The 71447-nt window shown below is 36.5% G+C and overlaps 6 protein-coding genes across 9 annotated transcripts in view; 5 read left to right on the top strand and 1 right to left on the bottom strand.

Moving 5' to 3' along the window:
* The first annotated feature begins 15597 nt into the window (after positions 1 to 15597).
* On the top strand, positions 15598 to 16252 carry LOC110733943. The gene is made up of 2 exons (XM_021914011.1): positions 15598 to 15820; positions 15957 to 16252. The coding sequence occupies exons 1-2, from the start codon at positions 15598 to 15600 to the stop codon at positions 16250 to 16252; spliced, it is 519 nt and encodes a 172-aa protein (XP_021769703.1).
* An 11919-nt stretch (positions 16253 to 28171) lies between these two features.
* On the top strand, positions 28172 to 29299 carry LOC110733941. The gene is made up of 3 exons (XM_021914010.1): positions 28172 to 28732; positions 28832 to 29031; positions 29137 to 29299. The coding sequence occupies exons 1-3, from the start codon at positions 28172 to 28174 to the stop codon at positions 29297 to 29299; spliced, it is 924 nt and encodes a 307-aa protein (XP_021769702.1).
* A 2690-nt stretch (positions 29300 to 31989) lies between these two features.
* LOC110733816 lies at positions 31990 to 34645 on the top strand. Its single transcript, XM_021913886.1, has 7 exons — positions 31990 to 32214; positions 32438 to 32516; positions 32619 to 32738; positions 32852 to 32930; positions 33327 to 33413; positions 33662 to 33724; positions 34025 to 34645. The coding sequence occupies exons 2-7, from the start codon at positions 32461 to 32463 to the stop codon at positions 34100 to 34102; spliced, it is 483 nt and encodes a 160-aa protein (XP_021769578.1). The 5' UTR covers positions 31990 to 32214; positions 32438 to 32460; the 3' UTR covers positions 34103 to 34645.
* A 654-nt stretch (positions 34646 to 35299) lies between these two features.
* On the bottom strand, positions 35300 to 45776 carry LOC110733815 (ATP synthase mitochondrial F1 complex assembly factor 2-like). Its single transcript, XM_021913885.1, has 4 exons — positions 45052 to 45776; positions 44533 to 44707; positions 37678 to 37955; positions 35300 to 36093 (listed from the first exon to the last, which is right to left on the bottom strand). The coding sequence occupies exons 1-4, from the start codon at positions 45451 to 45453 to the stop codon at positions 35986 to 35988; spliced, it is 963 nt and encodes a 320-aa protein (XP_021769577.1). The 5' UTR covers positions 45454 to 45776; the 3' UTR covers positions 35300 to 35985.
* A 9147-nt stretch (positions 45777 to 54923) lies between these two features.
* LOC110733814 lies at positions 54924 to 62047 on the top strand. 4 transcript variants are annotated; one of them, XM_021913882.1, is made up of 12 exons: positions 54924 to 55132; positions 55334 to 55375; positions 56047 to 56276; positions 56411 to 56532; positions 57307 to 57415; positions 57521 to 57560; positions 57646 to 57735; positions 57837 to 57936; positions 58026 to 58165; positions 59364 to 59466; positions 60296 to 60999; positions 61622 to 62047. In XM_021913882.1, exons 3-12 carry the CDS (start codon positions 56135 to 56137, stop codon positions 61866 to 61868), a joined length of 1797 nt encoding a protein of 598 aa, XP_021769574.1. In that variant the 5' UTR covers positions 54924 to 55132; positions 55334 to 55375; positions 56047 to 56134; the 3' UTR covers positions 61869 to 62047. The 4 variants fall into 4 exon arrangements, with proteins under 4 accessions (XP_021769574.1, XP_021769573.1, XP_021769575.1 ...); XM_021913883.1 differs by lacking the exon at positions 54924 to 55132 and adding an exon at positions 55166 to 55215; XM_021913881.1 differs by lacking the exon at positions 54924 to 55132 and having other exon boundaries at positions 55144 to 55375.
* Positions 62048 to 64018: 1971 nt separating this feature from the next.
* Positions 64019 to 71447, top strand: part of LOC110733813 (iron-sulfur cluster co-chaperone protein HscB, mitochondrial-like) — an 11133-nt gene continuing 3704 nt past the window's right edge. The window contains exons 1-3 of the mRNA XM_021913880.1: positions 64019 to 64466; positions 70086 to 70182; positions 70273 to 70362. Of these exons, the coding sequence (XP_021769572.1) occupies positions 64114 to 64466; positions 70086 to 70182; positions 70273 to 70362 (540 nt within the window). The 5' untranslated portion in view covers positions 64019 to 64113. The remainder of the gene's footprint in view (positions 64467 to 70085; positions 70183 to 70272; positions 70363 to 71447) is intronic.

Here is a 71447-nt window from a genome sequence, read left to right as displayed (position 1 = left end):
TTCCTCTGAATTCACTAAATCTCCCTCCTCCAATGGCAATAAATTCCATTGTGTTGTTTTATGCTGTTGTTGGCGGCTATTGTGTTCCCTAAGTAGCTCCCTCCCTTCTATATTACTTTTCTTATTCCCCTCTATTCTTCCTGCATTGTGCTTACTTTCGATTTTTTTTAATTAAATTTCCTTCTATTTGCCGTAATGATCCAGGGCCCATATTCTCTTTTATTCCCCAAATTTTCTAACACACTCTTTTGTATATTATCTGATAAAAGATTTTGATGTTGTGGGATTATATTTTGGGCTGCATTACCAGATTCTGCATGGCTAAGTGCATGCGTACTTGCATGGATAACTTTACTAGCATCTATCTTTTGCAACTCTAACCCCTCCCTTCAATTCTCTTTTGTATGGCCTATTCTACCACAGCTAAATCATAGGCTATGGATTCTCTCATACTCTATTCTTTGCCAAGCTCCTCCTACCCAAATTCTTGAGGTTAGTGGTTGATTGAGATTGATTTCTATGCAAACTCTTGCATATCTACACTTATTAATTTTATCTGTAGAGTAATCAACTCTCGGCTTTCCTACTACCTTTGCAATGCTATATAGAGCTTCATTCCCATAATACTCAACCGGAGAATAAATATATTCTTCTTAGAAACTCTCTGTCTCTATGGTAAGCATCGCACAATTAGGTGCTTAGCTATTGTACGCCATCTCCATTGATGGGGAGGAAGAAGAAGGCTAATCCAATGGTAAATTCCTTAAATCATGGGAAATCACCTCAGGTCTCATCTGCTGTAGTGGTACCTCACGATTCGCAAGGAAAAGGGAATAATATGGAACCCAGTTCGTCAAGTACTGTTCCATTGGCGAACACTACGTCATGGGAGGATCCAGAGCCGATGGTCATTGCAGACCCTTTGATGGTTCATCCTAGTGCTAGTCTGGTGCCGGTTCGATTAGTTGAAGTGATTCAACAATTGAATGCTGCTCTTATGTCGTCGATTCAGAAGGATGTGAGCGAAATTGCAGGTAACCCTAATTCCTCTTTGTCTCGTATTGTCAATAGAAAGTTGAATGTGGGGAATGAAGGTTCCGAACAACCTGGGAACAATGAGAGCTGGGCAATAAGGTCCAGAATAGCAAGTTAGCTGCTAAGGGGTCTGTTCTTAGCTTTGTTTGTCCAATGGTTAAGAATGGTACTCCTGTTGCTCAATTGCAGAAGAATGAGATTGATAAATGTACTGGAAAATGGTTGAATGCGATAATGATGTATGTCATAGGTGAAACTCCTACGATTGCCTTAGTTAATCATTTCATTGCTTTGGAATGGAAAAGGGTAGCTCAACCCTCTGTTTTTTTTGCATGATGATGGGTATTTTGTGATTCGTTTTGAGTCTATTGAGGATAAAAATTCGATTCTATATGCAGGACCACACTTCTTTTATGGCAAACCAGCTATCATTAAGCAGCGGTCTGCAAATTTTGATTTTCATGGTGAGATTTTGATTTCCCAATTTGCCTTTAATTTTGCTAGGGTACTGATTCTTTGAGCAGGATTAGCGTGTCCTTGGGGTCCCAATGTATGCAGATGAGTGTACCTCTCGGCAACTTTGTGTTTCATTTGCTAGAGTCCTTATTAAGATGGATGTTACTCGGCCTTTACCTAAATCTGTTAAAGTAGCTGATCCAGAAGGTGTGGAATTTGAACAGAAAGTTGTCTATGATTGGCAATAACCTTCTTTCTGTGTAAAGTGTAATTTGGTTGGTCACAACTGTGAGTCCTAGAAACCTAAGAATTTCAAACTCCACCACCACCTAAGGTGGTTCAAAAATGGGTTCCTAAGAAGAAACCAGTTGAGGTTCCTGCTGTTCAGCAAGCTGTAACCCCTTCTAATACAGCCTTAGTTGTGCATTTTAATGATGATGTGGGCTGGAAAGTGATTGGGAAATCCAAGGAAGCTCCTAAGGAGAAAGGAGTTGCAGTTGCAACTCGTATTTAGAATAACTTTGCAATTTTGCAGATTGAGGAGAAGGAAACTGAAGATTTGAATGAGGATGAAGATGAGGAAGTAGATCGAAGATGTGGAGCATGAGGAAGTGTATGACGATTTCACTGTTAAATGATTATCTGCACATGGAATATTCGAGGGTTAAATGATCCCTCTAATGTTAGTGGAGTAAAGAAGTTAATACATGATTATAATATAGATGTTCTTGTTATCTTGGAGACTCGGGTTAAATAAAAAAATAAGAAGAAAATTAGGGATAAGTTTGGTAGAAATTGGTGTTGGATTGATAATTATAACTTCAATCCTAAAGTTAGAATTTGGTTAGGTTGGAGGCCTGGGAGAGTTAATATTAAATGTATTAATACACATGAGCAATTTATCCATTTTGAAGTGTTTAATTAGATGGAAATTTTCTTCACTTTTTCTCTACTATCTAGGTCTGCACACTATAGATATCAGAAAACCTCTCTAGTTTGAGTTGAGCAGTCTTGCTATTGCTTATAGTGGAGTTGCTTGGCTTATGAGTGGTGATTTTAATGTTGTGCTTCACTCTAATGATAGAGTAAATGGTAATGCTGTTTCTAATGCTGAGACTGTTGATTTTGATCACTTTCTCACTTCTACAGGGTTAGCTGAGCTTCAAAGTGTGGGTCATTACTTTTCTTGGACTAGTAAAGGTCTGGGAAATTCTAGAATTATGAGCAGGATTGATAGAGCTTTAGAGAATGCTTGCTGGATGCATGAGATGGAAAATATCAAAAGCTAAGTATATTAACCCTTCAGTTTCAGATCACTCTCCTTTGCTTATCGATAGTGGTGTTGAGATTCAAAATGGTGGAAGACCTTTTAAGTTTTTCAATTCTATGTGTGAGCGTCATAGTTTTGAACAAACTGTGACTACTAGCTGGAATGAAGATGGGAGGGTTTTCTTCTTCGGAAGATTTGGGTTAAGTTGAAGAGATTGCAGTAGCCTTTGAAAGATTTGCATAAAGTTGAATTTGCTGGTATTGAGATGAGAATTTCTCAAGCTCAGTAAGACTTGGATGAAATCCAACACCAACTTTTTCTTCCTAACTCTAAGATGTTGCATACTCAAGAGAAGCTTTGTATTGAGAAGTTGAAGAAATGGGTTTCTATTGAAGAAAATTCCTGGAAACAAAAATCCAGAATAAACTGGCTTGCTTTAGGAGATTCTAATAGCAGATTCTTTTTTGCTTCTGTAAAGCAAAGGACACATCAACAGGATTTCTGCATTATATAATGATGATGGTCTTCTTCTTTCTGACCCTGCTTGTATTTCAGATGAAATTGTTGCTTTTTGTAAAAAGCTTTTGGGTTCTGCTGCTGTAGGGAATTTTTCACCTCCCGCCCTTGTAAGGAATTTTTCAAACTCATCTTGAGCCATACTGTGATTCATGCTTTTAGGCATGGCGGCGTTCCAAGGAAAAGAAGCTAGAGATAAAAGAGTCGCCAACAAGTTTTAGGAACTTGTAAACCATTTACGGGTGTGAAGGTTACACCCCATTCACGATCACGGAGATCGCTGACTCCATAATGGTTCGCAACCATGACTGGATGTTCGGAGATGATGGTACGAATCCAACCTAAAAGAGATTGAACTCGCCCTAAATAGGCCTCTACTTAATTCTTATGATATTTATGTGCGCTTTTCGATTAACATACATACACCAGGTTAATCCTAAACCTGTTTAATCTATGTTGGTTGATTATTAATGCACAACCAAATCTATTATTGGTGATCACTTGTATTAAAGTCATATTATCCTTAGTCAAATTATTAATTATCTTCTTAGGCGTGATTTTAAGTACAAATTTCCTTTAAACATGCAAAAAGGGCGTGATCAAGCAATAACAATAAATCGTGAATAATCAAGCAACATATGATCAATAGTACAATCATCATCAAAACATCGTTAATATATTGTTAATAGTAAGATCCTAGGCATGATACTAAATGGATTAATAACAAATCCTAGCATGTCACTAATAATCAAAATCAAAGCGTTATCCTAAACATGATACTAGAAATCATAATAAGCATCCTTATCATGATACTAGAAATCATAAAGACATCTTAACATGATACTAGGAATTAAAATAATATTATAAGCATGATTTCTACTCCAAAATCAAAGAATAATAATAAGTGTAATTGAATTGCTTATTTTGATGTCTCAACCTTCTTGCTATTAAAACAATACACACGTTAGTAAATTTCAAGAAAGTTAAATCAATAAAGTAAATAAATCAAATATGAATTGACATATAGATTTGGGACCAAACCCTCAGAACTATCAACCTTTCACGCCGAGGTCGAAGGCAACGTCGAGGATGGCTTGGAGTATTCGAATCTCATGATGGAGGTATGGTGACTGATTTGGATGTATCAAGGATGTGTTTAGGCTAAGAATATGGATGATATATGAGGATAGGTGATGATTGGACCTAGATGATTATAGCTTATGATTGATAGTTCTAGTTGATTTGAAAACGTGGAAAACGACCTTTATTTATAAGGAAAAAAGAGATTCGGACGATTAGAAAAGATCAGAATTTGGAACGGAATAAAACAAGTTTTATCGCGGGGCGATAGAAGTATCGCGACGCAACAGAGTCCATCGCAGCGCGATAAAAGTATCGTGACGCGATGGTCTTGTCGCTCTGCGATGATTTCTAAAGATAAGGAGTCGTACGGAGTTTGATTTCCAATAGAATTAGGTTTGTGAAATATATCCGTACGTCTTCTATTTTGAACGGGATTAGGATTATCAAAACAAGAAGTTTTATTCGGTTTTGAACTCTTTTGATCTTTATCTTTTCGAAAAGGATAAATTAGATTTTAGAAACTCCTAATGAATCCTAATTGGTTTAGGATTGGAAATAAGATATTTGGACCCTCACAAGATCATTGGGTCGTAGGTAAGGTGGACCTAGGTCCAGTTTGGGCTCGTTTTAGTATTTTAGCCATAATTTATTCGTTTTAAGTCGAATTTGGGCTTATAATATATCATTATAAAGCTCTTTTCAAACCCCATCAAACTAAATAATAATTGGACCTAGAATATGGATCAAAATAATCTGGTTTGGACGTTTTTATGATTTGGATACGAAATGAATGATTTTGGATTTAAAGACACGAAATAAATGATTTTGGATTAAAACATTTTAGGAAAAGTTAGAAATATGGTCAAGGATAAAGGCAAACTTCACGAGACTTTTCCACTCTTTACTGAACTTGTCAATCAGAGACGTGAAAGGTACTCATCAATGGGTTTGGTTTTTGGGGAAACACAATCAAGTGTCTACAGCCCTACATGTGGGTCATGTTTTTTAACCCTGGTGTCGCTCAAAGGAAAAGAAGTTAGAGAAAAAGAGTTTCCAACAAGTTTTAGGAACTTGTAAACTGTTCATGATTGTGAAGGTTACACTTCATTCACAATCACGGAGATTACTAACTCCATAGTGGTTTGGAACCATGACTGAATGTTCGGGGATGGTGGTACGAATTTGACCTAAGAGAAGCAAAACCCGCCCTAAATAAGCCTTTACTTGATTCTTATTGATATTCATGCGCGATTTTCGATCAACATACATACATCAAATTAACCCTAAATCTGTTTAATCTACGTTGGTTGATTATTAATGCACAATCAAATCTAATATTGGTGATCACTTGAATTAAAATCATATTAGCCTAAATCAAATTATTAATTATATTATTAGGCGTGATTTCAAGTACAAATTCCCTTTAAACCTGCAAAAGAGGGGCATGATCAAGTAACAACAATAAATCATAAATAATCAAGCAACATATGATCAATACAACAATCATCATCATAAGAACATCATCAAATCATTGTTAGTAGTAAGATCCTAGGTACGATACTAAATGAATTAATAATGATCCTAGCACGTCACTAATAAAAAAATCAAATTGTTATCCTAAACATGATACTAGAAATCATAATAACATCCTAAACATGATACTAGAAATCATAATAACATCCTAAACATGGTACTAGGAATTAACATAACATTGTAAACATGATTTCTACTCCAAAATCAAAGAATAAATAAAAGGGTAGTTGAATCACTCACTTTGATGCCTCAACCTTCTTGCTATCAAAACAATGCACATATTAATAAACTTCAAGAAAGTTAAATAAAAATAAAGTAAATAAATCAAATATGAATTGAAATATAGATTTGGGACCAAACCCTCAAAACTATCAACCTTTCACGTCGAGGTTGAAGGTAACATCGAGTATGGTTTGGAGTACGTATTCGAATCACGCAAAGGAACTATTGTGGATGATTGGGATGAATCAAAGATGTGTTTAGGGTATGCTAAGAATATTGGAATTTAAAATTTCGGATTGGGTGTATGATGATTGTAGCTAAGGATTGATGATGGTTGCGACTAGATGGTTCCAGCTTATTGATGGTTATCGTCCATGATCTAGAACGGGGAAAACGAATTCTATTTATAAGGAAAAAAAAGAGTTTGGACGATCAGAAAATATTAGAATTTGAAAGGAAGTAAAACATCTTTTGACGTGGCACAACAGGGTTGTCGCGCGAAGTTAGCTTATGTCAGCGCGTCAGTTCTGGTGTTGCGCGATGGTTTTAAAGGATATTCAAGTTGTACGGAGTTTGATTTCTAATGGAATTATGACGGTGAAATATATTCGAAAGTCTTTGAATTTGAACGGGATAAAGATTATCGAAAGAGAAGTTTTTTTCAATCTCGAACTCTTTGATCTTTATCTTTTCGGGAAGGATAGATTAGAACCTTTTAGAGGATTCTAAAAGTTTCTAATTCGTTTAGGATTGGGAATATGATCATATAGGCCTAAATAAAATATTTGGACTCCATACAACCATTGGGTCGTAGCTAAGGTGGACCTAGGCTCGGTTTAGTATTTTGGCCATAACTCGTTCGTTTTAAGTTGGATTTGGACTTATAATATATCGTTGGAAAGATCTTTTCAAACCCATCCAACTAAGAAATAATTGGATTGAGAAAATGGACCAAAATAATCTGGTTTGGACGTTTTTATAATTTGGGCACGAAATGGATAATTTCGGGTTTAAGGACATGAAATGAATGATTTCAATGACACAAAATGAATAATTTTGGGTCTAAGGACACAAAATGAATAATTTGGATTAAAACATTTTGGGTAAGGTTAGGAAGATGGTCAAGGCTTAAGGAAACTTCACGTGACTCTTCAACTCTTTGCCAAACTCGTCAATCAAAGACGTGAAAGGTACTCATCACTGTGTTTGGTTTTTTGGGGAGACACAATCAGGTGTCTATAGAAGCCCCCACTTCGAGTGAGTTTTGAGATACGTAAGTTTCGAAAATGCTAGTCAAAGTAAGTCGATAGGGATGGAGAATGATTCAGAATGTTCTACGATCCTAAATCATCCTTTTTAATGCCAAACCTGCATAAAGTGTCAGTTCCACAAATAAAGAGTTAAGAAACGTGTATCTGGAATTGCTGAGAACACGTCTTTGGGTGACTTCTTGTTATTTCAATTTGACAACCACCACATTCTCAGGGAGCGCTGTCGAAGACCTCTTCGCTTTGAGCTGTCTTCTCGAATCAAGTGACAACCTCCTCATTCTCAGGGAGCGTTGTCGATCTGAAATGTGTTCACGCGTCTCTGTACACAGAAGCTTTTGAAGGAAATTGTCCATACGTCTTTGAACAAAGGAGCTTTGAAAGGGATGTCCACACGTCTCTGAACAAAAGAGCTTTGAAATAAATGTCCACGCGTCTTTGAAAAAAAGAGCTTTGAAATGAAATGTCCACGCGTCTCTTAACAAAATAGCTTTGAGAGGAATGTCCACGCATCTCTGAATAAAAGAGCTTTGAAAGGAATGTCCACGTGTCTCTGAACAAAAGAGCTTCGAATGAAATGTTCACGTGTCTCTGAATAAAAGAGCTTTGAGAGGAATGTCCACGCATCTCTAAAAAAGAGCTTTTTGAAAGGAATGTCCACGCTTCTCTGAATAAAAGAGCTTCGAATGAAATGTTCACGCATTCCTGAACAAAAGAGCTTTGAGAGGAATGTCCACGCGTCTCTGAAAAAAAGAGCTTTTTGAAAGGAATGTCCACGCGTCTTTGGACAAAAGAGATTTGGAAGGAAATGTCGAGAGTGTTCAATTGGCTACGAACAGAAGCTTCGAAGAATGGTGAGAGTGTTCGGTTGATTGTGAACAGGAGCTGCGATGAATGGAGAGAGTGTTCGGTTGGCAGCGAACAGGAGCTTCGATGAATTGGTGTATCCTGTAAAATCAAATATTGCCAAAGGACTTTGCTAGTGGTTTTCTTGGGGTTGACCCAAGACTTGGTGTACTTGACTCATTATGTGACTCAATGTACTCAACTCGACTTGATGTATTTCGACACGACATGACTCGTGCGTGCAGACTCATGTGTGTAGAGTGTATACTCAACTTGATATGGTGACACAACATGACTTAATGTTCATGGCTTGTGTGTGCATTTTTACGTCATTTTTGTGGAGGGTACCGACTTTCTCCCGAAAAGAAAGACGTGAAAATGAAAAGAGGTAAAGTGTTGGTGAAAAACAAAGTTTTTGAACTTCCCCAAAAGGAAAAAGATGAAAAGAATGATTCAAGTAGTGATGCGTGTTGAATGAGCTTAATCAATTTTATGCATTAATCATTGTATCTCATGGTGCAAGGATTGTAGTATCCTAGACTATCTCACTTGATGATTCAATAATGAAAGTATTGGGATAACTTAGGCTCAGAGGCTAAGTACCTCATACTTTGTGATGCGATGATGATGATTATGATAATGAGTGATTCTAGGATGACAAGGTGTGCTTCAAAGTTGTATCAAGATTTCATGACAAGGGGTTCCTAAAGGAAGGATTATTTGGCTATGTCTTTATGATGTGTGTGAGAGTGACACTAAGGTTAGGCTACAAAGGCTAAGGGTGTAGAGAAATATTTTGAGAAGAGCCAAATGATGGTGACTCTTAGGCTGGGTAGGCTAATGAAGTAGGGATCAAGCCCCTAAGTTTAGCTCTAAATGGATAGGGATGAGCATTGAAGATCCCTTAATATGATCATGAATGCATACGAATGAATGTATTTTTTTTATTACGGTCGCACCCCGATGTGAGGTTGCCTACGTATCCGTTAGGAATCAGGCCGGGCGTAGCTCTAGCCGAACCTCGCATAAGTGTGTGTACACCTCAAGGAGGTCTTTCAAGGGTTATAAAGGGGTTAGGATAAAGGTTGAAGAAGAAGGGATAAAGGCTCAAGACCCAAAGTAAGCCCCCAAGGTGTGCAACCTTGCATTTGAATCTTGGTATTTGTACACTTGAGGTTTCTCACTTTTGAATCTGTTTTTGTTCTTGCATTTGAGACTTGTTTTTGAATCTTTTTGAATAAGTGTAGGCAATCCCAATCATGCGGTCTATCACTCACTTGGCATTCATGTTTTTAAGGCACAGTGCCGAGCACTCCATAAGAGACGCAATCCGAGACTTGTTCATATCAAAGACATTGGAACACTTGCCCTTTTACACACTTTTATTGCTTTTTGAAATTTTGGGACTTTGGTAAAAATTACTAAAGCTTTTGTACTTGGCTTTGAAAATTGTATAAATTTCACACCATCCCATCCCAATACTAGGTAGATGGGGGTAAAAAAAAAAAAGGCCAATCGTTAGACGAGGCTAAAAGTGGTTTATCAAAAGAGATTGTATATTTGAAAGGGTAAAGGTGATATGATGTGGCTACAGGGGGGTGCCTCAAATCATCGGTATACTTTTTGCTTAATTCGACGTGGATATCTTTCTATTCTTTTTTTTTTTTGAAATGTAATGCATTGCAATGATCATATGCACGAAATAAATGCTCATTTTATTGAAATGTAAAGGGTATGTAAACACATAAGGAGAAATGTCTTGGGGATGCCTATACTAGACTTATTGGAAAAGGTGAAAACAAGAATAAGAAAAGAATCATAAAATCTTGTCGTTGAAGTCTACCTTGTGCTTTGTGTTTATCATCACTTGGCCTTCTTGTTGCACGGAGGAACATGAAGCTAACTTGAATCAATGAGGTCTTGGATGCGATCCTTGAGGGTGAAGCAATCTTTGGTAGTTTGACCATTGCATTGATGGTATTTGCAATAGAAGTTTGGATTCCAATTAGGAGATCGTCTCTCAGGTACTGGATCTTGGATTGGACCAATTGGATGAATGAAACCTTGGCCATGAAGGTAGTCGAAAGCTTCATTATAAGTCATTTCTACTGGTGTATATCTATGGTCTGTTTTACCCGCGACTTAGGAGCATTAAGTTTTTTCTTTAATCTTTGATGGGAAGAAGAAGAAGGAGGATGGTCGTTCTTCTCATTCTTCCAATCTTGGCGATGAGGGTTTTGTTCAATGACTGATATCCGATTCATTAAGTCTTCCACCATACTCGTAAGCTTGGTAACGGAATCTCAGAGCTTATTCACGTCTTCATTTAGATTTGCTGAGTTTTCCTCGGTGGCATATAATAAAACTTCTTCATCCTCCTTAATTATGGTCACTTCTTTAATGGCATTTATATAGAATTCTTCGATCATGGGCTCATCGATAGATGTAATGAGGAGAGAAGGATCAAAGATTATCTGATCTTTTGCTATGGCTAGAACCTCAGAAAGTTTGTTATCATCAATCAAATCCTAGATAGATTCTTTGAGTTTCCAACATTCCTCAGTATCATGACCTCTTCCTTGGTGGTACTTACAGTGTTTATCAGGATCCCACTGAGGTGGGCTGGCCTCCGGGACTGGGTCTTTGATAGGTCCTATGGGCATGACCAGTCGTTTGTGGTGTAGATTATCGAAGGCTGTCTCGTAGCTCATGCCAAGAGGAATAAACACTCTTTTTGACCTTTATATTCGTCGCTTATGAGTATCTGTAGAAGTAATTCTTTAATGGGAGAGGAAGAAGAAGGATGGTCATTCTTCTTTCCTTTCACATTATTATTGTTAGCAATTGCCGATTTCATAAGGTCGTCCTCAATTTCGATGCCTATATTGTAGACACCCTTGAAAGTGTTTAGAAGTTGATATTTTAGGTGCTTTTGGTACTTACCTTGGAGATTTCTAATGAATATCCGCACGGATTCCTTTTCATTTGGGACAGTGATTATCTTGGCAAAAGTTTCTTTCCATCTATTATAAAATGTAGTGAAGCCTTCATTTTCCTTTTGCTTAAGGATCTCGAGCTCTCTATGGTCGGTCTTCACTTGGATATTACACCTGTATCTATCAATGAAAACTTGCGTGATACTATCCCAAGTAGCAATTTTCTCAGACGCCACAAAAGAGTACCATTGTTGGCATACTAGTTCTAAGGAAAGAAAGAAAAGTGAGGGGAAGATTTTCTTATCAACCCCCTTGATTTCCATGATTGCCTCAAAAGCCTTTAAGTGAAAGTAAGGATTGTCAGTGGCTTTGAACTTAGGGATGTCAGTGACTGAGAATTTGTGCGGAAGAAGTTCTTTGTCCAATGAGAGTAGTCCCTTAATATCGAGATACTTATAGTCATTAGAGACTTGACTTAGGCTCTCTTAGATACGCTTGATTATCTTAGGTGGAACATACTTATCAGGGTCTTCAACTTTCTCCATTCGAATGGTGAGTCCTTTGACAAGCTCGACAATACCGTCCATGATCTTTTGAAGTTTGTCAAAATCTTTTTGTTTGGCCAACATTGGTTTCTTCTTCCTTTGAAGCGTGTTCGTGAAGAAGATCTCTTGTATGTAGGAATTGTCTCGAACTAATCGATCCTCTTTTCTTGACCAAACGTTGTAGAAAGGGAAACCATGGACACTTATTGTCTATCAGATGACTCGAACTCGATTCAACATGCATAGATAAGGAAAGCATATGAGGTGAATGGTATGTATGGGGAAAGCATGTTGAAGGAAAGTATGCAAGGAAAGTATATGTGTATAGGGAAAGTATGTGAACGTGGAAAGTGTTTAAGAAGGAAAGTGTGAGGTATGTAATGTATGGAAAGTGATGTAAAGGGAAAAGATGTATTTGTGGAAGAATATGTAAATTTTAGGGAATAAGATGACCCTCAACTCAAATGACGGAAAGGATGACACATGCATGGACCTAGGACATGGCCATGGTGTGAAGAAAGTATATACAAAGTGTGTGAAGACTCGTGGGTGGTGATATTTACAAGATTCATGCCATGACCATGTAACTAGACATGTGGTTAAACCCATACAAGACCAGGGATAGACCATACATTGACATTAAAGCTAGTTAATCGTGAAAGTGGGACTCGATGCGAAGACTCGGAAAGAAGGACTGAACCATCGTGTGGCAATGGACTTGTCGCAGGACGATGGTTCCATCGTGGAACGACAAGCCTATTGCGACGCGATGGTTACCATCATTCTGCGCCGCAGATCAAAGTGGCGCGTCAAATCTGGAACGTCACCGCAATTAGTTTTAAGTCATTCTTTCGAAGGTTTAAGCCTAAAAGTCTTTTAGGTCGAGCACATTTGTACTTTATGGGTTCATATTAATCAACCAAATTAATTAAGCAAAGTCTTTGAGTCCTTGGGTTAGTATGTAGAGACATATGTACAAGAATCAAATGAAAGAAAAGGGTTAGTTTAATCACAATCAAAGAGCTTATTTTAATCACAAACAAAATATGCATAAGTAAGATATGCACAAGTAGTCAAGTAGTCACTACATGATGCAATGAGTTTGCAACCTAACCATGGCTCTAGTTCTCTAAGGTCAAGAATTGTGGTGTCCAAGAGGGTCCATGGTTAAGAGTCCGGATTCATCGCACGGAAGCCTTACCTTAGAAGGGTTGGCGCGATGGACGAGACTCCATGAGTTAAACTCAACTTCATGGTTTGGTGAATTCACAAACTCGGATGCACCCACTATTGCACGGAGCGTTTTTAGGGTGGACGGAGCGTGAATTCCCAATGGGCTAAAACCACATTTAAAACATATATGGGTTCAAAAAGGTCGAAAAAACTTAATCAGGAAGTAAAATCATCGAAACGGTGCTAGAACCAGGCAAAACGCAAAGACATAAGGCTGGCGCAAAATCATCGGACACTATCGCTGGTCGGCAAGGACTAACGTCCGGCAACAGCCTTGTCGCGGTGTAACACGGTTGTCGCCCGACGTTGGTCACTGACATTGTGCGATAGGTCTGACGCTTTGCGGCAGTTTCGATTTTGATGTTTTTTTCGATTTTTTGTAGCGTCTTTTCGATTTTAGTAGTGAAAAATATTTCCGGCCTTTCCTTCGTGTATGTCCTATGTTTTGATGCATTAAGGATGGTCTTTCCAATGCGTACCTTTTTATGCTTATGCCACAATGTTAATCAAAATTACGCACATCAATATCAAGAATCTTTCAAGTCTCTTCCTCTCATTCTAATTAATTGCCAAACAAATTAAGAATTAATTTAGAAATCCTCCCCAGTGGAGTCGCCAAAAACTGTACGGAATTTTTCACCTCTCGCCCTACACGTGGGTCATGTTTTTTAAGTATGGAGGCACTCCAAGGAAAATAACTTAGAGAAAAAGAGTCGCCAACAAGTTTTAGGAACTTGAAAACCGTTCACGATTGTGAAGGTTACACCCCATTCACAATCACAGAGATTGCTAACTCCATATTGGTCTAGAACCATAACTGGATGTTCGGGGATGATGGTATGAATTTAACCTAACAGAAGTCAAATCCGCCCTAAATAGGCCTCTACTTGATTTTATTGATAATCATGCGCGCTTTTCGATCAACATACATACATCAAATTAACCCTAAACCTGTTTAATCTACGTTGGTTGATTATTAATGCACAATCAAATCTAATATTGGTGATCACTTGAATTAAAACCATATTAGCCTAAATCAAATTATAAATTATCTTATTAGGCGTGATTTCAAGTATAAATTCCCTTTAAACCTACAAAAGAGGGACGTGATTAAGCAACAACAATAAATCATAATCAAGCAACATATGATCAATACAACAATCATCATCACAAGAACATCATCAAAGCATTGTTAGTAGTAAGATCTTAGGCATGATAAACGAATTAATAACGATCCTAGCATGTCACTAATAACAAAATCAAAGCGTTATCCTAAACATGATACTAGAAATCATAATAACATCCTAAACATGGAACTCGGAATTAACATAACATTGTAAACATGATTTCTACTACAAAATCAAAGAATAAATAAAAGGGTAATTTAATTACTCACTTTGATGCCTCAACTTTCTTGCTATCAAAACAATACACATGTTAGTAAAATACAAGAAAGTTAAATATAAATAAATCAAATATGAATCGATATATAGTTTGGGACCAAACCCTCAGAACTATCAACCTTTCACGTCGAGGTCGAAGGCAACGTCGAGTATGGTTTTGAGTATTCGAATCACACAAAGGAAGTATTGTAGATGATTGGGATGAATCAAAGATGTGTTTAGGATATTCTAAGAATATTGGAATTTAAAATTCCGGATTGGGTGTATGATGATTGTAGCTAAGGATTGATGATGGTTGTGACTAGATGGTTCTAGCTTATTAATGGTTATCGTCCATGATCTGGAATGGGGAAAATGACCTCTATTTATAAGGAAAAAAAAAATTTTGGACGATCAGAAAAGATCAGAATTTGACAGGAAGTAAAACACCTTTTGACGCGGCGCGACAGGGTTGTCGCGCCACGTTGGCTTCTGTCGCGCCGCGACATTGCTGACGTGGTGCGTGAATTCTGGTGCTATGCGTTGGTTTTAAAGGATATTCAAGTTGTACAGAGTTTGATTTCTAATGGAATTATGATGGTAAAATATATCCGAACGTCTTTGAATTTGAACGAGATAAGGATTATCGAAAGAGAAGTTTTATTCAATCTCGAACTCTTTGATCTTTATCTTTTTGGGAAGTATAGATTAGAACCTTCTATAGGATTCTAGAAGTTCCTAACTGGTTTAGGATTGGGACTATGATCATATAGGGCCTAAATAAAATATTTGGACTCCATATAACCATTGGGTCGTAGCTATGGTGGACCTAGGCTCGGTTTGGGCTCGGTTTAGTAGTTTATCCATAACTCATTCATTTTAAGTCTGATTTGGACTTATAATATATCGTTGGAAAGCTCTTTTCAAGCCTCATCCAACTATGCAATAATTTTATTGAGAACATAGACCAATATAATTTGGTTTGGACTTTTTATAATTTGGGCACGAAATGAATGATTTCAAGGACATGAAATGAATGATTTTGAGTCTAAGGATACAAAATGAATAATTTTGAGTCGAAGGACACGAAATGAATAATTTGGATTAAAACATTTTGGGTAAAGTTAGGAAGATGGTCAAGGCTTAAGGAAACTTCACGTGACTCTTCAACTCTTTACCGAACTCATCTATCAAAACGTGAAAGGTACACATCATTGGGTTTCGTTTTTGGGGAGACACGATTGGGTGTCTATAGCTACAGACTCTATTCCCATGCTTGATCTCTCTATTCTCAAGTATGGCGCCAGACTTTCTAAAGATGCAGCTGATTCTCTTTGTGCTCATGTTTCTACAGAAGAGATTGACAATATTGTTAAAGCTTTTGATGATTCAAAAGCTCCAGGGCTTGATGGCTATAACTCGGTTTTCTTTAAGAATTCTTGGCATATCATTAAGCAGGATGTTTACACTACTATTTTGGATTTCTTTGCTAATGGTAAAATGGATCATAATATAAATAAAACTGTTGTTACTCTTGTTCCAAAAGTTGAGAATGCCTCTCATGTGAAATCTTTCAGGACAATCACTTGCTGCTTTGTTATTTACAAGATAATCCCTAAAATCATCACTAGGGTTGCAGACAGTGATTACTGAGGTGGTTTGTGACTGTCAAGATGGGTTTGTTCCAGGTAGACATATTGCTGACAATATCCTTCTTGGTACCGAACTGATTAAGGGATATGGCAGAGCTCATAACTCTCCTAGATGCATGATAAAGGTGGATCTAAATAAGGCATATGACTCGATAGAATGGGGATTTTTGAAAATTGTCTTACAGGAGCTGGGTTTTCCTATGAAATTCATGGGATGGATTACGGAGTGTCTAGCTACTATTTCTTACTCGATTTTGATCAATGGATTTCTGTAGACATCTAAAAATGTCTCCCCAAAACTAAACCCGATGATGAACATTCTTTCACCGCAATTATTGGTCGGGTCGAGTATTTAATCTTTAGACTGCTTAAAATCCATATTTAGTCAAACATATTCAGTCCAAGCATTTATTCAAACTCAGTCCAACTCACATTTCAACCCAAACTATCTTAATTCATTTTGTTTTATTTATTAATTAAGCCCGATTAATAAATATTAAACCCTAAATAGGTCCGGAACTCTGAAAGGACGCCTAATTATCACATGCTTAAATTTTAAGTAAAAGGTTAAAATGAATCTGGACGGTATTTTGGAAAACAGAGTTGCTGTGTTGCGACAGAAATGTCGCGCCACGGTAATCTCTGTCGTGTCATGGCAAACTCTTCCGTGTCACGACAAATTGCACCGTGTCATGGAAAATTCTTCCGTGACTAGGGGTGAAAGTTCGGTTTAAGTTTGAATTATAGCCAAAATCGAATCCAATCCGAATTAATTCGGTTTTGGATTTCTCAAACCGAATCCAAATTGAATTAAGATTCAGTCCAATCCAAACCAAACCGAATTAATTCGGTTTTGCTAATTAGAATCCAATCCAAACCGAAATTTATTCCCTTCTTTTGCAACATTCAAACTCGAAACCTGAACTTCACCTAAAAAATTCCTACAATCGTTGAACCTTTTTCTTGTTAACTACATTCTTTGTGATAGAGTGAGATATTGAGAAAGGAAAATTGAGAATTAGGGTTTTTTTTATTTTGGTTTATACATGGAATGGGAAAGGGGTTGATATACTTTGTAAAAGAAAATGGGCTTAGATCGAAATTTCGGTTTGTAATTCGGTTTTCAATTTTTTAAAACACCAAACCGAATCCAAACCGTAATCTATATTTTTTAATCTTTCCAAACCGATCCAATTTGAATTTTAAATAAATCCAAACCGAGTTACTAATTCGGTTTAGTTTTTGGTTCGGTTTGGTTTTAATCCGAATTACTTTCACCCCTATCTGTGACGAGGCAATTTTCTAGGGTTTCTCCACGGCTCATTTCATTTCTAGGGTTTCGTGCATCACCCTGCTCATTTCCTCTATAAATACGAGGTTGATTTCTCAGTTTCGGGGCACCAAAAATTACTCTCTCTCTCTATCTTTCTCTTATACTCTAGCGTAAACACTAGCCTCCCTTATTCTTTCACCATACATCCCTTAAGCACTCCCCGGAGTCCGTACTCTACCCGAGGTTCTACACTTAAACCAAGGCGTGAAAGATAGAACTGTTTGAGGGTTTGGCCCCAAATCAACTCTACTTTAATTTAATTTCATTTAATTTCCATTATTTTTATTATTTTCCTTGAAGATACTAACGTGTTTATAGTTTTATAGTTGCAAGTAAAAGCAATCAAAGTAAGGAATCATGTTCCTTTTGTTCCTATTATATTTCTAACGGTTTTTGTTGTGTTTTTCACATACTAACCGTTATTTTTATGGTTAAATTGCTTCTAATATTAATGACGATTCTATTATTATATTTATGATCACCATATTAAAGGAAATATGTAATTGAATATAATGCTTAATAAGATAATTTAGACGACTGGTTTAGGTTCCTTTTTAATCTTGTTGTTTAATCAAGTGATCACAATATTTTATAATTATATGAGTGCATTAACATTCAACCAATTTAACTTAATAATAGTTTGGAGCAAATTGAATCTTTGTTTGTATGCCTTTGAGATCGCACGAATTATTTTTCACAATAAGAATCGAGTAGAGGTGAATACGGGCGAATGTGACTCCATGACTCACTTCGTACCATCATCCCCGATCCTCCTTTCGTGGTTCCAAACCATATGGAGTTAAAAATTTCATGGATTATGAATGGGGTGTAACTTTCACGGGTCAATCGTTGTTGCCTATCATTGTCCCTTTTCATGGTTGCCTTTTAATGATCTGTGAACGGTTTACAAGTTCCTTAAAAACTTGTTGGCAGCTCGCTACTTTGTTTTTTCCCTAATCGTATGTCAATTCCCACTTCCTATGAGTGCAAAGCATATTCACAATATGCTTACGTAGGCGCGCTTCGAACGACGCCTACAATTTGGCGACTCAACTGGGGAGCATTCTTTTTTATCGATTTTAGTGATCGGTATTTAATTGAGATGAGTGGATGAGACTTGAAAGATTAATGAATCGTATTCCTATGATTAATTTGGAATTTTTTGCATATGCATTGACGTTTTAACGTCCTATTTAGGTTCACCTCGTAGGAAAAATCGAAATAACCTGACCGCGATCGAAAAAATAAAGCAATACTGCATTTTTATTTCTGCTGCGCAACGGAAAAATTGCCATGACACGACATAACGTACCGCGGCGCGGCGCTTTGTACCGTGGCATGGCTCGGCAGTCTTAAAAACGCTCTAGTGGTTTTTCTTTTTCTCGTTATTAGTTTCCTTTGTTTTTTTTAAAAACTGTATGTGTTCTACATACATTTAATCCCGGGGGATTTAAGCTCTATAAACCCGAAAACATTCATGACAATAAGGGTTCATCCGAGTTATTAAATCCACCCGAACCATGGAGTCGAGTTTGATTTAATCACGAACTTGCGAAGCCGCTCGTTGGCATACACCCTCAAGGGAGGCTGCGTCCAAACTCTTAACCATGGTACCCTTTTGAGACCAAATAAACTTGACCATAGTGGAACATAGAGCTTGACCATAGGTTGCGAACTTTTTCATTGCATCATTATGACTATGTGCTCAATGTGTGCATCTTTGATTATTTAATCCTAACCTTAATGATCGTTCTTTTTCTATGGTGTTGGTTTATTTCTAATGAATGCCAATGGACCATACTCACTTAGTAATTAGCGCAAATTCTAAAATTGACAAAAACTAGAAAAAACGCACAAAACAAAACCTGGAGCTGATTATCGTGCCACGGCAGTACTGCCGGGCCAAGGCAATCAACGCCATGTCACGGCAAGTTGTACCGCACCACGGTGCGTTTTGCCATGTCACGACAGTAGTGCCGTGTTATGGTGCCCAGGGAATAGTCCAGTCACTTTTTTATTTTCGACTCAAGTCTTCCGTGTTTTTTTTTTAGTCCTCGCATCAGTCGTTTGGACAATGTTTTACATGTCTAGCCATGCGATCATACCACAAGTCTTATAACATCACTTAATCACTCACGAGTCAAGTATAGTCCACACACTTTTTTATTTTCGACTCAAGTCGTGCACCATGTCGTTTATGATCGTACACTAGGTTTATGCATGTGTCTTCTTTTTTCCGTCACAATAAAGAATGAGTGGAGTTTTCTTGTCTTTTTTTTAAAAATAAAAAATAAAAAATCTCCTCCCTTTTTTTCCTATTTGGAATGTTGAGTCAAACCATTAAATGAATTTGTTTTTTTTTCACAGTACTTGGTCAAGAAGGAAGGGTAGATTGGTACGATTCGAGTCACTGCCACAACAAGCTTTTATACCTTAGAGGCGTACAAGAAAACCACCACAATCGTCTCCACGAAGTTCATCTCCATCACCATCTCCTGTTTACTTTCAATTCATTCCAATGGCCACTAAGGAAGATATTGAGGGAATTCACAAGTCCATCAAGGAACTTTCTACCATGATGCAAAACTCACTACCCAAGTCAATACCATGGAACAAACCAAGGTCACTGTTGCTGCAGTTGACAGGATCAAAGAGCAAGTGAGCAAGATTTTTGAGGACTTCACCTATGTGGAACAACCTGCCACTTCTTTGGCAATGAAGGACAAGCTCCTAGAAAAGTTCTCCACTGTTGATATACCAAAGTTCAAGCCTACTGACAACCTAATGTTCCATTTGAAGGCTTTCTCTACAACTATGGCTCTTAAAGGACTAAATGTAACACTCTTCCCTACGGACTACGGTGTTCCCTCTCTCCTTAGAGCATGCTTGCTAACAAAAGTTTTATTCTCTAGATGCCAAGCACAGTGTAACTTAGCAAGATGTCATTGAAAGTTTTATGAATCATTACAAGTGTAACATTCAAGTGGTACGACTGTCGCGTGTCTACCAAATATAAACCTAACTAAAACCTCCTAAAATGTAGTAGGGTAAGCTAGGGTCGATCCCACAGAGAATTGGATTATCAAATTATTACTTGTGTAAGTTAGAAACCCCTGTTTTGAAGAAACAATGATATGATCTAATAAATAAACTACTAACTAGATAACAAATAAAGCACGGAGAAGCAAACTAATAAAAATTAAAATACGATAAAATCAAAAATAATGAAATAGGGAATCGGGAGATGTATTATAGCATTGGAGTATCAATTATTGCTCATCGAATTATACGAATTACATTTATATCTTAATGTTAACCAAGGAACACAAACAAGCATTCAAAACTTCCCTTAATTGCATATATACCAAACGAGCTCTCGGAATATTGTCTAACTAACTAATAATCTAGAACAAGCTCTCTAGACTTGATTAATTAGCCGCATTAATAACAAGGAAGTAGTTAACTTAAGCCACGAATCTCACAAGCTCGGACTTGTGCAACTCAAAGGGTTGATAATCTTAGATATCGGACAAGTTTCAGTCACCTATCAAATACCTAAGTGCTACTAAGGAATACTAACCCGGACAATTACGTATCACACGGTAGTACTCTAGCAATTAAACTAACAAATTATACTAAAGATGGCCGGTCTAAAATATAATTCGACTAGTTCATATCAATAAACCAAATTATCAATCCAATCAAGACATAAACATAAAACCCAATAATTATAACAATTCTATTCTCACAATACAATAATCTAATGCATAATTTATCTCCCTACCCTTATTTAATCTAGCCTGACATACTAATAGTATAGAATAGAAAAAGAGAAATCATGAAATACATAATATAGCTAATTAACAAAGCTTAATCAATAATGAAACTTATCAAACAAAACTAATTATCCAAACTCCAATACCAACTACAAAACTAGTGCATATAAATAGTAATAAGCAAAATTGTAATACCACTAAAAGTAGACAAGGTACTGACAAAGTGACAATTAGATTCACTTAGCTAATTCCACGAAGAGAAAAAATTTAGTGCTATTAATTGTTCTTCACCCTTGTTTCAGTCCTTCAATTGCAGTAGGTACTGGTTGTCTCTTCTGATGTACTGCCACCCACAAAACTTAGACCCCCCAAAAAAACCACCTATCCGAATTTTTCGCCCCCATAATTAACTGATTTCATCCCTATCATCTATTGTTTGATGATCTGTTACCCGCGAGAATCGGTCAAGATTTCCTATAGCAGCTTCCTAGAGAAGATGAACGTGTTTTCCTCTTTTGGGGTTTCTCTGCTTCTTTTAGGGCTGCTGTACATCAAGTCTCTCTTGATGGGCTTCACTTACATCATTAACTTTGGGCTTGATACAAATATGAGTAATCCCAATTTGTGGGGTTTCGTTTCCTTGAATCCCGAGCAGCAATTGAATCCATTTTGATGTCAAAATTCTCTTTCCTATAAACAACTAAATAAAATAGTAGTAACTCGTGTTTATGGAAGAATATTAAATAAAACACCCTTAAACAATGAAATTTTAATTATAATATCAAGAGCTTAATAAATGTAATATCATACTTTTATGACCCTATCATCAAGCTAGAACTTTTGAACGTGAACTCTCCATTCTCAAATAAAAAGAGAATGAAGGCTTCACCGCTTATCTGAACAGGTGGAGGGAAACAGCTGCACTCTTGGTGGATCCTCCCAAGGAAAAGGAGATGGTTCGTCTCTTTATCCAGCATTTGACTCACAAGTACAGGCAACATCACAAATTCTTGCCATTGAACACTTTTAAAGCTGTATAAGATATTGGCATCAATATTGAGGACGAGCTAATAAAGACCGCTAGAAGTGATAACAATAATAACACTTGGAAAAACAAGAAGAACGACCTTCTTTCTTCTTTGTCTTCTAAGCCCAAAAATACTACTAACAATATAAGCCAAGTTGATCTCAATGAAGTTTTAGCTCTTGATGCTCCTTTGCCAAAGAAAAAAAGAGCTTACACTCCTTTAGGAATGACTTATGATGCTGCCTTTGATTGCCTCTATAGTCAAGGCTTGATTACACCTATTGGACCATTTCCAGAGCCAAAACCTGAAGAAAGGAGTGCTAAATGGAATCCCAATGCTCATTACAAGTTTCATCAAGGAAGAGGTCACACCATCTAGCAGTGTTGGAACTTAAAAGATTCCATCCAGGATCTAGTTGATGTCAACAAACTTCCTGTCCCTCCAGGCGGCAAGAAGTAGTGAAGATAAGGCGCACGGCGAGTCCTTCGTGCAAGATTTCATGATGTTTTCTTTTTATTATTCATTTCCCTTTTCCCCATTCATGTCTAGTATAGGTTATCCCATTTCTGATTTTCTATGTGTTTTTGTATGTTTCGTTCACCTCTTTCCATTAATAAAATGAGCAATTTTCTTTTATATCTCGATCATGCCATTATTTAGTTCAAAAATTAAAAAAAAATAATAAAAAAATTTTAAAAAAAAATTAATTGCCGAACCAAACACAAGGTACACCAATGATTTGAGGCACCCTTTGCAACCCATAATTTCCCCTTTAACCATTCAAACACATATTCCACTTCTTCATTAACCACTTTGAGCCTCATCTTAAGTTTGGCTTCATTTGATCAACCCACATTCACCTAACCTTGGGATGGGAAGGTGTGTAATTTGTGTAATTTTCAAAAGAAAGTTCCAAAAAAAAAAAAAAAAAAAAAAGAAGAAGAAGAAGAAGAAGAAGCAAAACAAAGCAATAATAAAACAATGTCTAAGTGCAAGTGTTCCAATGTCTTTGATATGAACATGTCTCGATCAAATTGCGTCTCTCATCAAGTGCTTGGGACGTGCCTAAGAAACATGAATGCTAAGTGAGTGATTGACCGCAAGATCTGAGATTGCTCGCATTGATTAAAAGCAAAATATGAAAAAAAAAATATATATATATATAAAATAAAACTTGCAAAGTCCAAATTTCAAATACACAATTACACATCTTGGGGGGCTTATCTCGGGTCTTGAGCCTTTTACCCCTTTATTCTTTAAACCATCAGCCTTAACCACATTACAACCCTTGAAAAACCACTTTGAGGTGTACATACACTTGTGCAAAGTTTGGCTAGAGCTACGTTTGGCCTGATTCCTGACGGATACGTAAGCAACCTCACATTGAGGTGCGGCCACATTCATTCATACATGATCGAGTTAAAAATTTCCAATGCTTATCCCTACCCATATAGAGCTAGACTTGGGGGCTTGAACCCACATCACTTAGTTTACCTAGCCTAAAGAGTCATCATCTTTGACTCTTCTCACATCTATTTCCGTCACCGTAGCCTTTGCAGCCAGCCTTAGTATCACTTTCACACACTTCATTCACACACTCCATTCACATATTCATGGCCATATCCTCCTTCCCTTAGGAATCCCTTATAATGAAAGCTTGTTTCCACACCACGCATGCTTCACGATAATATTCATCAAACGTCATCATCGTTCAAAAGCATCAATGAATACTTGCTTAGCTTCCTGACTTAAGCAATATTCACTGTTGCATACATTACATATTGTGGTTAGCTCCTTGACCTAAGCAACATTCATCAAGATTCGTTGGTACACTTGCTTAGCTCCCTGACCTAAGTAATACTCGGCAATCACCTCTATATACATGCTTAGCTTCCAGACTTAAGCAACGTTCATCAAGATTGTTTTTCATACACTATATGATGCTTAGCTTCCTAACCTAAGCAACATACATTGACAACAAACTATTGTGCTTAGCTTCATGACCTAAGTGCATTCATTGATCGTGTCATATGATGTAATTAGCCTCCTGGCCTTCGAACATTCATCATGCATACATTATTTTCAAGACGAGCAATTCAATTTGACAAAAAGGAAATCCATGCGATTCATCTCGCTTTGCTTAACGAGGAAGTTCAACACTTCTTCCTTTTCTCATGTCTTTTATTTTGGGGAAGTTCAAAAACTTTTTCAAAATTTTCATCGAGTGAAGTTCGAAAAATTTTACTTCATTTTTCACGTCTTTCTTTTTCGGGAGAAAGTCTGTACCCTCCACTCATGACAAAAAATGACGGAAATTTTTGCAATTTCAGTTGTTTGTTTCTGCGCACACACTCAAAATATACATATACACACACAATCACAGGTCATACACATGTCATGTCGTGTCAAGTCAAGCTTAGTCAAGTCAGTTGGTCAAGTCAATCACTATCTATACGAGTCCTTTGGCAAATTCTATTTTGCAGGTCTCATGTACAATCGAACAATCATCATCAGACATTTATCAAACACCTAGTGATCATCTCCCGAGGCGTGTAAAATTCACGTTGCAAGTTTCTCGAGGCGTAGAGACTTGTAATTTTTTATTATCAAACAAGTTTTTCCGAGCCGTGGAAAATTGTCGATCGTTGCACACTTCTCAAGGCGTAGAAGTTGGCGATTATGTCTTGAGGCGTGGAGACTTAGTGTTGTTCCCAGAGTATGGAATTTCACTTATGAGTTGCTCGAGGTGTAGGAGCTCATGATAGGGTCCCGAGGCGTGGAAACTATCGCATATCAGTCTTTGCGAGGCGTGGAAGATTATCATTCAGTAGGCTGCTCGAGGCGTAGGAGTCTACGACATGTTGCTCAAGGCGTGGAAACTTGTCACCTTTCATTTGTGAGTTTCTCGAGGCGTAGGAGCTCACGATAGGGTTCCCAAGGCGTGGAAACTATCTCATATTAGTCTTACCGACTCGAGGCGTAGGAGTCTACGACATGTTTCTTAAGGCATGGAAGTTTGTCACCTTTTATCTAGTGGATCACTCAAGGCGTAGTGGTTCACAATAGAATTCCCAAGGCATGGAAAATTATCATTTGGTGGATTTCTCGAGGCGTAGAAAATTACTAAAACGTGTTTGTTAACATGTACTGGTGTCAGATACGTATTCTATCCCTTTACTCTATTATTTGTGGAACTAACATTTTTCTGCAGGTATCGGCGTATACAGAGTGATTTAGGATACACCTGTGGAACTAACGTTTTCCACGTCACACCTGTGAGGGACAAATGATTAGATGAAAAAATACCCTAAGACACGTGGCCCAATAAAGGTGTGCCACGTGTCAAACTTGCAACGGTCAGCAAAGGCCCAATCCCTTTGCGACGTGTCATTGTACCCTAATTGAGATACAGTCCTCCCCTACTATAAATAGTAAGGACAGACCTCATTAATGGGGATCGAATCATTTTTTCCACAAACCAACAAAACACAAATCCCCTTGCAAACGCTCTCAAATCGAGAAGCATTTATTGTCTTATTTCCTCATTTAGAAAGACACTAACTTAATCTTCGGAGGCGTAACACCCCAGCCCCAGCCGGAGTATTCCGTTATTTGTGCAAGTACAGACGAAAGAAGGAGCATACTAGGAAATTGTAACTCTCCCATAGGACACATAAAAAACCCCCCAAACATCTGACGCCGTCTGTGGGCAAGATTCCTCTCCAGATACATTACCTGCTGACCCCTCTCCGAATTCATCTACAAACCCCTCTCCGATTTCCTCCCTTATTCTTTTACCATACATCCACTCCCCGGAGTCCGTACTTTACCCGAGGTTCTACACTTAAACCAAGACGTGAAAGGTAGAACTGTTTGAGGGTTTGGCCCCAAATCAACTCTACTTTAATTTTATTTAATTTCCATTATTTTTTATTATTTTCCTTTAAGTTACTAACGCGTTTATTGTTTTATAGTTGCAAGCAAGAGAAATCAAAGTAAGGAATCATGTTCCTTTTGTTCCAATTATATTTCTAACGGTTTTTGTTGTGTTTTTCATATACTAACTGTTATTTTTATGGTTAAATTGCTTCCAATGTTAATGATGATTCTATTATCAAAATCAACATCCTAACATGATACTAAGAATTAAAATAATATCCTAAACATGATTTCTGTATCAAAATCGAGGAATAAGGATAGTAGATCTACTCACTTTGATGCCTCATATCTCTTTCTATTAAAACAATACACACGTTAGTAACTTCAAGAAAGAAATAAATCAAATAAGAATTGAAATATAGATTAGGGACCAAACCCTCAGAACTATCAACCTTTGACATTGAGGTCAAAGGCAACTTTGAGATTGGCTAGGAGTATTCAAAGCTCGTGATGGAGGTATGGTGATTAATTAGAGAAAAGTATCAAGGATGTGTTGAGATGTGTTTAGGCTAAGCTAAGAGAAGAATCAAGAGAGAGAGAAAAAGTGTTAGAGAGGGGATTAGGATGACGATTGTTGGTGATTGAAAACGGGGTGAAACAACCTCAATTTGCAAGGAAAAAAGAGGGTCAAATGATCAGAAAAGAGTTAGAATCCGAATCGGAATAAAACAGGTTCCATCGTGGCGCAACAGCTTTGCCGCGGCGCGATGATCCTACAATTTTGCGGCTTTTGTTTTTATCATAACTTTTGATCCAGAAATCATAATAAGATAAATAATATATCGTCGGAAAGCTCTAAAAGTCTAATTTCCAACCCAATTATAATCAGATTGATATCTTTTGTAGAATAAAATATATGATCAAAATAGTGGAACAGTGTCAGATTTGGATAGAGTTTGGTATTTCGTTCATATCTTTTCCGTTTCTAATTGGAATTGGGATTATGATATATCATTGGAAAGATGATTTCAAGAGCTATCCAACCATATAATATTAGGATAAAAATTATGAGACAAAAAATTTACTTTTGACCGGGATTAGGATTATCAAAAAGAGATGTTTTATTCAATATTTAATTCTTTAATCTTTATCTTTCAGGAACAGGATAAATTAGCACCTTCTAGAGGATTCTAAAAGATCCTAATGAATCCTAATAGGTTTAGGATTGGGATTAAGGTATTGGACCCTCCTCGTGATCATTGGGTCGTAGGTAAGGTGGACTTAAGTCCGGTTTGGGCTTGGTTTAGTATTTTGGCCATAACTTCTTCGTTATAAGTCGGATTTGGGCTTATAATATATCTTTGAAAAACTCTTTTCAAAAACCATCCAACTACACAATAATTGGACCAGGATCATGGACAAAAATAGACTGGTTTGGACGTTTTTATAAAGAAGACACGAAATGAATGATTTTAAGGACACGAAATGAATGATTTTGGTTTAAAACATTTAAGGAAAGGCTAGAAATGGTCAAGGCTACAGGGAATTCACGAGACTCTTCAACTCTTTCACCTAACTCGATAATCAAAGATGTGAAAGGTACTTATCACTGGGTTTGGTTTTTGGGGAGACACAATTAGGTGTCTACAACGTGCATTAATATTCAACCAATTTAACTTAATAATAATTTGGAGCAAATTGAATCTTTGTTTGTATGCCTTTGAGATTACAGGAATTACTTTTCACAATAAGAATCTAGTAGAGGCCAATACGGGCGGATGTGACTCCATGACTCACTTCGTACCATCATCCCCGATCCTCCTTTCGTGGTTGCGAACCATATGGAGTAGGTAATTTCATGGATTATGAATGGGGTGTAACCTTCACGGGTCAATCGTTGTTCCCTATCGTTGTCCCTTTTCGTGGTTGCCTTTTAATGATCCGTGAACGATTTACATCTTCCTTAAAAACTTATTGGCGGCTCCTTACTTTACTTTGTCCCTAATCATGTCCCTAATCATATGTCAATTCCCACTTCCTATGAGTGCCAAGCATATTCACCACATACTTAAGTAGGCGCGCTTCGAATGACGCCTACACTTTCCTTGTAAACCTTTCTTGGCAAAAAAGGATTTACGCTAGGGAGATCCCATGTCTCCATTCCTTTTTGCTATTGGAATGGAGTACCTCTCCCGATGCATGAGTCAGTTAGCTAATAATCCTGATTTCAACCACCATCCTAGATGTGAAAGACTTAACCTGACTCACATGATGTTTGCGGACGATCTGCTGATGTTTGCTCGAGCTTATAGAGAATCTGTTAGACTATTAATGATGACTTTCATGAATTTTTCTCAAGCCTTAGGTCTGGAAGCAAAATTAGATAAGAACAATATCTATTTTGCTGGTATTTTTGAAGCTGTTAGAGAGGATATTCTGGGAGTAATTAATGTTCCTATTGGTGAGCTGCCATTTCGATACTTGGGAGTTCCTTTGTCTTCAAAAAAGCTCAGCTACTCTCAATGCAAACCAGTTGTTGAGAATGCTAGAGCCAAATCATGGACTAGCAAGTTCCTGAGTTATGCTGGCGGAATGCAGCTTATTAAGTCCATTCTTTTTGGTATGCAGACTTTTTGGTGCCAAATTTTTGCCATGCCTAAAAAGATTATCAAGGAAGTTCAGTCATACGGCAGAACTTTCTTGTGGACTGGTGATATTGAAAAGTCTAAGAGAGCTCTTGTGGCCTAGGAAATAGTGATGCTTCCTAAGGTGGCTGGTGGTTGGAATATCAAGAATGTTCAATTTTGGAACAAGGCTGCCATAGCAAAACTTTTGTAGGCCCTTACTCATAAAAAGGACAAACTTTCGGTTAGATGGGTTGACAGTTACTATACTAAGGGCAGAAATCTGTTTACTCTTTCTATACCTAATTCTTGTTCTTGGTTATTGAAGAAGGTTCTGCAGACTAGAGATCTTATTCAGAGTAGTGCTAATTGGGATTCTGTCATGACTAAGGGTAGATTCTCAATCGGTAAAATGTATAAACAGCTGTAGGGTAATTTGAGAAGGTGCCTTGGAGGAGGGTGATCTGTAACTCTAAAGCCAGTCCTAAGAGTGTCTTGATTCTTTGGTTGGCTGTTCAGAATAGACTTGCCACAACTGATATGTAGGATTAGCAGTTGGGGTGTTCAATGCTCCACTCACTGTGTTCTTTGTCAAGCTGGTATTTTGGAATCAGTTGATCATTTGTTCTTTAGCTGTAGCTTTGCTGCATACATTACATTAAGGTTCAGAGAAGCAGTTTAAGTTTCTAAGAGGAGCTTCTTATGGCTATAAACATGAGCAGGAAGACTACTACTCTAGTTGTGATTTATACTATGTGTTTTGCTGAGACAGTCTACCATGTTGGGGGTAGAGGAATGCTGCTATTTTGACAGAAGGTTGAAGACCAGGTTGTTATCATCGGACGTATTTTGTTCAATGTTGCCTGTAGATGTGATGTAGAGATGAAAAAGTGGTTGTTATAGTTTCTTTGTGTTTTTGAGGCTATTCTGTATTGTCTTGCTTTGCTAGAAAGTTTCTTGGTTATTAATAAAATTCTCTATTAATTTCCAAAAAAAAAAACCCTCAACCGGAAGCTCTGGAAAACGAATCCAAACGGATATGTTTTGGAACGAGTCTGTTGACGGTCTAAAGTTTGGTTTACATTTAGAAATCATGAGATAGTGATCCAATATGAACCAAGGACCTCCGAACAATACCTTTTCATATCACCATGAATAGAAAACCTAAACAAGTAGACTCCGTTTTCCATTTTTATTGTCTCCAAGCCTCCTTTTGGGTTCCACATACGTTGAACTCTTTGAGCCATGTACTCCGCTCTGATTTTCAGCCCTAAACACTTACCCATTAAAGTAAGTTCCCATGGTTTTCTAAGCTCTTGAATTTTTTCCTTGGGGAATTTGACAATGTTAGCTTGATTCAGACTGTGGTCATCCTCATCGTCCCAATCTAATGAGTTAACCACTATTTTCCTTGCTTCAGTAAACCATTGCGACGACCTAGCCACCGCCTCTCTAAACGTGCCTTTACTCTGAACTTTCACATTAGAGTTAATGACCCCCTGTTGCTTTTTTGAGTTTTGCTCTTTCACCTGGTCTTGTGGTTGATGCTCACCTTCTATTTCCATAGGTTAAGTCACCTCATCGTGCTCTCCTTCTACTTGTTGACTTTGTATAGAAGTATCTCCTTGTGGATTTTCCCCTGTATCATTTAACTTCCTTACTGATCTAAGCCTGAGATCTTGTTCTTGCAAAGAGGAAATCTCCATTGAGGAGAACATCTTCTTAAGCCAAAAAAAAAAAAAAAAAAAAAAAAAAAAAAAAAAAAAAAAAAAGGAACCTAAAAATTGATCTTTTAGGGATAGACTAGTGAATGAAACACTCTAATCACCTTACATGAAAATGCAAAGCACACTAAACTAACTCTCTCTCCGCTAGGAGTAAGCTCCCGGAGCTCTAACCACCAGGGTGGTCGAGTTGGTCTCCGATGGCTTAGGCTTCTAGTGAGAGAAAGTCCCTATCCCGTGTATGCTAACTCACAACCTGATAATTACTCATCATATACATAGAGTTGGATAGATGTTCTTAATTTCTTATATATTAGGAGTTGTTTATTTGTTGGCAATTACTCCCTCTATCCCTTAATTACAAGCCTGTAACCCTTTTTGGGTTTTCAAAATTAGATGTCTATTTCTATTTAAATAATGTACTTTTTGACAATATTCCACTACTTTTGATGAGTTGTCATCTTTTTTTTTTTGGTACTTTTGAGATCCATTTCCAACACTTTCTCTCTCCATCTCTTCAATAATTACCAACTACCTTTTCTTTCTCTCTATTTCTCTCTAACCCCACATTTTAGACCTGGAAAACGGGTCGTTCAGGTCGGGTCGCTTTCGGGTCAGCAAATATTTGGGTCGGGTTTGAGTCGAGTCGGGTCAATTCGGGTTTAGGGTCAATTCGGGTTTAGGGTCAAATTCGTGTCAACACTTCGGGTTGGGTCAAGTTCGAGTCGGGTCAGTTCGAGTCGTGTCAGTTTGGGTTGGGTCAGTTCGGGTCGAGTTAATTTTCAAGACTAATTTTTGGGTTAAGTTCGGGTCGAGTTAGTTTGGGCCGGGTCAGTTCGAGTCGGGTCAAGTTCGGGTCAAGTCACCAAATAAAAATTTACTTAAAAACATTATGGGAAAATTCCCTCTTATTTCAATAATAGTAGTAACTTTTATATAATAATTAGAAACTAAAGTAAATTTCTTATAAAAAAAACACCACAAAAAATGCTTGTTGGGTCACTTCGGGTCAGGTCATTTTGAGTCGAGTCACTTCGGGTCGGATCGGTTTAGGTCAATCAGTTCGGGTCACTTCGAGTCGGGTCAACTTCGGGGTTCGAGTTAATTTCGGGGCGGGTAATTCGGGTTAGGTCATTTCAGGCATCGGGTCACATTCGGGTCAACTTCACTTCGGGTCGGGTCGGGTTAGTTCGGATTTGGTTCATTTTCAGGTCAATGATTTCAGGTCATTTTTTGGGTTGCGGGTCGGGTCATTCGAGTCAGGTCAAGATTGCCAAGTCTACTGCCACATGCATATTTGTACTTCCCTATCATAGGCTTATAAATAAGGGACGAAGGGAGTACAGCTTTTTGTTATGGTTGGTTGTGTTATAATTTTGGCTAGCAGCTGCCATGGGGTTATGCTAACTTTAAATTTATATTGTGGACCGCAACTTCAAGTAGTGGTTCTCATCTGTTATTCTGTTATGAAGTAACGGTTTCTCTCTAAACCGATAATAAAAATTGTTTTTTTCCCCTTACTTACATGGACGGTAAAGTGGTAATTTATTAAAAAAAAAAAAAAACGACTGCAATATCGAAATTGGATTTTTCGCTCAATTATATTAAGAATGTAAAATCACGCAATTTATTTACAATTTTACCGCTCAGTTAATTTACATTAAATGCATTCCAAGTTTAACTTGTTCCCTATTGGGCAGTAATTCACAGATTGAAGTGATTACTGTAAAGTTCTTCAAAAAAAAAAAAAAGTGAGTACTGTAAAGTGTGAACACAAGCCATGTCTTCCTACACAATCCCCCAAATTGAACAATCGAGCGCTAGGGCTTATTCAAAGTTTCCCAGAAATTTAATTCAGTCACTCACTTTCCAGGTAAATAATTAATCGTCATCTTCTCATAATTCTTTCATTTTGATTTCTAATTGAATAAATTTTTATATTTGTTAAACCCCTTGAATACACAGATTCTAATTAATCTATTGCAGTTTTGTTTTGCTAGTTTAATTGCCCTAATTTTTGGTACAGTATCAGAAATTTGCAGAATTTTTCAATTTATTTTGTTTCCCATTTGAAATGTTGCTTGATTTTGTCATAGGGGTTCCAATATCAATACCCACAATGTCAGAATCATCGGTGTTCAGTAAGATGATGATGAATTTTCGTGAAAGTTGCAGGTAAACAGTTAATTAGATTTTTCTATGGGATTATAATTATTGAACTATAGTATACATTGTAAAATCTTAATATTGTTTTGTATTTTGTTGTGAAATTATAAGGTATTATACTGGTTATCCCAAGGATTTAGGACCATCCCGTGTAATACATTTTACGTCGGAGCGTCAATTTGTACAGATTCTTCACCAGGGCTACCCTGTGGTTGTTGCTTTCACTGTTAGGTAATATGATGGATTTCCTTGCCCCCTTTTTACCCTGTTGCAATAGTTGATTTCGGTTTTACTTTCGTCTTTGTACCCTTTTCTTAATGTGAAATGATTTGTGGAATTTGTAGGGGAAATTACACAAGACATCTTGACAAAGTACTAGAGGAGGCTGCGGCCGAGTTTTACCCTCATGTCAAATTTATGAGAGTAGGTTTCTTCTTCTTTGTGTTATGTTTATGGGTCTGCAGAATCTTATATAGTCAATTTGAGAGAGTAGGTTCACTCTTCATTATAAAATTAAGAAACAGTCTGTATTAGAATATGTTTATAAAATGGATATCCATCTCTTCTTTCATGTAAGAAAGCTAGAGCCTGTATTTGATTGATATAGTAGCCTTTGACATCGTGGTTGCTGTGGTTTATTCTGCTTGTCATGTGTCTTCTCTGCATCACTCTAGTATATCAGGCATATTGGATGTATAGAGAGTATAGACAAAGGGATGATAGGGATCTTGATGCATTTTACTGCAGTATTGCTGCATTGTGTAATGATATTTTAGTCAGTTTTATCTCTAGTAATTTTGATACTTTGTGTATTTTCAGGTTGAGTGTCCTAAGTATCCAGGCTTTTGTATAACACGGCAAAGGAAGGAATATCCATTTGTTGAAATATTTCATACCCCAGAGCAAGTATGTCCGATCCTTCTATATCTAATAGTCTTCTGGGATTTGGACTATACAAGCATCCAGTTTTAGGATCATACCTCCTTTCAAATTTTTTCTAAAAATTAGCATTGGGTATTTGTTGATTGTATCTCTTTCTGGTTCAAGATGCAACGTATTTGAAACAAGCGAGTGATTGCAACTAGATGGCACAGCTCTGTAAAATTTACATGCCATCGCCAAGATAACAACTTTTTGTCTTTTCTCTCCTGCAGGCTGCTGCCCCGGGAAGGGTTACTGATCCAAATGTCACCAAGTACTCCGTGAAAGTCTTGCCTGTAAGATTCTGTTATATTTTTCTAGTACTTGGGTCTTATTCATTTCTTTGAATTGCTGTACACATGCTGTTGTTCCTGTAAACCATCAATTGGCATTAAATTTGGGCTTAGATTTGGTTTTAATCATTCATTCTATTTTACCACAAGTTGCTATTTATTGACTATTTATATTTGTTTTGTTGCTTGCTACTTAACAAATACACACTGGAATCATACCTCTTTTACAAATGAAAATCTGTTATGATTTCATGTTGCTTTCTAGCTTTTATCTGATGTCAAACCTGTTTATCGAATCTGCAGTTCAGCCATGATCTCAGTGCTTATGGATTTAGAGAATTTTTCAAGCGCCACAAGATTCAAATGTCTAACCAGGAGTGATCTCTAATGAGGCCATAGCTCTCTGCGCTGCAATTCTTGTTAAGCTTCACCATGGAATGTGAACGACACTGTTGTGCCTGGTTTTAGGCCTATTTATAGTTGCTGAAACCTCTGTATTATCATGTGCAGAATTAGTTACCCTCGGATAACTATTTCTGAATATTTGATTAATGCTTTATTTTTGAAGCGGAGAAGATGCAATTTATTCATTGGAAAAGTGATATACATAGCACTGCCTCTTACCACCCGAAGCTGTAGCACGTGAAGCTAAAATCTTGATCTTTGCAATGTTTTACTGGTTTTCTATCAAGCAAATTGTAGCCTGTACTCAGAAGAAGTTTTAGTTGCTGAATCCTTTTTGTGCTCAGAAGTGCAGTGGTATAATTAATTGGGTTAAAGCTTGTAGTAGGTGATATGTGCTGGTTCCCTGTTTTGACATATTCTGGTAAATGCCCGAATAAATTAGACAAAAAAATGTTGGTAACGCTGAATTGTATGAAGATCATTACTCTTTAAAATTCCGAAGTAAATTTTCTTCATCAAGACTCGTGTTCAACCTTTAACTCGGGAAATATCTCCATGTAGAATGTTGTTTTCTCTGGTAAAGGAAAGGGCACCATTTGGTAAATTGGCGGAGCCATTTTATGCATTTTAAAGCGGTTTTTTGTGTTTGCATATGAATTATGATGTATTGATGAAGGTGAATTCCACTTGAATTTTTCCTTATTTAAGGATTTGGTGTGAGGTTTACATTGAGTGATCCTTTAAACCAAATCTTTGTTGGAATTTAAAATTTCTTATTAGCACGTAATGAACATGATGTTTTTCTTAACTAGTAAAAGATGCCTCTTCTAATAACTACAAGTCTACAATATACAATAAGCCACACTGTTGATGAATCATGTCATATGTTTGAAACCTTGGGATATAAAGTACAAAAACAGTCCTATAAAAGGAGTTGGTGATGCATTATCCAACCAGTTTTGACAGTACTAGGCAATCCAACTGAAAGCAAATCTTACAAACTATGAGGCAATCACTAGCAATAGCTTACTTCTTCATGAGCCTTGTCGCAATTAATGTCATCGCTGTCTTGGCAACCAACCGACTTCCATTTGTCTTGAACCCACATGAACTGGAATCATCTCAATATGTCATCACAGTCACAGGTAATAGTGAACTGAAAGTGATTCGAATCAGTGAATCAAAGCTTTCTTTCTGGTAGAAAATTAAAAAATCTTGATGTTCCTTTGGTAGAAGTAAGCTTCTAATCAGCGTAAAAACTAACTCAAAGGCAATTTTCTGTAACAGGTTGCAATAATGACTGTGATACTACATGCTGTTATTGTGTCATTAAACAACCACCAGTTTGTCTGCAATGCTGCAATGAAGATCCTTAATCTGCCACAAAAGCAGCTGCTTTGGCATGCTACCAACCGTTATGGCACTATACAATGTAAATTGTACAACAGTACATGACTAAAAACAGAGCTGAAATTGGTGAAGCTTCCATATATGCATATTATAACTAAACCATTACAGCCAAAGTACATGTTGACCTTATGTTTCAACTTTCAACACTGATGATTTAGTTCCCATTCCAGATTTCAGGTGTAGAGTAACAGTTTCAACTACATTTCTTCTGTTATTAGAGGTTTTGCAATTGTTTGCATAATATTAAGTATAAAAAAGTTATGATACTCAGAAATACCGAAGCAGATATTATTACTCTTGCTACTTTCGCAAAGGCTACATGTTTACAAAAAGCTCCAGCACATTGGTTGTCAATTTGTGATTAGTACAGTACAGCCTTCAACGGAGCATACAAAAACAAAAAATGCACAATCAACTCATTTGATAAAAAAATTTCAAAAATGTGGATACTATGACCTTCTTGATAGCCCAAGGAACACAGCAGCAGATGCAATCTGCACCTTCAAATCCGCAATATCAATATCATGACCACCCTCGACAAGACCCCACTTGTCCACCTGTCAGATGAAACAGTATTAGAATAGTTAAAAATAATAATAATAATAAAAAATAGGAAAAATTGCAAGGAAGTTCCTTTTAAGTGGTGTGAGAAAGGTCCTTTTAAAAAAAAGGTGGCATGAAAGGTCCTTTTATGGCGATTGGGTTGTGAGGAGGGTCCTTTGACCAAACTCCAGCGTTGACCTGCGTTTTCCGGCAATAAAAAATCACGTGCTGCGCACGTGACCAATTAAATCAGATTTTTTTTCTTTTTTTCCCTTTCCCTCTTCTTCCTTGATTTCCCTTTCAATCAGAATTCACGCTGCTGCACTTCATCAACACCACGCATCATCATCAATGGTTTAAGCTCAATCATGGCTGTTGGATTGATTGGGGGGGGGGGGGTAGTTGCAAAGTACAGTTCCCTCCACATCTAAAATCCGAACCAAATTCCCTCCCTCCCTCCTATTCAGCTGTTCTCACCAGCAAAAGCTCAAGCAATTGAACCCCTTTTTCAATTTCAAGTTCAACGCCGCCGCGGCGCCGCCTTCAACGGCGACTTCGAGAGCGAGCAAGGCAGTTCCAGAGAAGAGAGAGGTTGTTTTATTGGCGCGGATGAAGCCGCCTTTTGCTGAATCGCATGGCGATTACTACTCCTTTTCCGATCGTCTTTTTCCTCCTCCCGATGCCATCATCGTCAACACTCCTGTTTGTACCCTTTTCGATCAATTACTGCTTTTCTCTGCTCCTTTTCTTTTCCTTCTTCCCGATTACCACTATTCAATTGGGGATCTTTTCTTTCCCTACTATTTTTTCCTTTTTTATTGCTTCATTTATTCTCTATTTTCTGCTGAGTTTTACCACTTCTTTTGTTAATTTGCCTTTTCCCCCTACTGTTTTTCAATTCTGTATTTTGCTACAATTTGGCGATGCAAATTTTTTTTTTTTTTAAAGAATATGGAGTATTATATTTAATTGAATTTTTTGGTTTTCTTATCTAAAAATTCCAATTGAGTACAAATTGGGTTGATAATTTGATTTAAGTCAATCAAGGAAGAAGAGATAAAGGGAAAAAAAGAGAAAAAAAAAAAAAAAAAAAATCTGATTTAAGTGGTCACGTGCGCAACACGTGACTTTTTTTGCCGGAAAACGAAGGTCAACACCGGAGTTTGGTCAAAGGATCCTCCTCACAACCCAATCACCATAAAAGGACCTTTTGTGCCATCTTTTTTTTAAAAGGACCTTTTTCACAAGGTCGACTACTTAAAAGGACCTTCCTCGCAATTTTTCCTAAAAAATAAAGGAAAAAAAAAAAAAAAGAAATGATGTTAAAAAAAATTCTCTCGAATCTCCTTTATTCATAGACTAACTGAATCTCTCCTCCAATATCCTCTATTTATATACTAACTGATTCCCTCCTTGAATTGATATCAATCTTCATGTTGCTTAAGCTACCTCTAACTGAATTATAATGCAGTTCCTGAGCCCTTCCCATATACCCGATGCAATACACGTTCAATGATGCAGCAAATCATGGTTAGATTGGGTTGGGGAGGGGGACGTAGAGGTTGGACTCATAAAGCAACATGGCATATGACTCTAACCTGCAGATCTTCTTCAAGACGTATCAACTCAATGGCCTCCTCTAATTGCAATTTTCCACGAACTATACCGATAGAAATAATTAAAGAGTGTGATGCAGATGTCAGTGCATCAATGGCAGCTAGTTCACAATCATCTGCTTTCTTCAATAGACTTTCAACGGCTTTTACAAGACCTTCATCCTGCTTGCCACCAAAAAAACAGGTGTACACTACAGGCTTGTAGCCAAATTCTGACTCCACCCACTTTAGTAGAGGATCTATTTTTTCAACTTGGCGTTCTGCAAAGATTTTGAGAGTAACATGCGATTAGAAGTATTGATTTAAATAATTCAGAAAGTATCCATATAGAACAAAGTTCATACTTCAATTAAGCAGGGGACAAAATCAAAAACAAGTTAAAACCTACTCATGGGGCATTCAGGCCCTCTCCCTCTCCTGATGACTACTCAACAACTAGAGAGTTAAAACAAAATTAATTTGCATATCGATGTATGAGCATAGTTCAATAGAATTACTCAAGAGCATTCAGCAACCGCACCACAATAGTTTCCAAATGAAAGTCTCACTAATTTGATGGCAAAAAAGAAAAAAGGGAAAACAAAAAACAAAAAAAGAAATTCTCAATGGTGACCTTCAACAATTGCTACACTGAAATGGTAACCCTCTATTTATTTTTATTTTTTTATTCAACATGAACCTAATTAAGAATTAATTTTCACTTATGGCATAAATGGATGTTTTATCTTAAATTTTTAGTTATAAAATAACTATGGTTAGAATATTTAAAAAAAAAAAAACGACGCCCACCCTTTTCTCTCCTCTTCGCTTCTGACCGACCACCCCTAATTCCACCCACACAGTCGGCGACTACAACTCACAACCACTCGGAACCACTCGGAACACTGCCACAGGAAAATCAACCCATGTCCCCCACCGTTTTTTATTCTCCTCCCCTTCAATTGCTTCTCAGGGTCCCCTTCAATTGCTCCACCAGAAGTCTCCATATTCTCAATCCCACACCACCCTGAAGTCCTTAACTACCTGACCTTGCAAACACCGGCCATTCCCCTCCCAAAAAAACCTAATCTTACCACATTTGTGCCCATTTTCACCAAAGACGGTCACCATGTGCCTCTCAAAATCTCCATTAAAGCTCTTAAAGGTAGAATATCATCAATGGAAACCAGCACAAAACCCCAAATTATCTTTTCAATTTTCGAATTTCGCCATTGTTGCAGAGACTTGAGTTTGGTTTCGTATCCAAGTAGAGATCGGAGGATCCGATCTTTCGATTCCAAAAATAATCTATACGGGGATACGATCAAAAGAGTGTCTTAACTAATTTTTTGGACATGACTAGCATATAAAGTATCGGGATAATTTTTAGACACTTAGTTTAAAAAAATTCTAATATTAAAAAAAAAAATTGACATGAGAAAAAAAAAAAAAAAAAAAGGAAAAAATCAAAGTCGAACCATCCAATTGTTATTAAAAAAAACTACTAAAACAAATTGCATATTGTTCCAAAACCAAAAGATCAAAGTCAAACCATACAATTGTTATAACAAAAACTTATACAATAAAACAAAATTTCATATTGTTCCTATGTTACTCAGACTCTTCATTTTACCCCAAATACCCATGTTAGACCCTCGACATAGGTATTTGGGGTCGAATATGGGTATGACACTTGGACACTTCATCCAATTCAAAATCATAAAAAAAATTCACAAAACAGCCGAGTCGGTGTCAAACATGGATACTAGAGTCCGAGTTATAAAGTATTGTTCCAAATCTCGGAAACCAAATATTCCAAAAGGCTTACAATATCATTAAAAGCTCGTCATCTTTAGCTCGTAATCTTCATTTAATGCTCATCATTTTAATTACCAAAACCAATGATAGCCCTTTCTAACTCCAGTTCGTTGATGGATAGTTCTTCTATCTCGTAAACATCAACATCCTTATCAAATTGATCTCCTCTCGTACAAACATTTAAAAAAAAATTAAATTAATAAGATGGTTATGCTAAATATCATATAAAATACTTAATGCTCATTATTTAATAATATTACCTATGTCCTAATAAGTCTGATTTGTAACTCTCTTGCTTCCTCGCCAATAGTCGAAGGTTGTTATAGCAATACACCAAGTCTCTTGCCCTTTCAGAAGTCGGCCTATTTCTCTTTAGAATTTGGATATTACCATAATGACTCCAATTTTGTTCACAACATGAAAACGATGATGGTTGTAACAATAGTTTAAAAGCAAGTGATTGTAAGTGGGGAAGGTATGAACAATAATTTGCCCACCAAATTATAGGTTCTTCACCATCTCGGCAGCAATTATATGAGCTTGATTGAAAGGAGTTGCTTCACTAGAAAATGCCCCATACTCTAGTTTTGCATGCTTAAAATCATTTTCATCGGAAAATAGACGTTGCAAACATTCATTTCTATTGTTAGAAACCTATTCATCTTCATTAGGTGCAATCCTTTCAAATCCCTCTCTACTAGCATTTAGCCATTTTGTGTCTTGGAATTAGTGAGTGTGCTAAACAATGTAAGGGTGTGTTACTTTTGTTTCATCTACACAGTAATACTTCTTGAATAGCATTAAAAAAAATAAAAAAAATAAAAACCCTTATTAGATAACAAGTTCTTCCCTTCATGTTAAAAAATGTTAGACTTTTACTCTTTCGATCATAGTATCCCACATATCATAGACAAGATGCAAAATAGAAGCATCTTTGTCTCCAACCCAAATAGTCATATATAAGCTCAGCAAACTTCAAAAATAATCAACATTATCCCACCAATTGTCACTTAGAATTTTTTCTTTGTATTCATAAGCCTTAATATCAATAGGATTTTTAGGAGATCTAATCAAAGTCCTAAAATTAGTATCCATTACCATTTTTTCAAGTCCATCTTTCAATTCTCTCATACGTTTTGCAGCCACTTAATGACTAGAAAACTTTGTTTCAACCACTAACAAGAGTTGTATTTTAACATTCTTCTTGAAAATTGCCTTCACCATATCATATGAGGTAACAAATTTTTGAATATCGTCACAAAATTGCCTTCACCATGTCAAGAGTTGTAACCTTTGCACGATATCTAGAAACTTGTGACCTGAAACAAGGTTTGCTAGTCATTGTGTTGTTGCAAAACGTATGAGAGAAGTGAAAAATGGACTTTAAAAAATGGTTATTGATCCTGATTTTAGGACTTCGTTTAGATCTCCTAAAAATCCTATTGATATTAAGGCTCGTGTATACAAAGAAAAAGTTTGAAGTGACAATTAGTGCGATAATGTTGATTATTTTTTAAAGTTTGTTGAGCCTATATATGACTATTTGGGTTGGAGACAAAGAAGCTTCTGTTTTGCATCTTGTCTATGATATGTGGGAATACTATGATTGAAAGAGTAAATGTCAATGTTTTTAAACATTAAGGGAAGAACTTGTTATCTAATAAGTCTTTTTTTTTTTAATATTATTAAATGCTATTCAAGAAGTATGACCGAGTAGGTGGAACAAAAGTAACACACTCTTACATTGTTTAGCACTCACTAATTCCAAGACTCGAAATGGCTAAATGCTAGTAGAGAGGGATTTAAAAGGATTGCACCTAATGAAGATGAACAAGTTTCTGCACACTCACTAATTCCAAGACTCGAAATGGCTAAATGCTAGTAGAGAGGGATATAAAAGGATTGCACCTAATGAAGATGAACAAGTTTCTAAAAGTAAAAATGAATGTTTACAACGTCTATTTCCCGATGACAATGATTTTAAGCATGCGAGACTAGAATATGGGTCATTTTCTAGTGATGAAGAACCTAAAATTTGGTGGGCAAATTATTGTTCCTACCTTCCCCACTTACAATCAATTACTTATAAATTATTGTCACAACCATCATCGTTTTCATGTTGTGAAAAATATTGGAGTCATTATGGTAATATTCAAACTCTAAAGAGAAATAGGCCGACTTCCGATAGGGCAAGAGACTTAGTGTAATGCTATAACAACCTTCGATTATTGGCAAGGAAGCAAGAGAGTTACAAATCAGGTCCTAGCCGTTATTGGGACATAGGTAATATTATTAAATAATGAGCATTAAGTATTTTATATGATATTTAATATAACCAGCTTATAACTTTTTAATAATTGTAAGAAAGGAGATCAATTTGATGAGGATGTTGATGTTTGCGAGATGGCAGAACTATCCATCAATGAACTGGAGTTAGAAAGGGCTATCATTGGTTTTTGTAATGAAAATGATGAGCATTGAATGAAGATTATGAGCTAAAGATGACGAACATTCAATGACATTGTTAGCCTTTTGAAATATTTGCTTTTTGGTTGTCTGGGAATTAGAACAATATGCAATTCTGTTTTACTATAGTAGCTTTTGTAATAACAATTGGATAGTTTGACTTTGATTTTTTGGTTTTGGAACAATATGCAATTCTATTTTATTGTACTAGTTTTTCTTATAACAATTGGATGGTTTGACCTTTTTTTTTTTTTTTTTTTTTTTTTGGGACAATATGCAATTCTTATTTAATAGTTTTTGTTATAATAATTGGATGGTTTGACTTTGATTTTTTATCATGTCAATTTTTTTTTTTAAATATTAGAATATTTTTGTTAACTAAGTATCTAAAAATTTTCCGACACTTTATATGCTAGCCGTGTCCAAAAAATAGTCGAGACACTCATTTGATTGTATCCCCGTATTAGCTATTTTTGGAATCGAAGGATCGGATCCTCCAATCCCTACTTGATACGACACTGAAACTCGAGTGTGTGTAACATAGGTGATAATTGAATGCCTTAAGCTATAGGTGTTGTCATGTTGGTCTTAATGCTTATAGCCTTATAGTCTCTTGGTTAATCGACTTCCTGAACTTATTCTTATTGGACAAGTTTAATACGTGAACACCCCTCATAGCTAACCAAACTAATAGGTAGGGTTGGGAACTTTAAAGTTTAGTGTGTGCGGGAGTGACCTAGGTACACAAATTTTCCCCTTGATATCTCTATAATCGACTTAGCCATAGATTATTAAAATGCTTCATGTATGCCTTGATCACCTTTCCCTAGGGTCTCGTTCTCCGTATTAATCGGTCTTTAACCTTTAGACTTAATTTATTGCCTTAGTTTCATTAGATACTTATCATCATTCAATAAAATACTCAATATATTTGAAAGTTGGTGAGCTTAGGTATCCCACATTCTAGCTTACAAGTAGAATAATGCTTCCTTTTTTTTTTCCCAACATCGAGTTTTAGAGGGTTGAGTTGAATTTGTTAAAATATTGTGTATGTGGAGGTTGTTGGGGAATTATAAATTATAAATTATAAAGAAAAGAAATTGAGATTAGAGAAATAATATATATTTTTTTTTAAAGTATGTGAGGGGTGGAAGTGGAGAGAGCATGAAAGGAGAGAGATATAATAAAATAATATAATATATCTCCATTTAAGGAAGTGTTGCACTTACAAAAAAGTCATTTTAAGGAAGTATTGCATTAAAATAAAAATGACAGGAGTAATACATATTATTATATTAGTAGTAAGGATTGATCACAAGTAGACGATAATTTTCCAATCAAAATCCAATTTTAAAATATATTTTAACGATAACTATTACTTCGGACTTATTAAAGCAATTAACATTACTAGTTGGTCAAACAAGCCAAGTGAACCAACAACAATCAAAATTTGATTCCAAACAAGGCCTATGGAGTAATGTAAGCCCAATGTACCACTCAAGAAATGCTTAGAATAGATGTGCTGAATGAGTAATATAAGAAAAGGTAAGAAAATGAAGTGAATTAAGGTGGTGACATGGGATAGGGTAATGATTGTGTGAGGAATGGAAGAATTATTACCATTATTTTGGGGGTGATAACTACCCACCATCCCCTAATGGCCCGTTTAGTAGGCGGTAATAAATAGAAGTAATGAGACTGTATTTTGTTGTAATTATGTAAGTCAATGTACCAAAACACATGGTAGTTCTAATACATATAAGATACCTCATTATCTTCATAAATCTTCATTACCATCCGTTATCACTTAAGGGTGTGGTATTGGGTGGTAATGAGACTTTATGAAGAAAAGCATAGTTTTAGAAATGAGATGGCATGACCATCATCATTATGATACTTATTTCTAAACCAAATTACACAAAATTCATTCTTATCCCATTATTTATTACAGACTACCAAACGGGCCGTATGAGAAAGATGTAGAGTAGCGTATCACCAATTATTAAATCCCCCTACCCTCTTTACTCTTCCATGTGCATTATCACCACATCAATCCCTCTCACAGCACCTAAATTTCTTCATTCCTTTTCTTTCAATTTCACTTACTCTTAATTCATTACCCCCAATACAAGCATGGCCAAACAATGCAAAGTCAAATTATGAGCTTTAATTACTTTAAGTTATACTATCTTAATTTATGTTAAAATGAATGTTTCACCAAATAATCATAGCAGTTCCATTGATACTTCATTTCTTCCGCATTTATTGTGTTCCATTCTTTTTTAGATATTTGTCAACCTCACTAACAAAGTAACAAAAACAATTAGCAAATAAATTAAAACAGCAAGGCTTAACATATATCTTTTGCAGGCATGCATTTGTTTCATCACTGCTTCATCCTGTTATTACACTAATGCTGTCCTTTAGCTTCACAAGCATAAAAGGCTGGCCTTCAATAACAAAACAGTTCAAGACATGGCATCTATCACACTCAAAGCATTAAAAACACGAGAAGGGAAAGGGATATAAAGTTAAAAACCAGTAATAGAGAGTGATCAATATTAGGGATCATACCATAGACACCGCTGGTTAATTCGTTGTCATGTGGAGCACGACAAAAAACCAAGTCTTGACTGAACTTGCTCATCAAATTATCAATAATTTTTGGGCGAACAACAGGAACTCGTTCCAATGCAGTGCAAGCAAGCTTCATCAATGGCATTGTGAAGGGTCTTATTCCATCTGTTTGCTACAAATAATACCAAACAAACCCGAGATTCAATTAACACCAAAACCCCTTCTCAAATAACATCAAATCACAAACACAAATCTCAACAACACCAATAACAGCACCAAATTATAAATGCCGATTACTTGCAAAATCATGTAGCAACCCAGCAAATTCAACCAAAAGCCCCAAATGCCCAATTCACATCCAGCAAACATGATTACCATTTACAAATCAGTGATCACCTATTCAACTAATAATCACCGGGAAACAATACCCTTATCGAATAAACATTAATAACACCAATCCAAGCATGATTTCGCCACGAATTTCAAAATCAAAACAATCTAAGGAAAGAGAGTAACCTGGAAATCCCACTCAGCAGCAATAGCTTTAGCAAGAGAAAGAGTAGGAAGTTTAAGAGGACGTTTAGAAGGAGTTTTAAGGGTTCGATAATCGAGCATAACACTCCACCCATTACCATCATCAGCTTCTCTCGTTGTTACTTTCTTGTAGAATCTCTTTCCAACAATAGAACCTGTCATGAACGACATCGGCATTGTCACTGACGAAGCTGCCGCTTTTTTCGCCTTCAGGTGTATGCTGCTGTCAGCGCCGTCAGATGAGAAGGTGAATGCGTCTGATTCTTCGGCGGTGGTGGTGGGGTTCGCGGCGGCGGCGCTGAAGGGGCGGCGGTGGGTTGTTAGGGTTCGTAAGGTTAGTGAGTTGATTGATTTTAGGGAGTTTCTTATGATGTTTGACGCCATTGTTGAAGATTCAATGGAGTTTGAAGGTTTGATTGAGTTGAATTTTAGGGGATTCGGAAATGGGTTTATGTTTGCAGGGGTTTATGAATTGATGACCATGTCTCCGTACGATTTACGAGGTGGTATTGGGTTGAAATTTGATTTTTTTTTTTTTTTTCTAGAAAAACAATGAAGAGATTTTATTACTCAAAAGAAGAGGATAAAATCAGCCATTACAAAATCAGAAATTTTACTAGAAACCTCCTCCATTCAAACTCGGAGATCGACAAAAGAAGAGCTAAGTTTTGCTAATTCATGAGCAACACAATTACCACTTCGCTTCACAAAGGAAAAGGAATACGAATGACATTCAAGGGCAAGCTGCATAATATCGTTGATAATTATCTCAAAGGCTGTAAAAGGAACTTGATATCATGTGTTTGGTTCAATTTTGGAATGAAATCTCTCACTATGTCCTCCTTTTATTTGATATCTAAGGGAATGGAATGAGTCAAACCCACCCCCCAAGGTTTCTAAACCCCATACCTCATGGGTTTGAGGTATGGGTTTAAAATTCATACTTTTGACAACCAAACATATGGTATGGGTTTCAGTCATTCTAAACTCATACCTCATACCTATATTTCGCGAACCAAAAGCCCCTAGTTGAATTTATTAACAGTTGAAAAAGAATTTGACTAATACTGCATACTCCTTGTTTTTTTTCTGAAGAAATACAAGTTGATGTTTTTAATCAACAAAGTTTGTTAATTTACTAGTCGGATTGTAAATAAATGAAATATAAACTGTGATTTATCACTCATTTGATGAGTCATTATTGGAATAAAGGAAGTAAAAGTCGTGTTATGAACTAGACTTTTTCCATATCTAGATTCATTCAACAACATGTCTATTAACTTTCTTTTATTCATCTTCTTCTTCCTTTGTAACCCCCTCCTAACTAGGGCTGAGTAAAACTATCCGAAAATCAGAAGATCCAATCAGCATCCGATCCGAAAATTATGGATATCCGATCCGGAATTAATCGGATATCAGATATCCAACTCTTGGATTTCGGATATCCAATATTAAAAAAAAAAATCATTATTTTTTTACAAAAACATTATTTCTTACGGAGTACAGTACAAAATAGTGAAATACACCAAACCCTATATTCTTTTTCTTTAACCTACCCCACGCCCCACCCCCACCTCTCTTTGTCAGATCTCAATTTCTCACTCTCTCTCCTGTCACTTTCTCTCTCCTCTCTAACTTTCTCTCTCCACTCTAACTTCCTCTGTAACTTTCTCTCTCCTCTTTAACTTTCTCTCCTCTTATCATCTCAAAATCTCAATTTACAATCTCATACTCTCAGATCTCCTTCACCGGCACCGACCACCGACTCACCTAGCTTAGTGGGCTCTCTTCCAACGGCTCACGCTCACTAACCTCCACCGGCCGGCTCAAGCTTTACGGGTCACCAAACCCTCTGTCATCATTGAATATGCGTCAACCATTAGAACACTTTTTTTTTACTTTTTCTGATTATTTTCTTAATCTTGTTTTAAATGATTCTTTATGTCATTAGTCTTACATTATTGTGGGTTATTTGATTCTTGAATATGATAATCTGAGATTTAATTGTTCAAAAAATCAAATTTTCCATTAAAGCTGTATTTTGTGTATTTATTTGTTAAAAGGTTCGGATATTGGATATCCGACCTATCCGATCCAAAATATTCAGATATCCAGATTGGATATCCGAATATTTCGGATCGAATACGGATATCAATTAATTGCTCAGCCCTACTCTTAACACCCATAATTAATGGGAGGTTTAAAATGATGTTATCTCTTCTTAATTTCTAATTAAAGCTTTGTCTTCTTGGATTCTTCAACCTTTGAGATCCCCATGTTTCATTTTATATTCTTGGTTGGAAAAATCAGAAAGACATAGATGACGTTCAAAAAATACAAAGAGCTAAACATATTCCTTCTTCGGGCATAAGTTTATATGGCTCCTTCTCACCCCAAAAGTGCCTAGGGGTGAAAGTTTGGTTTGCGGTGTGGTTTATAGCCTAAACCGAAACTTAACCATATTAATTCGGTTTTGGGATTTTTAAAACCACACCGCACCATATTAATATTGAAACCGAACCAAACCACACCATATAATATTCGGTTTTTAAAAAAAAAAAAAAAATCGAACTACACAACAATTTTTTTAGCCTTGTGATTTGGGCCTTAATTTGCAACTTTTATGGGCCTAATTACTCAAAATTTGTTTTTTGGGATTGATTATCCAAAAATAAAACAAACTATTGTTAAATAGCAAATAATGATATAACAAGTTCTAATTTTTAATGAAGAAACTAGTGTGTGGCCCGGGCGATGCCCCGACTTGCTAGTTTGTACTTGTTTAGTTTGCTAATCACAAGACTGCTTTTACTTAGTATTTTGATAATTATCTTGAAATTTCATAAATTGAAAAAATATCTGTATTAGGAGAACCATATTCAATATTTGATATGTTATGATTTAAAGAGATTCAACAACTATTGATTATTTAATAGAAAATAAAATTATTATTTTTCATCAAATCAGAAAACAATACAGACTTCAAAATTAAAGTTGTTAAATTGTCTTTTGATCATTACATACTGGAAATAAATAGTACAATTAAACACTAATTATATTATACAAGTTAACTATAATTTTGTTGGATAGAAATGCATAATAAATGAATAGCTAAGATGGGAAGACTTGAAACTTGATACTTGTTGGTTTTGAGTTCAAATCTTGCTATAAGCATTTTTTAGTTGTCAACTCTAACACATATTGTGGAGGTGACATGTCATATATATAGTGTTAAAAGATGTGACACGTGGCACATATTGCTGACATGTCAAATTTATAGAGATTTAAAAAGGTGCCTCGTTGCACACATTCTGTTTAGAAACGCTTTTTAATATATATAAGTATAGATAGATGATAGTGACTAAGTCTTACAAGGCCATAATTCAGTTATTCGGTTTTTCAAATCCTAAAACCGAAACCAAACCATAAACCGCAATTTTTATTTTTTTTTAAACTACACCGAACCATATTAGGAAAAAACAAATCGCACCGCATTTCTAATTCAGTTCGATTTGCGATTCGATTCGGTTTTAAACCGCATTAGTTTCACCCCCTAAAGTGTCTTTGACTGAGAGTAGTGTGTAAACTTAGAGAACGTATCGGTGACAAATGTGCACCTCGTTTGCGCTGGAATTCGTGTTCAAAGTCAATGATGAAATGTCATGCCGCACCATCTTCCTTTGATCAAACAAACACATTATTCATTATATTTTTGTAGCCTTTGAAACACTCATATTACAACAGTCACCGACACCTTAGCGTCATTGTCCTCTCTAATGAAACTCAATTGCAACCGCCACCACCTTGCTCCATTTTCTAGTCGATGAAGCACCATTTCTCTCATGCCCCTCTTTCCTCTTCGAAACCCATCATCACCACCACTGATGTTCCCATTTTCTCACTATAACCCATCATCGCCACCACCACAAAACACATCCTAAAGCGCTACTTCATGACATGGTCACCTTTACCCTTTGGGGTTGACCATGGCTTGAATTTCACCCCTTTTCATAGGGTTTTCATTTAATTTGGTGTAGAAGCCGCGGAAGATGGTGGGGTTGTCGTGTAAGTGTCGGTGGAAGATGGATGGAGATCGGGGAAGGAAGGAGGAAGCTTCTATGGTGGAGAAAGCTTTTGTCGGTGGAATGTCCATCTCAGCAACATAGTTAGAGGTGTCCATTCAGTTTTCGGTTTAGATTTAGCCCAAATCCAATCCGATCTGGAATAAATTTTGTTTTTTAATTATCAAATCCAATTTGATCTGAATTTGCCACTAAATCCAATCTGAATTGAAATTTGGTTATTTGTATTCGATCAAAAAATCTGAATTAAAACACGTTGCGACTTTTTTAGGCCTAAAGCGACTATAAAAATAAAATTGCAATAATAAAAATTCAATACTTGAAAGTATAGTAGTACACGATTAATAAAAGTATTGAAAACATAGGTTTACATGAATAATATTAATATAATTAGAACATGATTAATATTAACAATACTTATTTATAAAAAACAGTAATAAGGTCAATCCGATCCAATCCAAAAATCATTCGACCCGTTCGGATTTCAAGTTCGGATCCAATTCGAATTAATAATTTGGTTTGGTTTGGATTGGATTGGTTCGATTTTAATCCGAATAATGGACACCCCTTAACATAATACAAGTAAGCAGCGAACGTGAGCACCAACAATTTGATGTAGTGTATGGTGCATTGTTCCTTTATTTACGAAATTGTCATTAGATAAACAAAAAATGTTTATTATTAAGATCGATGGGGGCTGCCTCTTTTTTTTACTAACACATTTTTCTTAAACTTTTGTTAATTATGTATGACGAGTGCCCCAATTCATTAGTCTGATTATGACTCACTTAGTTTTTGTATGTTCCCCATTGGAGCCTGACGCACACGCGATGTAGAACTTTGACCAATAATATCTTTAATCATCAAAAAGTATAAATTACAACAGAATACTAATAATCTATTCATTGAGACAATTTCAACAAGTATCACATTTTCTTCTTATGTATAATTCACAAACATTGGTCAAAGTGAGTCAAGTAAATAGTGCCAAATGTCTGGAGTATCTTTGTGTTAATTAGTCAGATTTTTTTACAACTTCTTTAATTTTCTTTTTCTTTTTGAAAATTTAGAACAAACCCATCTACCATCATTTCGCTTCCACCACCACTTCCTGAACCCCATCACAACCACCATTCTGATCCACCACCATCTCCACGTCATCCCACTAATATCTTTGTCTCCCTGTCGACCTCTTCTTCCCGTTGTCCCCTTCTTTTTCTTCCTCTTTCAACAACAATGGACAATGGTGTAAAGTAGGGTCATACTAACCCCTTAGGGAAAACATCTATTTCAATTTGTGGCAGCATCTCCATCTCAACAACAATGATGGCTCGTGGGGAGGAATGGCTGGTGTGAAGGAAGAAGGTAGAATCTTGGGCTGCGATGGTCATGGTGAGAGAAGGAAAAATGGAGGAAGAAAGGATTGAAAATACTAATTTGCCCCCATGAGACTAACCAACATGAGACTGTTGTTGGGAACTATAGTAGAGGCAATTTGCGACATGTCTTGTGCTTGGGCGACCCACTTCTCCCAATGCAAAGGCAATCTCTAGAATCCATAGATGCTTGGTAGGCTGATTGGGTTGCCGATACTATAGCCTTGGTGGAATATGCATACTAGGCGCATTTGTAGTTTTTGTTCATTTTATAAACCTGGACCACTTGTACTTAGGTGACTTGTCTACTATTACCTTGGATGGTTTCTTTTAAGAGCTTGATTTTTTAACCTTCTCGGTCTCCTTGACCATCTTAGGTTCTTTTTGTTTTCATTTTGACCGAATTTCTCTTTCTTCTTAGTGGGCTTAGGCCAAAATGCAAGGGAGTTGGTTAACATATCCTTGTTCTAGGTAGGGATTGTTGAAAGTTCGAGAGGAGAGTCTTAATTAACCAAGGAAGAGAGGGACTGTAGCTTTATCATTCAGACTACACAGGGGATCTGAAAGACCAACATGCTAATTATTTCATTCTCTAGAAGGACAGTCTTGAATGTTACTATCTTCATCTAATAATAAAGTTTTATCTTGAACATTATCCATTTCGAGTGAGTTGTGACCATTTATTGCCCTTACAATGGGTTTTCCCATAGATGACGTTAAATGTTTTAGGGTTTTATTTTAATGTCCTTCCTTGGGAGACTTTAACTACAATGTCGCAAGCTCTCCGTAGGTCACCTACAAAACAAAGCTCTCGATGACGATCGGAATATCCTCCTCTGACAATCAAGTCGGCTACCAGAATAAGTAAATGTAGAGAGAGAAAGGTAAGAGAGAAGTTAGAGCGTTTTTTAGGCGTAACCTCGGTATAAGCACTATGTGTCACTTGTCCCATCACTAAATGATGGAGGGGTGTTTATACCCTTTTATGATGGCATGCTCCTAAGTTTTGTAACATAAAAAGACGTGCTCTAATTAGTTGCTCACTAGGTGTGTGATACATATTAGGACAACTGCTGATTTACGAGGTTAACTCCCTTTCATGTGCTTTTGAGCCTTATTGTCGATGTAATGAGGAATTTTAAAGGGAGTATTGTTATACATTTGGTGGTACATAATAAGGGTATAATTAATGGTAACTTATTATACCAATAAAGGCGATGGGTCCACATGTTTTCAATTTAAATTTCACGTTTTAATTGTACCACTGTAGTCATCTAAGTATCATTACAACCAATTATCATATCATTGCACTACCAATGACATAATACCACCACCTAGTGGTACATATATTAGCTTAAAAAATATATCGTTTTAACAATCTTTAGTAACATTATAACCATTTATAGTACTATTCCACAATCAATAATACATTTCACATATCAGTGATACCAATGTCAATTTATATTTTTTCACGAATTTGCCAATGTTATGTACCAATATATACATAACAACACTGCATTACTAATTCAAATGTTACATATTAGTCTCTGATTGGCCATTTGGGTTGAGGTGGCTGCCACGTGTTAGCTTCTAGTTGGGCCACTTGTTAGATGTTGATTGCTCTACATGGTAAGGGTATTTTCACCCTAAATTTTCTCACTAAACAGGGTGCATAAGACCAAACTGAAACAATATACCAACCTAATTAATTATCTCTTTGCATCCACACACATTAGAAAATATAATTAGGAGTGATTTTTTTTTTTTTTATTTAAAAGCAATAGATGTAAGAGTGGAGATATAATAATAATAAAAAAAAGGGGTAAGAACACAATTTGTTTATGTTCTTACATAGAGGTGTGCTAAAATCAATTTGGGAAATTCTCTCTGATAACCATGAACTTTTTATTTTTCTCAGTGGTAAAGTGTGAAACTTTTGATTATCAATGGTAATCGCGAATTAATATTACTAAGCAAATGGTAACATTAATATAATAAAACATCATTTTTAATAATTAAATTATTATAAAAATAATTTTTTTTAAAAAAAAAAACCCAAAACCCCTCCCCTACCGACCTAGGCACCTAGCCACTAGCCCACCCCTGCCGGCTCCCAAACTCCCCCACCCCCCCGCTGACGACTCCTTCTTGCACCTCCTGTCTTTCCCCACCTCGATTTACATACACCAACTCCCTAGTAGCCTCCCCTACAATTTCATGCCAACACCGCCCAACCACGAATGTAAACCACGACCCATCAAGCACCAAACCAGCCCACAACAACCGCTACACACATCAAACCACCACCACCAATCGCACCGTCATCATCCCTGCTCCCTTGCGCACTGCCAGCAGCAACCCAATCTCCACCTTACGCCACCCAGCAAAAAACGCATCAGCTCACTTTGTAACACCCAAACCACCCACCAACAATAAGCGGGCATCGCAACAACAGATCCCCCCATCACCGCCCATAGCAGCGCCTCCAGCTTCGCAATTCACCATGCTGCCGCCCAGCTACCTCCCCAATCATTGCATACAACAGCAATACTCGCCAAGCACCACCGCCGAATCGCCCACAACATCAATTGACAACTTCGACAACAATTTATGCTCAAATTCAGAGTAAATAGGAGCGAGGGTTTCGATTGTATCCGAAGAATCAGCTGTCGAATTGGCGAGCTTTCCCGAGGATATTGATGATTAGATTAAAGGAGGTGTCATCAATGGCAGAAGGGCGAAAAGAGAGAAAGTAGGAGAAGAAAGAAAGGGCAATTTCTGAGTGGTGGGAAAGACGAATTAGGGTTACAAATTAGAATGTCGGGATTAAATCTGCATCGTGAGATGGTTGTAGTGATGGAATTGATAATTTTGTTGTTGAAGATGAAGAGATTAGGCGAGAAGGAGGCTGGGCGACCGCCATCGGGGGTACGAGAAGGAGTTGCTGGAGAGGGTGGGGGATTTTGTGCGCCGGCAGGGGTGGGCTGGTGGCTAGGGGGAGGTGGGGGAGGGGTTTTGGGGTTTTTTTTTTTTTTAAAAAAGAAATATTTTTATAATAATTTAATTATTAAAAATGGTGTTTTATTATGATTAATGTTACCATTTGCTTAGTAATATTAATTCGTGATTACCATTGATAATAAAAAGTTTCAGACTTTACCACTAATAAAAAAAAAGTTCGTGGTTACTAGAGTGAATTTCCCAATCAATTTCTAAAAAAGCGAACGGAGAAATATCCATTCAAATGAGGTGTCAAGTCATGTCATGTCATGTCATTGATCAAGTTCTAATTGAGTCATTTTGAAAATTTGAGATGTCATTGATCAAGTTCTAAATGAGTCATTTTGAATTTGAGTCATACTTAATGATTGTGTTCATAGTTTTCATATAAATATATTAAATTAAGTCACTTTAAATTATGTCAATTTTTGTTTCTAATCGAGTCAACTCGGGTGCATTTCCGAATCCTTTATCTCACTACTATGTCCATTCCATGTCTCATTCAATTTGATTGGTCCACATCATTTTAAATATCGATATTCTTATTTAATTTTAATAGCAAATTAAATTATATAAATTTTTACATAATTTATATTCTAGCCCTTATCTCTCTCTCTCTTTCTCTCTCTTTTCCCTCCTTTTATACAATTACGTTTAATTCATCCTTCAACCTCATTATTTTTTTTTTCTTTATACTACCTCCATAACTCTACGAAAAACCCTTGATAGACATGGTAAAACTGTCTGAGCATATCAATTATTATTATTAAAATTCATAATTCAGTAAAAATACAACTTGATTGTAAATTCAAAACCTTTAGGAAATTGAAAATGCAAAAAACATACACACATAAATGAGATCATCCACATCAACTTGTTATTACTACTATACCTCCTTAATTGAGCATTCATACTTTCGCTACGTTGTGTTGTACTTATATCAGCACAGAATGTCTGTCTCCCATAAACTAGCGTCCACTTTTCTCAAATTATACACTCGTTACAACCAACTATTGCCAACCAGATCCTATTTCACTAAAATATTGTCCCAAGCATCTATAAAATCCACTTTGTCGGCATAGTCATAAACACAACTTTGTACCTCATACGGTAAATTCGTAGAGTTATGGAGGTAGTATAAAGAAAAAAAAAATGAGGTTAAAGGATGAATTAAACGTAATTGTATAAAGGAGAAAAAAAAAAGAGAGATAAGGACTAGAATATAAATTATGTTAAAATTTATATAATTTAATTTGCTATTAAAAATTAAATAAAGAATATTGATGTTTAAAATGACGTGGAACAATCAAATTAAATAGGACATATGAGACACAACTGTGGGATAGAGGATTCCCACGTTACACGAGTTTTGACTGAAATGGAAATTAATTTATTGAAATGTATTCGTATTTCCCAAACAAGGAGAAGGGTAAAAAAGTTGAAATCTGGTGAAAAAGGTTGAATTTAGGTGGCTGCAGATGGATAGAAAAATTCATAGAATTCATGAGCTACTACTTCTACTTCTTCTACTGCTACTGCTCTATTTAGCTGTCACTGACTCGTTAAGCACGAGAAGCAGCCCCACGTTGTGTTTCCGTCTTGATGGTATCATTTATTACTCTCCTTTTTTTCTTCTTTTGTTCATCATCATCATCCTCTTCGAGATCTGCAAGCTTCTTCTTATCAATGTTTTTTTCACTGTTCAATCCCACGTGTTGTTTAATTTTATTTTGATTTTTCCAATACCCAACTTGGTCTTTTCCTTATATTTGCTCAATTTTTCTTTGATTTCACCATTTTTTGCAGGTTTTCTTATCGGGGGTTTTCTGCTTTTTCTTCCTCTTGAAGGTCCATTTTTGTTTTTACTTGATTTTATGCTGTTTATTTACAGTCTTTTATTTGGAATTTAATTATTTTCCTTATGTATAGAAGCATTTGGAGTTTAGAGGTTTGTATTTATTTGTGTTTGTGTAAAGGATCACGGGTAATAATGCAGACGAGATTTGATTTGAGGTGTTGGGTAAGTGACATCGGGTTTATTGGGTATTTTGTAGAGCCTAGTAAGCCTACTAAGTTTGTAATTATGTTATTTGGATTCATTTTGTTTCACTTTTTTTTTTCTTTTTCTTTTTTTTTTTTTGGTGATGTAGTCTGTTCTTAAGAATTTGACTTGTCGTAGGACTAAGCTAGCAGTGCTGCTATTGTGATGAGAATAGTTTAAAACTAATTATGTGAAAGGGCACTTAACACTCCTGTCATTCTTGTGCAATGAATTGTACTTGTAAATGTGATTGGCATGATAGTAATCTAATTGCGGCGCTAAAATGATGTATTTTGAGTTAATTCAAAACAGACCTGGATGTACGGTAGAAAAAGGGAAAAAAAATGTACTTACTTCTGTTAGCTCCAAGTGGCAAACATAGTTGGGAGTTGGACTTACATTTAGAAGCATGATGATAAGAATTTATTGACTATTGTAAAGGAAACTCATTTCATCTGCCTCTTTGAAAATTTCACAGGCTTGATCGTTGATAGAAATTCCACACACTCACAGTTGTTACATAATCTTCAAAGTCTGTCTGTATCGGGTTATTTGGTGATGCGAAGATGGTGAAAAAGGGAAATATTGCCAATTATCGAGAGAGATTGGATGACACGCTTGCATCTGATAATCTAATCGATGAGAAGAAACTTAAGACTCTTGTTAAAGATCAAATCTTGCGATCAATGGCGGACAATAAAGCCATAGGTTTTGCTAGCTTTACTGCTTTTGCCAACGTTTTATTACTTTAATGAAGCCCTGAATATGTAATAGCCATTGCTTTTAGTGGCAATTTTATGTTGCATTAAGGTATTCTCATTGTCACTCTTATCATCTTGCAGATAATATTGATTATATTACCGAAAAAAGGACTCTGGAAGTATCAAATTTTCTTGAGATGCTGAGGAGTGCATCAGAAAATTATAATGCTCCATCCCATGAGACGCATCATGCGACTTGGAAAGTAAGCAATTAATCTGCTTGGCTATTAATGAGCATGTGTGAATAGATGTGATACTATAAGTGTTAAATGATGAAAACCATAACGTAACGCTCTGTCTAACGCTAATGAATTTTAGAAAGGCCCTCGTTTGGTCTTTGCTGCTTTCTCCATCATAGTGACAATCAATACCCCAGTGCCTTAAATGAGCTTCTTGCTAAGGTGAAGCAGGGTGTGTGCGATTATAGTCCGCTACAAATCTAGCGTAGAAGTTTGCTCTTATCCATATTTCTACTAAATTATAATTAAAGCTTTACCAAATTTATAGTTTAAGCTGCTTAATGGTTTTTTCCAGTCAATTTTCTATTGGAGGTCATTCTGAATGAGTGAATGATGTACCCTAAAGAATTGTAAATTTGTAACACTTCTGTACTCTAGCAGAGCTTGATAGCTGGCTAGCCTCTCTTGTTTTAATTTTCTCATCAGATATCACTTTCTTTTTACTTTCCTGTGTTCATTCTTCTCTAGTCTTGTCCTTTGTGTTTGTAGACATCTTCTTTTCTTTTCAGGGGTCATAGCTATTTGATATCACTTAATTAATCCTACATCGTAGCAATATTAATTTATTATTATCCAAAATGAAAAATAGTGAGCTGACTTTATGTTTTACAGTAGTGGCTTACTTAACTGTTCCAAGCGAGCTTTTGTCCAAGTCCTGTGTAGTTGATCCATAAAGGCTTTTTTTTCGATTGAAGAGTTTCAACGATTGCAATTAAAGTAGTTGCATCTCTTTATCAGTTGAAACAGGATACTGAAGATTTTCGTGTCATGTATCGGGAGGGACCTGTAGGTTCTCCGTTCCATTCACTACTTGTGGAAGGTTATATAGATGCTCCTCTAGATGCTTGTAAGTCAAACAACTGTAGTTATCTTTGATTTATCTAACTTCTGTTTGCCATTTAGTGATTGGATAGACAAGCCGATTAATTAATGAAAGTCATGCTTCTTGTAGGTCTGTGTGTTTCTTGGGAATCAACCCTCTATCCACGATGGTAACAATTATTCCTTCATCATCTCATGGATGAAAAACGCTGAATCATTTGATGCTTTACTGTTTCTCTCTGCTTATCTTTTTAGGTTCCCTGAAACATTAATTCCAACTTTCAAAGTTGCAGAAGCCAAGAAATTGCAGAAGGTCAGGATTGGTGAAGAGATATCTTTAGTGAGGTTTGTGATAAAATAGTTATAATAAGCTTTCCTGATTTCATCTTATTTCTCACTGATTTTTTTAATGGGTGCTAAATTTCCTTTTGCTCTTTGGAAGAAAGGGTGAAGCTTTCGTGGCCATTGTCCAGTAGAGAGGCTCTTCTCCACTATTTTGAGTTTGAGTACTTCGAAAATGATCTTGTCGTCGTGCTCTTAAACACGGTAATTTCTTAGAGTACACCATATATGATATTTCTTAACTATATATGTTACTCTAACATTGAAAGTGTAATTCATTTTGTTCTGCATAGATTTCTAATGCAGACAACATTCAAAATGAAACTCATGGCTTCACCAATGAGGGAATACCCGAAGCTGATAACACAGTAAGGATTGATTTAGTGGGAGGTTTTGCTTTGCAAAAGGTGACCGAAAGCAGGAGTTACTTTAGGTGTGTTGTCATTATCAGCTGCTTTTATGCTAGATCAGATAATTACATTCTATGATTCTTTTTCTTGAAAAGCTGTTATGGAAAGTGATTTTATCAGGTAATATTTGGATACCAGGTTATTTGCTTTGATGGCATCTTATATGTTATAAAATCAAGTTTCAGTGAGTTTGAAAGCTGTAAAATGTAAAGTCTTTTGTCTATTGCAATTTGGCAATCTAGAGTCATTTTTCATTTTCTTTCAAGAAGCTTAATCTGAATAAAAGCAGATACTCACGTTCAAGACTTCTGATCTCATTAACTCTGAACACTAATTTTCTGTTGAGCTTGTATGACTTGTGCCTATTTACTCCTCAGTATCTCATCAAATACTATAGCTGCAATTTGTTACTCTGTCCTTGTCGATTGTCCTAACATTTTATGCATAGACTATTCTTTGCTAATTAACTTGATATAGCTTATATCAGAGGTAGTTGGGTCAATGTAAAGCCTAGGTCCTCATGGTTTGGTGATTCTCCCCTTTTGACTGGGGCGGATCTTTCTACGAGGTGATTTGATGCTACATTGAATTGGAAATATGATTGTTTCAATTTATAGTATTAGGAGTCTAGGATTGTTACTATATATGTCTATTGTTCCGGGTATGGACTGGGGAACTGATGTGGAGCTGGTAGCATCTGTGGTCTTATACTCTTATCGGGGTGTTTGCACAAGTGGGACACATGAATTATCCTCGGGGGTATCTTGACTTTCCTTGACTCAGCTAGGATAGTTCAAGTGTCTTGCTTGTGCAGGCACCCTGACAAGACCAGATATTTGGTCCAGCTCCACGCCGATTATGCTAGTCAGCAAATAATACAAGTAATTCTATTAAAAAATATATATATATGGGTAGAAAGTAAAGGAGATCATGGCAATTTAGAATTTGATCTAGTAAAAAAATGATTTTTTGAAGTTTTTTGAAGTTCTCGGAACTGTTCAAAAATCTGGGAGATGTGAATTGTGAACTTCATGAAATTTACATGCAATCGAAAGGGCAACAAAAAATAAAATAAAAAGGGATTCAGATCTTTTCTGCAACAATAGTTGACTGGATTGGTGACTGTATGAATCATCATAATGTCATGGGTTGATTCCATGCTCTGTAATTTAATTCTTATCACTCCATCTGTTTACTTGGATTTTCCCTTACTGTTTGCAGGACAATAGGCAACCTGGACATAAAATTGGATTTTGTTCCTCCATCACTTATAAATTTCATATCGAGACAACTGATAGGGAGTGGTTTCAGGTTCTATAAGAAGGTAAGAATCCTACTCCCTTTGTACTCTTACTTGAGATGCACCATTAGTTGTGCAGTGTGCTTGGTGTTATTTTATTTTTTTATTCCTTTCTGATAAGAGCTACTGGATAATCAAATGGGGATTCAAGATCATAATTTTTTAAAACCTACCAATGTGCTCCTCTATACCAAATGCCTTCTATCTCATGGTCTGTCCTATTCTTTCTCCTGAGCAAGCCGTCCAATTAGCAGGCAAATATATGTAATCACTAGCTGCCTCACTGTTTGGAATCAAATTTGAGCCGTTTGTGCTGATGTCAAGAATGAAATTCTGAACTTGGAAGAGTGACTGATTTAGGTCAACTTATTTGACATAGTCGGATGATTCTAGCCTGTAGAAATCAGATGACAGGATATTTTTGTCCCCTTGGTTTTAGTTTGTTGGGTGTTCAGTGGATTTTATTTATTTATTTATTATTATTATTATTTGTAAGGGAGCTGGTTTTTGCCTGAACTTTTCTTCCTTTTCAATCAATCAATCATTCAATCAATCAACTTTTCTTCTTTTTTGTGTCTCAAATTGCTATTATTAGTTAAAGCAGTATAAAGACTACAAAAAGCAGTGAAAGAATGAATAAATTTTAATGGTGAAAGTATCTTGAAGCTTTTGTTTTAACATTAAGAACAACTTCTGTTGCCAATGCTCAGTATTACTGGGGGGTGTGTATTATAAGAATTCTAGACATAATCTTCCTTAATATATAAGGAGCAAGTCACAGCATTCTTAGGTAGTTAGATGCTTCAGTATGTAAACAATCTTTCAGCATTGCTGATACCCGGTGTTATTGCAGACAGTTGCTTCTGTATCTAATGGAGATGAAGCTTTTGCCAAGGTTTTGAGTGACCCTCTATACAGTCGAATACGTCAAGCTTTATACTCAAAAAGTGAATCAAAAAGGAGCCTCATGGGAAAACAAACCATTCCGGACTACACAGGCATCAATGATGGCAAGCAGAAAACAAACGTGCAAAATGCATCTAGAAAGGAAGATGAGAAGATTCTTAGCAATGATAATTTTAGCAAACCTTCAGAGGGGAGCAAACCAATTAGTAACGAGATTGAGGAAGAAGCGATCAAAGAAAGCAATGGCCATTTTAGTGGATACTTGATGCAGGATAAATTAGCCTGTGAGATTGAGGAAGAAGGGGTGGAAGGAAGCGAAAATGAAAATGTGAATAATATCAAAGATGCAAAGGAAAGCCGTGGTTCAATTGATCAATCTCAATCAGTGGATTTTCATAATAATGTGCCTATAAGTCCCCAGGTAGAGAGAGCTCTAGGTACTTTGGATAAATTGATCAATGTTGTCAAAGAGAATAGACGCAAAGGTCAGAATGGCAGTCAATCTGGCCCTAAGATAGGAGATGGTGCAGCTATATCCTCAACATTGGGTAAACAAATGAACTGGGTAGATAAGCAGGGTACTTCAGTTGAAGAAAATGATAAGGCTACTGCACATGTATCCAGGAATGACTTGGGTACTGATAATATGAGGTATTTTCTTGTTCCTCCTATCCCATATAAATGTCTCCTTTTTAGCGGGTATATAAATAAACAATCGTGACAAAAATGATTGGTTGCATACAAGAGTGGCATGTAAGATTGTTTTCTTAGGCGAAAAGGATATAAGATTATTGCTGTTGAGATTAGATCCCTATTAAGACGTGCAAAATACTGCAAATATATTTTCATGCCAAGTTTCTCATTTCTTTTCTTCTTGTTTGTTGGATTTTGGCTGCTGAGGGGGGTTTAGTGTTTGCGGATTTATTATAGGTGCATGGTTGTCCAAGTTTTGTGAACTTATTACTGTTAAAAGGATGATTGCTAGGTTGTCTCCTTCTGTTAACCTCTGAAATCTCACAACACTGCAGACTGTATCCTTCTGGATGAACTCGTCTAAGTCTAGTTGTGTCTGGACAATTGGTACACAAGTGTTCCCTCTCTAGTCTCTCATTTACTAGGATACTCTAAAAATAATTGAGAAAATAAGTTTGATATTCAGCAAAGAGGATATTATATCTATATATCCTGTTTATCTCTAATATTTTCATTGCCTTTTAAGCTTCTAACTTACCAGTTGTATATGTAGTTTAATTTTCTGCCTTGTTTATTACAGGTCTGAAAAATCAGATCTTCAAGCCCAGGAAGAAAATTCTCAAGTGATACCTCCTGATCAAAATCCTGCAATCGCCAATTGGTCAATACATGCGCCTTCTGCCGGAAACAGTCCAGTCGCAGGACTCACAGCTAGTTCCATGAACCGTGAAGCTAATGGCATCCATGAAGACAAGAAGAAGACTGGACAGCAAAAAAAGTGGAGGCTATGTTGTTTTCATATTCCTTCCGCGAGGCTGGTCTCCTGAGTCATTATAACCAGAGAAAGGACAATACAAATGGTAGTGTTCGGCTTTTCACCATCTCTAACAACGAAAATAGTTCGAGATTGTACCTAATGTATACTAGTGCCATTTTTAAATGATAAAGTTGATGTATCATAAATTCAAAACTGACCTAGAAAAATATTCCATATGATTTCTTCTCTTTTTCTTATTTATCCTTAATAATTTAGTTTGTAAGGATGTAAATAATAAATTTTTTTTGGGCACCCAATTGTATGTTTTTGATTGAATATTCAAACAAGGTCTTGTTTTGTATATCAATTTTTAGATTTGAGAGTTCAAAATTTGTGCGTCTTTGGTCTTTTTATAGTAGTTGTTTCACTTTACATTTGGGGTGTATTTTAGCAAACCATGTACCTTAAAACACTGATCGAGTAACCCTTGTAACACTGACGAAATAACCCTAACATTGACCGAGTAATCCTTATAACACTAACAAAGTAACTCCGGGGTGGCTGGCCACATAGTGTGTGTGGCCAGCCATATATAAAATTTGTATTTGACAATAAATGAAGGTAATAAGAATGAATTTGTGTTGTAAAAATGTAAAAAAAAAATTTGATACACAAAGGCCCATGGTTATGCACTAATGCTTATTTACCTCATGTATGTCATTTTCTTCAAAAATTTCCATCAACGTCAATTAGCATTTGGGGAGTGGTAACGTAAACATAATGGATGAGAATGCAATTTCATGAAGAAAAACATAAGTTTGGCGAGATATGACATTCCATGATATTTTTATATTATAAGCAATAAAACAGAAATTACTTACTTCGATGTTGGGCAAATGAAATTGACAATAGTCGTGGTGTACTACAAATCTAAAAGACGATTTTGCGCTACCTCTCGGTGCAGTAGACATAAAGCGGTTGCTCTCCAGGATAAGCACGGTGTTGGAGTTTGTGTGCACTCACAAACCCAACTGGAACTCAGAATACTTGTTTAGAAGTTTAAATATGAATATTTAGAGACGAGAATATCTTTTGAATTTTGTGCGTTTGCTTATATATATTTTTAAGATGGAAAACAAGTTTATATGGGCAAAGGGGAGCCAAACGGCCAGCAACAAATAAGGAGAAAACGACCAAGAATTAAGCATAATAGTCGATTGTTTTCAAGGCATTAATTAGAGGATAATGGTCGGTCATGAAGGCTGGACAAGTCCCAACAGTCAGAAAATTTAGAATATTCCGCTAACAATTTTCAACTCAAAAAGGAATATAGTCTGACCAAAAAGATAGAGGACCTACAACCCACCCATACCCGCGCATTACATTCCCCAAGACCCAAGGCCCGAGCGGATGAGCCTGACCCAACCTCGCACGACTTGACACGCGCGTGTGTGGTATAAAACCCACCTCCCACTCGAAAAAACACTCTTTTTCTTTCCATGTAAACTTTTTCTCACTTTGTTTTCTCACTCTTCCTTGTGTTTTTGATCAAGAATAATGTTACGTTCCTTGCAACACTACACTAAACTTCATTCTCATTACCACCACTTAGGCATTATCGACTAACAAATAAGTCATTCATATATATGACGCTAATCTAACTCGATTATCCTACACAGGGTTCATGAAACAAAGCCGACTAATATACGGTATTTAGCACTGTCAAATTTCTAACTGAAACCGTTTAACTGCCCGAAACTGACCGACCCAAATGAGAACCGAACCAATTTAAAACCGATTATTTGAGACCGAAAATCGACCCGAGCTGTATTTTAGTTAACCCAAAACCGAACCGATCCGAATAATGTTAAACTGTATAAGAACCAAACCCAATAACAAACAGAAACAGTTTTAAACTGAACTGAAATAGAACCAAACCATTTTTAACCCGAACCGTTCCTAACCCGAAACCTTTTGAACCGGGTTAAAAATCGTTTACATGTCGAATCAAATTAAAACCACTCAAAATTAAACCGAAATTGAACCAACCTGATAATAATTTGAACCGAACCGAAACCAACCCATAGGTCACTTAAAACGATTTCAAATGACCTATTTTAAATTTTCAAATTTGAACTGATTTCAAACCGAACCAAAATCAAAGGGTCAAACCCTTCTGACATACTAATTGTATTCCGTAGAACCGAACAAGTATAATGACAGCAGTGTGCAGAAATTTCAGGACCAAATTCTAAGCCCAACATCAAAACACGTACTATCTTCAGCTTCGGTTGCCGGAGCTCCAAAATACTCCGATGAATACCTTCAGACTTTCATGGCGGCGATTCTCTTTTCTCTTCCGCCGACACCTTCGACCCACTTCTTCTCTCTCTTCTACCACCTTCCAATCCCACACTCAATCTCTCTCTTCTCTCTCCTCTTCATTTTTTTCTCGCCATTTCAAATTTCCTGCAATTTTTCTCCATGATTTTTCCAATCTATCATTCAAGCCTTTTTTCTCCGAATCATCTTCATCAAGCTCCGAAATCCGAAGATGTTGGAACTGTAATTCGTCACCAACAACTTCGCAACTCTTTCTTGTTTGTGATTCTTGCCGTTGTATTCAACCTGTTGATAGTTCTGTTGATTACTTTCGGATTTTTGGATTGTAAGCTTTCTCTTTCTTCACTTGATTTATCTGCTGGTAATGGAATATAATTGTTGAAATTCATACAAAATCTTTGAATGTTGAATTGATATTGTTGTAACTATAGTAATTTAGCTCATAATTGCTATGCAAGTTTACTGGAAGTTCTAATTTATGCAAATTCAAACGATGTAATATTCGATGTTATTGCCGTGAGTTTTGAATTGCTTTGATTTTGTTAAAGTAAAATGATGATGTTAATGTTACTCGGTATGAGCTATTGTCTTTGTTAATTGTTAGTTGATAGCTTTTTATTAGCATATCATGCCTAATCATGTGTACAACAAAGTCGTTAAACTCCTATGTATTCCCTGCGTCTCTCTAAGATTGCCGCATTGGAGTTTTGCTACTTTTTTAAGTATTGATTGGGTGGAGTTGATGAGTGAAAAAATTGGTGGGAGGTGTGACTAGGGGTGGGACTTCGGTCTGGCAGTTCGGTTTGACCTCAGTTTGAAACGGTTTCGGTTTGAAACGGTTCGGGTTAAAACGGTTTCATTTAGACGGCGGGTCGGTTCAGTTCGGTTTTGATTAGTCACAGGTCGGTTCGGTTTCGGTTTATTTTTGTACGATTTAAATTCGGTTCGGGTCATAAACGGTTCGGTTTATAAACAGTTCGGGTCATAATCAGATCGGTTAGAAACGGGTCGCTTCAGGGGCGGATTTACTCGGGTCAATGCCGGTTCGGTTTTTAAACAGTTCAGTTAATAATCGGGTCGGTTTGAAACAGGTCGGTTCAGGGGCGGGTTTACCCGGGTCAATGCCCGTTCGGTTTATAAACGGTTCGGGTCATGATCTGACCGGTTTGAAACGGATCGGTTCAGGGGCGGTTTTACCGGGTCAACGTCGGTCCGGGTTCATATCGGTTCGGGTCATGAACGGATTATTTTGAAATGGGTCGGTTCAGGGGCGGGTTTACCCGGGTTAATGCTAGTTCGATTCATATCGGTTCGGTTTATACTCGGTTTGGTGCTAAAATCGTTCGGGTTAGTTTGGTAATCGGTTTAATTGGATCGGGTTGAAATCGAGTTCTAAAAAGTGGTTTTGACCAGTTAGCGCGTTTTGTTTTATATCAAGTTGGGACTAGTATTTCCATTTCATTAGCGGGTCGGCATAGGTTGGTGAAAAAAATAATGGATCGAGTAGAAATTGGGTTTTAAGAGATTTTTGACCGGTTAGCTATTTTCGTTTTATATAAAGTTGGGACTTCGTCACTTTATTTTCAGACATCGGATTATATACAATTACACAAATCTTCATTTATTCAATTATTCTATATCATGTTAATATGTTATGTTTCAAGTTTGGTTATACTCTTGTTGTTGTTTATTCGATATTATCATATTAGTCTATTACAAATTTATAATGTATTAATGTATTATTGTTTCATTATTAAATATATATTATTAGGTTATCAAGCTTCTTGTTGGATTGTTTTAGATATCGTGTCATGACCATGTTTTGATGAGTTGCTACTTTGAATACGATAAATCGATTCAGATATCAGATTATATAGAATTACAGAAATTCTCATTCATTCTATATCATGTTAATGTGTTATGTTTCAAATTTGGTTATAGTCTTGTTGTTGTTTATTAAATATTAGTCTATTACAAATTTATAAGGTATTAATGTATTATTGTTTTATTATCAAATATTATCAGGCTATCAGCTTCTTGTTTTAATTGTTTTAAAGATCGCGTCATAACCATGATTTGATGATTTGGTACTTTGAATACGATAAATTGATAATTGATATTGTAATAAACTAATAATTTAATGTTACGAAACTATATTTGGATGTTTAATTAAAATCACGATTATTCAATTTCCCATTAGTCTAATAAAGTAATAATTGACAATTGTTTGTAACTATTCCATAATTTTGGTGTTAAAGTTATATTGCTGAATTACTTTGTTGTCTTACCCTCTCTAATCACCTTTTAAGATTACGTGCCTACAAGGCTGCAACATATATATGTTGCAACTTGCAAGTTAAAGAAAACAGGTGGGGAAATAGAAGTATTCAATTAGATCGATCATCAACTGTTTTAAGTTTTAATAATCAGATACATTTATCGATTATCTATACATACCAATGATAGTATGATACCAATCGTACCATACATTATTATTTATTACATATACTGATATACATATAACTAATATACATTAAATATGTCATATTGAATCAATTCCAATTTCCAAACATTTGTGTTTCTTACAATTTATAAGTTACATAAAGTTAAGAGTACAGTAGTGTTTTTATTAGTACGTAGCTATGAATAAAAAAAAAACATACTATCCAAATCCATTATCCCATGATCCGTGTCACCGTCTTATATTAAATATCAGCCATTGATTTGCATGTCATCTAACGACCTATCATCGCACACATTCCAATTCACGATCCGTGTGTTTTCTTTTCCACCAATCAGATCACTCTTACCATCGTCTCTTTAGTACTCTTTTTGATTTCTCTCTCGTTTTCTTAATCCTCTTCTGTAATATTATCAATTTTTTGAAGCCATGGCTGCTAATATGCTCACTGCTCTCTCGTTTTCTCTCTCATCTCCTCTTCCTTCTTCCGTTCTTCTTCTTCCTTCTTCTCCCTCCTTCCGTCTATGTTCTCCTTTCTTCCATCTCGTTTCTCCGTCTCCGTCCACCGGCACCACGCACGACGGTTTTTATGGTCAAATTCGACCACGAAACTCTAGATCTAGTTGTTTCATGATCGAATTTGGCCTTTTAAAACCAAATTCGAGGCCAAATTCAGGATTAATATATAAGGTGTTTTCGTTCTTCCTTTTTTTATTTTCTGTTTTTCTTTTTAATTTTTTTTCAAGTTGTGGGCAAAGGAGGGGGCCGAGTTAGGATGGGTGCGGCGGCGGTTAGACTGGGTTCGGGTGGGTGGGGAGGGAGGATTTTTCGAGGGAGGGAGGGAGTTTTATGGTGGGTGAGCAATTAGAGTGAGTTGGGGGGTTTCGAGGATGTTGGGTTTCGTGGGGGTGGGTGGGGTGGGGTTACGGTGGGTTTGGGTTTTTTTTTCGAATTTTTTGTATGGGGTGGGGTGGGGTGTGTTACGGTGACGGTGGTGGGTGTGGTTGGGGTAGGGTCTGTTTTTTTTTTTTTTTTTTTTACAGTGACGGTGGTGGGTGGGGTGGGGTGGGGTACGTTACGGTGATGGTGGTAGGTGGGGTGGGGTATGGGTCTGGGTTTTTATTATTTACGGTGACGGTGGTGGATGGGGTGGGGTAAGGTTTGGGTCAGGGTTTTTTTATTTACAGTGGGTGGTGGGGTGGGGTGGGTTACGGTAATTATGGTGGGTGCGGGGGTGGTGTTAGGGTGGGTCTGGGTTGACGTTGGTGGGGTGGGGGTGGGTTACGGTAACGGTGGTGGGGTGGGGGTGGGTTACGGTAACGGTGGTGGGTGGGGGTAGTGTTAGGGTGGGTCTGGGGTGACGGCGGGGGTGGTGTTAGGGTGGGTTACAGTGGTGGGTGGGTGGAGGGTGGTTGGATTGGGTGGGTGGCCAAATTTTTTCATTTTTTTATTTAATTTATAACTCCTAATTTAGTTATACAAGAATATAATTTTAATTTTATAATAGCAAAAAAATTTACAAATTTAAATCAATAATTATATGTAAAAAAAATTGTACTGTTAAATTACATTAAACATCAAATATATTTCATGGAATTCTAACAAATTGTTAAAGGCTGTAAATAGTTCAATTTGAATGGAACGGGTTGTAAACGGTTCGGTTTAAATAGTTTGTAATCGGATCGGTTTAAACGGGTTGCGGTTTGAAAATAGTTCGGTTTAAACGGTTTAATGGGTTATAACAGTTCGGTTTAAACGGTTAGCGGGTTGTAAATGGTTCGATTTAAACGGTTTTTTCCTACGGTTTAAACGGTTTCGGTTTATAAACGGTTCGGTTTAAACAGTTAGCGGGTTAACATTAATCGGTTCAAACGATTTCGGTTTATAAACGGTTTGGTTTGTTATTGGTTTACGGTTCGTAACGGGTTAACATTAATTGGTTCGGTTCGGTTTCGGTTTGACATTATACAGTTCAGTTCGGTTTTCGGTTTAAAATTAGCGGGTTATAAACGGTTCGGTCCGTGATGGTTCGGTTCGGTAACGGACGGTTTCACGGTTCGGTTTGAAAAGTCCCACCCCTAGGTGTGACCAATAGTAGAGTATGTGAGAGTGAAGTTGTGGACGATGTAGAGTACGGGGCTAACTCAAAGGTAGACCTGTTCAATGGTTAGGGGGCCATTTAAAGCCCTAATCCAGCCCTTTTATAAAAGGGTTTTATTTATCCAATATTTAAATGGAGTGGGCTTTTAAAGGATTATTAAATAATGGGCTTTTAAAGGGTTGGGTCTAAGTTAAAAATGGCTGAAATTAGATAACTCTTATGAGGCTTTTTTTATCCTAATTTTTCTGTTAGACTTGAATATTAATTTCACAATTGGATTTTCAATTGATTTTTTTTTTAAATTATTAAAAAATAAATAAAAAAAAAAACCAAACAAAATGATACAACACTGCCGTCCCTTTCGAGAACTCCTAACGACAATTCAACAATGGCGATCGACAATGCAACACTGAGAGCTCCAATGGCACTTCAATAATGGCGACAAAGTGTTGTATGATTTTTTTTTTTTTTTTTTTTTTTTTTTTTTTTTTGTTTATTGTTAAAAAAAATAAAAAAATGAGAATCCAATTTCAATTGAACTCCAATAATGGCGCTAAGAGAAGCAGCAATCTCTCCTTGTTCCTGAATGTGTCATCATCGTCTTCTTCGGTGAAATTAACAAGGTTAAGGTTCATCATCATTGCTTCGTCGGAAAGTGGAAATCCTAATTTCTTCCGACGACGAAGATTGAAGCGATCAAGCGATGGAGCTATGAAGGAGATCGTTCATATGGCAGAAGAGAGGAGAGAGAAAATGTGAGTAGCTTTTTTGGTAAAAATGGAGGAAAGAGAAGTTGAAGGTGATTGGCATTGATTTAACTGAAAGACCCTTTATAATTCTCTTATATTGTGTTTACTTTAAGGTTGTTGTAGTTTGTTTATACATTTTGAATGGGCTGAGCCGGCTGGGCTTAATGGCCCATGGACAAGCTTGGCCCGGCCCGGCCCATTTCATATAAAGCCTGCCCAGCCCAGCTGGCTCGTCGAACAGTTCTACTCAAAGGGATGAGCCGAAAAGGAAACTAAGCTAAATTTAGACTTAAAGTGATGGAGTGTAGATGATTAATTTTTGGGATAAAGGGACAGACGTATGTTGCGAGTTGTAGGGATTGAATAACTTTGTTTATAGTTGAAGTTATTATCACATCATAGTCCCATAACCTGTCCTTGTGAGATTGTGTTTTAGCCTATTTCGAATTTACGGTTTTTCTTGCTTATGTATATTTTGTTGTTGTCCTACTTGAATATTTTAGGTGTTTCAATGGGTATATGATGTGATTTCGTAAATTCTTCAGCCCCTTGGGATTCCAAACTTATAGTAATTAGCATTGATAAATGAGAATGAATATAGCCTTTAAGTTCTGCTTGTTTAACGTGTTACAGGGAGCGAAAATATGATATTGAGGAGAATAGTTTGGAGGGCTTGTATAAAGACTGGCAGAAAAAACTGCATCCTGATCTAGTTCATTCAAAGTCTGAGGTTTGTTTTATATTTATTTGAATTTAGAATGTTTAGAAACACTTATACTCCGGACTTTTAGGCTGTCTAATTACCGTCATATGTGATTAGAGTGAAAAGGAGTATGCTGCTGAGCAATCTTCTCGAATAATTGATGCATACAGGACGCTCAAAAATTCCTTGTCCAGGGCAATATACCTTGTGAGTACAACAGCATTTCTACATTTTTGTTTACTTGAAAAATGGCAGGCTTTCTATTTTAGTGTCTGTGATAATGTATGCTGCATGAACCTCATGCATTTATGCTACGTGTGTATCTTGTGTGTGGTGCTTAGTTGTACCAATTTTATCACAACTCTGCTGGTGAGACTCTAATCTAGGCCAGATAAGGAAGTTTATAGTATGCAGCTTTACACAAACATTTGTAAAGTTTACACTTTTATGTGCTCAACACCCCCCTCCCTCAGTTGGAGAATTGAGTGGAGACACCTTCAAATTGCTTAGTATATAGTGATGGTGCTGTCCAGGAAAAACCTTAGTGAAATATCTGTCAAATATGCAGTTGTAGTGTAGGTACATGACTACATGATAAAGATTGATGAGTCTATGCTAAAGTTGTCTTCGGACATAATGGCAATCCAATTCTATATGCTTTGGATTATAAGATGGAACTAAGCCAACTATTGATACCTATAACGTTTTTCAAATATCATGCTTTTACTTTTCATGTTGTCATCATGATGTCACTTTTTCCTAACTAGATTGAAAATTACATATTGTAACCTAGAGCATCACTCGGGGACACTCACTAGTTTCTTCATCTAAATCTCCATGAAGAAAAGTTTATTTACGTCATGCTTATATTTAGCAATCTCTTTTTAGCAGCTGTAGGCCTGTAGCAACATGACTCCTGATGTTAGTGAATTTGACTCCTAGAGAAAGGTTCAATGTAATCAACCTCCTCCTTTTTGTGTATCTCCTCTAATTATAACTCTTCCTTTCACCTTTGTATAGTCCTGTTAGATTTATATTTCACTATGTAGATTTATAGACACATTTGCTGCTCATGGGACTTTAACCTGGATGGCATGGAAGTAAATCCACAATCTCCCATGTGTGATTTGCTTACAAGTCTTTAAATTATCACAAACATCTGAAGTCATTGGCCTAATTTGTAAGGTAGCATCGGCTTCCTGCTGATAAAATACTTATTTAGTGTTGGCTTCCTGCTAATAAAATACTTATTTAGTGTTGAGAAGGTATGGAACAAGGGTAAGAAAAAGTGT

Source organism: Chenopodium quinoa, unplaced genomic scaffold (assembly GCF_001683475.1).
Source record: "Chenopodium quinoa cultivar QQ74 unplaced genomic scaffold, ASM168347v1, whole genome shotgun sequence".
Taxonomy (NCBI): Eukaryota; Viridiplantae; Streptophyta; class Magnoliopsida; order Caryophyllales; family Amaranthaceae; genus Chenopodium; species Chenopodium quinoa.
The sequence above is the reverse complement of the archived record's forward strand: the minus strand, read 5'-3'. Positions and strand labels throughout refer to the sequence as shown.

Bases quoted from the DNA above. Each gene is read 5' to 3' on its own strand.
- LOC110733943 (XM_021914011.1), top strand. From the start codon at position 15,598: ATGCTTGATCTCTCTATTCTCAAGTATGGCGCCAGACTTTCTAAAGAT. The intron at 15,821-15,956 runs GTAAAATGGATC...AATCATCACTAG, and splicing joins TTTGGATTTCTTTGCTAATG to GGTTGCAGACAGTGATTACT.
- LOC110733941 (XM_021914010.1), top strand. From the start codon at position 28,172: ATGGAGTACCTCTCCCGATGCATGAGTCAGTTAGCTAATAATCCTGAT. The intron at 28,733-28,831 runs GTGGCCTAGGAA...AAACTTTTGTAG, and splicing joins AAAAGTCTAAGAGAGCTCTT to GCCCTTACTCATAAAAAGGA. The intron at 29,032-29,136 runs GTATAAACAGCT...TTGGCTGTTCAG, and splicing joins AGATTCTCAATCGGTAAAAT to AATAGACTTGCCACAACTGA.
- LOC110733816 (XM_021913886.1), top strand. From the start codon at position 32,461: ATGTCAGAATCATCGGTGTTCAGTAAGATGATGATGAATTTTCGTGAA. The intron at 32,517-32,618 runs GTAAACAGTTAA...TGAAATTATAAG, and splicing joins AATTTTCGTGAAAGTTGCAG to GTATTATACTGGTTATCCCA. The intron at 33,414-33,661 runs GTATGTCCGATC...TCTCTCCTGCAG, and splicing joins TATTTCATACCCCAGAGCAA to GCTGCTGCCCCGGGAAGGGT.
- LOC110733815 (XM_021913885.1), bottom strand. From the start codon at position 45,453: ATGGCGTCAAACATCATAAGAAACTCCCTAAAATCAATCAACTCACTA. The intron at 44,708-45,051 runs GTTACTCTCTTT...TATTATTTGTAG, and splicing joins CTGCTGAGTGGGATTTCCAG to CAAACAGATGGAATAAGACC. The intron at 36,094-37,677 runs GTTAGAGTCATA...TTCATCTGACAG, and splicing joins GTCTTGAAGAAGATCTGCAG to GTGGACAAGTGGGGTCTTGT.
- LOC110733814 (XM_021913882.1), top strand. From the start codon at position 56,135: ATGGTGAAAAAGGGAAATATTGCCAATTATCGAGAGAGATTGGATGAC. The intron at 56,533-57,306 runs GTAAGCAATTAA...TCTCTTTATCAG, and splicing joins CGCATCATGCGACTTGGAAA to TTGAAACAGGATACTGAAGA. The intron at 61,000-61,621 runs GTATTTTCTTGT...TGTTTATTACAG, and splicing joins TTGGGTACTGATAATATGAG to GTCTGAAAAATCAGATCTTC.